At 46.4% G+C, this 60948-nt stretch overlaps 1 protein-coding gene across 1 annotated transcript; it reads left to right on the top strand.

The window, feature by feature from the left end:
* Window positions 1-7326: 7326 nt before the first annotated feature.
* OTOR (otoraplin) lies at window positions 7327-39449 on the top strand. Its single transcript, XM_068232448.1, has 4 exons — window positions 7327-7521; window positions 11983-12125; window positions 15670-15780; window positions 38323-39449. The coding sequence occupies exons 1-4, from the start codon at window positions 7398-7400 to the stop codon at window positions 38344-38346; spliced, it is 402 nt and encodes a 133-aa protein (XP_068088549.1). The 5' UTR covers window positions 7327-7397; the 3' UTR covers window positions 38347-39449.
* The last annotated feature ends 21499 nt before the right edge of the window (window positions 39450-60948 follow it).

Here is a 60948-nt window from a genome sequence, read left to right as displayed (position 1 = left end):
CATTGGTCCACTGTCTGGACCATTTTCATTGGTTGAACGAGGCTGTGATGCTGATAACCCGTAACATGGGAGTACACCGATGTGCGTTAGCTGGTTTAGGCCTGCTCTTTGCAGGTCTATGCTAACTCTCATGCCTGATGATCTTCCCGGCAGCATGAAATGATTAATAGGATAGGGAATAAAGAACTCTCTGGGTGATAATATTATCCAAACGAGTTATTTTCCACCTGGGAGGGGGTTTGGTGTTTGTATTAAAATAAATTGGATTAGGCGATGGGAGCATTGCCTAATTCAAGAACTAGTTCAGCGAGTTCAGCAATAGGATATGGCTCTCAATGTTAAAAATAGGCCTAACTAAAACAGTTCTATACCCCACTCTAGATACAGTGGGATGCGAAAGTTTGTTAATCGTCAAGATTTTCCTGTATAAATCGTTGGTTGTTACGATAAAAAATGTCAGTTAAATGTATCATATAGGAGACACACACAGTGCTATTTGAGAGGTGAAATGAAGTTTATTGGATCAGAAAGTGTGCAATAATTGTTTAAACAAATATAGGCATGCAGTAGGTATGAGGGAATCTGTCAAAATCAGATTGCCAACGTTTTTCGCACATGTCTGGCAGTTTTGCGACTCATTCATTTGACTAAAGCAAATTTTATACTGAAGTTCTTGGCAAAGCCCCCGTACGTACTATTGTCACCACATATATATGTCGGGACCAGTAGTGGGAAGATGTCAAAAACCTTTTGTTAAAAGACCTTGAAGTTTTTGAGAAAATCAGTTTGAAGGTTTAGACAGAAAAACATGTTTAAACAGGAACAGTTAATATGTAAACAATGTTTGGCTTATTGCGAAGACCTTTTATGTGGTACCGTTACCAAAGCTGCTACATATGTAAAGCCTCATCAACACGGTACAATTTTCAATCAGATAGACAGATCTATTAGATAGATCTAATAAGAAATTGCATCGTGTGTAGATGTCCAAATTGTTTCAGATCAAATATGCTATAGATTTTGCTTTGATAAGTACCCCAAATTTATTGCAAAATCTAACGCAATCCGATTGGACCGGTTGGAAATGATCCAATAGATCCATCTAATACATCCGATCTGATGGAAAATTGTACTATGTAGATGAGGCTTAAAGGCCACTAGTGGTCAATTTTAACGTTTTAGTCTTAAAAGGTGCTTAATATCAGGTGTGCAGCACTATGGGCTTACTAGCTTCTCTTTACCCATGACCACAAAGAGTTAAAAGAAAAAAAAAATAAGAAAGAAAACTGTATGATGTGACATTAACAACCTGTTGTTGAATACAAAAAAGACCAAAAAAGGTATTCTGAACTTAAAGTGAACCTAAAGTCATAAAAAAAATGAGATGAACTCACCTGGGGCTTCCCTCAGTCCCCTGCAGCCGATCGGTGCCCTCGCAGCTCCGCCGGCGACGACTTCCGGTTTCGCCATCACCGGCCGACAGGCATGGGTGATTGTTCGCGTTCCCAGCCTGTATATCGCCCCCTATGCTGCTATTGCGGCCAGCAAAGTTCCTGACTTCCTGAGCTCAGAACACCTGCGCTAGAAGCAGGGCTACGGGAAAATGGCGCCCGGAGCCCTGCACTGCAGACTCAAAGTCTCCAGAGCAGGGCTTCGGATGCCATTTTACTGTAGCCCTGCTCTGCCGCTGCTGGAGCTACAGGCTGCTGCTGCCGGTGAACTGACTTGGCATCTATTAGACGCCAAAAGTCAGTTCACGCTGGGGGGTGCTTTATTGCTTGGACAATTTTAGGCGCCACCCCTGAGTACAGCTAAGAAATATTAGTAGCAAAGATATGAGTCTCATATTGGAAGAGTTAAGAAACTTCAGTTGTTAACAATGCAAAAGAGCTTCTCTGAGCTCTCCGACCCAACTTGGATCAGAGACAGTCCTATTTTCTGAAGCACTTATACATCAAAGAAAAAGCGCAAGACAACTTCAGATAATGTTTTACAGCAGGGAAGTTCAAAGGGTCATTAGCTCTGCTCTGTTTCATAAAATAAAATACAGAGTGTAGTTTTTAAACTGCAAATATTAGTGAATGATGCAATGTTTTAAAAAAAGCTACATAATTGAAAATAAAATGATGAGACTTGTTTATGCTGCTAATGTTCGATTAATTATCCATACTACACATACAATTCATGATATCATACTTTTTTTCACTTCAATGTTACTTTAATATGCAACCTTGCCTGCAAATGTCATATCTGCTCCAGTGGTATACATTCACTTTACTTTTATTGGGCTAATTGTTTACAGTATGCAGTGGCGTAGCTAAGAAGCCGTGGGCCCCAGTGCAAGTTTAGCATTGGGACCCTCCAAGCATGCTATAGATAACAATTGATACAACACACCAAAACCGATCAAGGACAACCACAGTGTCAGAGGTGCAAGAAGGGGATTGGAAACTGTGTGTTAAAGGGGAACTTCAGCCTAAACAAACATACTGTCATTAAGTTACATTAGTTACCGTATTTCGCGCTGTATAAGACGCTCCGGAATATAAGACGCACCCAGGTTTAGAGGGCAAAAACCAGGGAAAAAAATATATACTAATCCTGGTGTGTCCATATTCCAGGAGCGTCTTATAATGGTGTCCCCAGAAGTCCCCTTCTGTCCTCTTTGACCTCCTGTGTGTCACTTTCTGCCCCCAAGTGTCCCCTGTGTATCCCCAGGTGTCTTCTTCTGTCGCTGGGTGCCCCCCACCTTCCTTCTGCCCTCTGTGTGGCTTCTGTCCAGCTTCTGTCCCCAGGTGTCCCCTGTGGTGTTTTCTTCTGTGACTGCCCCCCCTCCTGACCCCTGTGTAACCTCTGTCCAGCCCTCTTGTCTGTATCTCCCTGCATATTACATGTCCCACCGCTCTGACAAGCCCCGTATTCTATGTCCCCCCTCCTGACACCTGTGTGGCCGCTCTGACAAGCCCCGTATTCTGTCTCAGTACCTGTGTAAAGTCTTTCATGTCCACCCCGCATGGCCGCTTTGTCCCGCCCCCCTAGTCGGTGTCCGTCTCCCGGTGCCTGTTAAAATTAGTGCCAGCCAGCGTATCTTACTGCGTCCACGCCGCCCGGGGATCGCCGATGTCCTCACTTCTCACTCTAGTGGCCGGCACTTGTGTAGATGACGTCATCTCCACAAGCGCTGGCCACTAGAGCGAGAAGTGAGGACATCGGCGATCCCCGGGCGGCGTGGACGCAGTAAGATACGCTGGCTGGCACTATTTTTAACAGGCACCGGGAGACGGACACCGACTAGGGGGCGGGACAAAGCGGCCATGCGGGGTGGACATGAAAGACTTTACACAGGTACTGAGACAGAATACGGGGCTTGTCAGAGTGGCCACACAGGTGTCAGGAGGGAGGACGCGGCACACCAGAGTGACAGACATGCGGCTGGTATCATGCATGGAATCCCCGATGATGCGGCGGGTCGGCGGTTTGTAACGGCGGGCGATCGTAACTCGGGGATTCCCTGCCTTTGCCGTATAAGACGCAGTGACTTTTTCTCCCCATTTTTTGGGGAGAAAAAGTGCATCTTATACGGCGGAAAATACGGTATGTTAATTAGAATAGATAGGTAATATAATATCTTACCCACCCTGTTTTAAAAGAACAGGAAAATGTTTGTGATTCATGGGGGTTGCCATCTTTGTCATGGGGGCAGCCATCTTTTTGGTGGAAAGGAGGTGACAGGGAGCAGGAGACACAGTTCCAACTGTCCTGTGTCCTGATCACCCCTCCCAGCTGCGCACCCTATGCTTCAAATGTCAAATTCAAAATGTAGAAAAAAAAATTGCACCAAAACAGCAGAATGAGAACAACAACATCAGAAATCCCATCATGCTTTGCACAGCATTAGGGGGAAAATGCCCGGGCAGTTTTTTTCTGTGCAGCTAAAAATGAGGCTTGTATAAGAGAAAAAAAGTTCTGATGCTGTGAAACAGTTAAAGAAACACCAGGCCTTTCCAGTGCTGCTGAGTCAATTTTTAGTCTGGAGGTTCACTTTAATGATCAGAATTAGAATCAGAATCAGAATCATTTATTTCACCAAGCATGACAGAATCGTGCCTGGAATTGGGTTTGGCAACAGAGCTCAACATCTACAAGGACATGAAGAATATTGCACTAAACAAGAGACATACATGATAAAGCATGGTGGTGACAGGCTAGTGGGGGCTGGGCCCCTGAGGGCAGCCAGTGTTATAAGTTCCAGGTACACAATGACTGACTGTGACAGGACCACGTCTGTGAACCTAAGACGGATGGGGTGTAGGTAAGACGTGGGAGGAGTTCAGGAGATTGACTGCAGAAGGGAAAAAAGAGTTCCTGTGCCTCGCGGTCCTTGTGGGGATGACCCGGAATCTACGGCCTGAACGCAGGCGACTGAAGTAGCAGTGGCCAGGATGAGAGGGGTCCATGGCTATCTTCAGCGCCCTAGTGCGTAGTCTCGAATTGTAGAGTAGGTCAAGTGGTGGAAGGGGTTTCCCGATGATTCGCTCTGCCGATCTAATGACCCTCTGGAGTTTTTGTCTGTTGCAGACGGAGGAACCAGAGTACCAGACCAGGATGGAAGAGCAGAGGATAGATTCTGTGGTGGCGGAGTAGAATCTTGTGAGGACCTGAGGGGGCATGCCAAACTTTTTCAGCTGTCGGAGGAAGAAGAGCCTTTTCTGGGCCTTTGCCAAGGTGGAGTTGGTGTTAGCCTTCCATCTCAAGTTGTTTGAGATGGTGGTGCCCAGGAGGCGGACTCAGGGAACTATCGCCACTTCAGTGCCGTCAATGTGGATTGGTGGTGGTGAGGGGGCGTGCTTCCTGAAGTCGATAATCATCTCCACAGTTTTTGCTGCGTTAAGGACCAGCCTGTTCTCCCTGCACCAGTGGCAGATTCTGTCTACCTGCTGACGATAGGCACTCTTGTCGTTATTGGTGATAAGGCCAACGATAGTGGTGTCATCTGCAAATTTGATCACCTTGACAGAGTCCGCTGAGGATCTGCAGTTGTTGGTGTAGAGGGAGAACAGCATTGGAGACAGGACGCAACCTTGTGGAGCCCCCATGTTCGTGGACCGTGGTTGGGAGGAAATGTCACCCAGCTTGACCGATTGTGACCTGTGGGATAGGAAGTCCGTGATCCAAAGGCGTAGGCTGGGATGGACACCAAGTGCAGCTAGACCCTCCTGAAGTGTGCGTGGACAGATGGTGTTAAATGCTGAACTAAAGTCCAGGAGGAGGATTCTGGCATACGAGTTAGGTCTATCCAAGTGGTTGCTGATGAGCTCCAGGCAGATATTAATGACATCATCAGTGGACCTATTTTCCCTGTACGCAAATTGGAATGGGTCTAGAAGGGGCGTGGTGGAGGACTTCAGAAAGGACAGGACAACCCTTTCAAGGGTCTTCATGATAACGGATGTTAGTGCCACAGGCCTGAAGTTATTGAGGTCAGTGACGCCTTGCTTTTTGGGAACCGGAATGATGGTGGATCTCTTAAGGCAGGCAGGAACCTTGCCCATCTGAAGTGACTTGTTGTAAATGGTGGTGAGAATAGGGGCAAGTTGCCTAGAACATGACTTCAGGCAGGCCGGGGACACTCTGTCCGGACCAGAGGCTTTTCTGGGGTTCATAGTTGACAGGTGACGCGTGACAACGGATTCGCTCACAGCCATGGGGGGTGCTCTTAGACTCGAGGCGAGGTCCGCTTGTGCCAAAGGGGAAGTGGGCGGTGACTGATCCCCCGCAGGTGAATCCTGGCACTCGAACCTGCAGTAGAATTTACTGAGTTCTTCAGCAAGTTCAATGCTAGGTGGAGCGTGCTGGGGGGGAGGCTTGTAATTGGTGGCTGCTTTAAGGCCTTTCCATACGGCTCGTGAGTCTTTTGAACAGAGGTTTTGTTCCATCTTCTCAGCGAACTTTCTTTTGGCAACCCTCAATTCACGATTAAGGTCATTTCTCTCCCTCCTATATTCCTCAAGGTTGCCTGACTTATGCGCAGCTTCCTTGCGCTTCCGAAGTTGCCGTAGCTTGTTGGAGAACCATGGCTTGTTGTTCGGGAAGATTTTATAGGATTTGGTTGGTACACAGGAGTCCTCACAAAAGCAGATGTATGAGGTTACGTTCTCCACCCACTCATCCAGGTTTGGTTCTTCCAGAGCCTTCCAGTCCGTACAGTCGAAGCAGGCTTGAAGTTGGAGCTTGGCCTTAGTAGACCAGACCTTGGAGGACCTGAGGACTGGTTTTGCTGACTCCAGTCGCCTCTTGTAGGTGGGGATGAGGTGGACGAGGCAGTGGACAGAGGAGCCCAGCGCGGCCCCCGGGACAGCTTTTAATGCATCTTTCAGTACGGTATAGCAGTGGTCGAGTGTGGCCGAGTCTCTCGTGGGGCAGGCAACATGCTGCTGATAGCGCGGAAGCTCGTGGCGGAGGTTGGCTCTATTGAAGTCGCCCATAACTATGAACAAAGAGTTCGGGAGAGACGTCTCCCACTGGGAGATGGAGTAGCTCAGGTCAAGCAGGGCAGAGTTGACATTGGCGTAAGGTGGGATGTACACTCCAACCAAGACGAAGGAGGAGAACTCCCTTGGTGAGTATACTGGCCTGCAGTTAACAAGAAGAAGCTCAACGTCCGGGGAGCATTTCCTGGCTAGTACTGAAATGTTGGGACACCATGCAGAGCCGATGTAGAAACAGATGCCGCCGCCTCTCTTTTTCCCGGACAGAGCAGTGTCACGGTCAGCTCGGATGAGGCTGAAGCCTGGGAGTTGTAGGGCCTCATCAGGGATATCCTTGTGGAGCCAGGTCTCTGTGAAGCAAAAAACTGGGGTGTTTGCGCTGTACTCCCTCCTGTCGCAGAGGAGGAGCAGTTCGTCCAGCTTGTTGGGCAGGGAGCATACGTTTCCTAGGAAGATTGAGGGGATGGCTGACCTACTACTATTCAAATCAACTACAGAAGTGAATATTATCAGCACAGGACCAATAAAGAGTTAATACTGTGTTTTAGGGGTGGGACCCTCGGGTCCCCTCTAGCCCAAGGGCCCCGATGCAGTCGCTACCTCTGCACCCCCCATTGCTACGCCACTGGCAGTATTTTATTTAGAGTGTGTGTATGGAGTTTTTCCTGTTTGTACGGAATAGCGAAGCTACTAAGTGTCTTCAGTAAACAGTTGCACAGGAGCCCTCTTGTATCCACGTGCCCATGTGTGTGAATGGAATGCTGTGTAGCTCATTTCCTATTGGCTGCCTGTGTTTAGCCAGATGTTCAGCTGCTGCATATATGCACTGCAAGCGATTATCGGTGAGGAGGAACACGGGACACTCTTCTGAGGCACTGAGCAGGCTCTGGGGAGGAAACGCTGGGAGAAATGGCTCACATTGTTGATGTTGTGGTTATAGTTTTATGCCTTGGATTTATGCACCAAGAGGCAAATGGAGTTTACATGGAGAAGTTGGCAAGCAAGAAGTTGTGCGCAGATGATGAATGCATTTGTAAGTCTGCCAGAAATGTAAATTCTACAGCATTTTTCCCCTTATTTATGGTTTGCTAATGATTTACTCTCACATTAAGATTCATAGAGTTCCAGGATTGCTTTTAATGTTAGCCTTTTATGTTTATATAGCAGCATATCTGCTAATAGTAATGATATGCAGGATGCCAGGGCAACCAATCAGGACTGAAGTTTTGGAAGCGTTCTTCAGAGCTGCGCACAATAAAGCTCTTTGTACTGTTATTTATTAATCTCTGAAGGATGATGATAAAACTTATAGAGAAACGTATTTTTCCTTAAGAATACTAATATAGCCGCTTGAGCAATGTTGGAAACATATGGATATGTAGTTAAAACTGTCCCATCGTTTGCTAGCTATTGGCTGTTGGAAATGAATCAGAATTGTATGTTTCTTTTGTGGATGGACAGGCCTGAAATAACTGTTCCTCTTTATATTCTTTCATTCCTAGCAAACATTGCAATATCATTCTCGTAATGCTTATTATTATAATGATTATTATTGTGTACTTATACAGTATATAGCACTGACATCTTCTGCAGCACTTTTACATATAGTATATCAGACCCGGGACAAGATCCTCCAGCACCCAAGGCTGAGACACCAAAGTGCGCCGCCCCCATCCCTCCCACCCCAGCCGTCACACACTGATTGCTATTAGAGGAAGAGGTGCCCCAGGGCCCCCAACCCCCCAACACCTTAATCTCTAGTTATCTGGCTTGCAGTCACTGCCACGTATCCCCTTTTCTTATTTCTTTCTGCTTCAAACACAATAGGGAATGGTAGCTGAGTGTGTTGTGCGTCCCCTCCTACACTGCGCCCTAAGGCCGGGGCCTCTCTCGCCTCTGCCTCGGCCAAACCTCTGCCATAGCTATTCCCATAAAACACACAATTTTCTAACTCCCAGCTAAAGCAATTTCCTACCTTTATTTGGTTAGCAGGTGCCAGTCACCAATCAGATGTACACCCTTTGCCTGCCGTACCAAATCTAGCAGGAATTGCATACATTAAGTAGCATTCAGGTGGGAGGCTTCAGTTGGACATAATCGTGGATTGCGTCTGTTACAGGGATGCCCCGTGTAGGCACATCTCCCGCACGGTCCCCTCCTTAACCACTCACCTGTCAACCGCATCCTGGAAGCTGCAAAAAAATGTTAAAATCACAAACAATGGTTCGCACAGCAGCCGGGGGCCCCAGTCTCTCTCACTGGCTGGGGCCTTGAAACCACCATACGATACCCAGAGGGAAGTGTGGGTGGGCCCTGGACCTCTCACCCCCAGTGAATTCACCCCCACTGCCTCTGAACTGAATGCTACAAAACACACAATTTGCTCACTCCCAGCTAAAGCACTTTCCTGCCTTTATTTGATTAGCAGGCGCCAGTCAGCCAATCGGGTGTACTGTCTTACACCCTTTGCCTGCCGTACCAAATCTAGCAGGAATTGCATAAATTCGGTAGCATTCAGGTGGGAGGCTTCGGTTGGACGTAATCATAGATTACATCTTTTACAGGGACACCCATGTATGGCCAAATTCAGGAGCATAGCAATTGCTTAGCTGTCACAGCAGCTGCTATGGCTCCAGTGCCAAGGGAGTGCAGTGTACCCCTAACTTGCTCAATGCTATTTTCACTCTTTGTGTTTCTCTATCCTGATTCCTGTAGTTAAATGGAATGACAGAGCTCAGGGATGGGGATGTAGGATGACTGCAGTGTAGGAATTGGGAAAAACAGTGGGTACAATCAGATGCAGAGCCTTCGAAAAAAATGGGCTGAGATGGTGTTATCTTTCACGCAAACCCTCCAGCTGAATAGTATGAAGTTCCTCCCCTGGAGTTGGGGAGATCGCTGGTCACAACATCCCTGTCCAGCACAAGTTGTTCAACTTTCAGGGCAGAAGGGTGGTGGAGGTTGATCTACAATTCACTTTGGGCCTGAAAACACTGTTGTGTAGGGCTGCAATGCAGGTGGATGGGCATTTTACAGAAACACATGGCACCTGCATTCCTGCATTACTCTCCATTGCAGTGGTGCCCCATTCAGCTAAGTGGAAATGCATGCAGTAGTGTATTGTCAGAACACACTGCTGCACAGCACATAAGGCAGCCCATCAGAGTACTGTCTATGCCCTGCCTGTCCCTGCATGTCACACAATGATACGCATTGCAGAAACCTGCTTACAGATAACTTGCTGGCAATATCTGGCAGATATCGATGCCACAACATGTCCACCTGTTCATCCGTTTAGATAGATTTCTGGACGAAATTGGTCAAAAGGATCAATCAGGCAGGCTGATTGATCCTTTTGACCAATTATGGTTGATCGGGTGCGCAGCAGTAACGAGTTGAATTTCCAGACGGATCCCCAGCCAATCTTCCCCCAACACTCACCCCCAGGCCTGTGCTGAGTGTCGCAGGCTCACAGTCACGCTGGCATGAATCTCTCTCTGCCTCCCCGGTGCACGGAATCTTTTTGAATTGTCACTGTGTGTGCCTGTACCATGTGACACCATCATATGTACCGACATCACTACAAGCATCGATGTCACATGGTACAGGTGCTCATGGGGGCTATTCAATAAGATGCCAGGCAGCGGAAGAGGTGAGGAGGTGCGCCAGCAAGGCAGGTGTGCCTGCAATACTCCCTACAGGCGCTAGGGAGATTTCCAATAGATATTATGCTGAAAAATATGTACAGTATAAAAAAAAAAGGTTTGGCATGGTCATCGACAACCCCTCTAATAGGTTATGCCCTAGGCATCTGCCTAGATTGAATGTGCTTAAAAATGGGCCTGCATACCCTTGCGTTTATTTAAAGGATACCCGAAGTGACATGTGACATGATGAGATAAACATGTGTATGTACAGTGCCTACAAATAACTATGCTGCGTTCCTTTTTTTCTTTCTCTGCCTGAAAGAGTTAAATATCAGGTATGTAAGTGGCTGACTCAGTCCTGACTCAGACAGGAAGTGACTAAAGTGTGACTCTCACTGATAAGAAATTCCCCTTTTTATCTCTTTCTTGCTCTCAGAAGCATTTTCTGCTAGAAAAGTGTTTTATAGTTGGAATTTATTATCAGTGAGGGTCACACTGTAGTCACTTCCTGTCTGAGTCAGGACTGAGTCAGCCACTTACATACCTGATATTTAACTATTTCAGACAGAGAAAGAAAAAAGGAACTCAGCATAGATATTTGTGTGCTAGGCACTGTACATACACATGTCTATCTCATCATCTCACATGTCACTTCGGGTATCCTTTAAACTCACAGAAGCAGAAGGTGGGCAGTGCTGGTATTCAAAGAAAACTCCACTTTTGTTAGAACATTGAAAGAAGCATTGGTGCTGCACAAGTGTTTCCAGAATTTAATGTGATAACATATTTCCATTTCAATTTGTCACCAGCTGTAAATTTTCAAAACATCCAGTAAGCTCAACTTGCATGCTTGGGGGCATAACTAGTGGGGAGCAGCCCCTGCGATCGCACTGGGGCCCAGAGCTGCGGAGGGGCCCAACTACTAACCTTCCCTTCCTACTATACAGGGGACTATACTCCAGATCAGGTGGTTTTGTGGCTACACTTGTTATGGGTGTGAAGATCCTGATGGCCACACTTGTTTTATGACCCCAAGGCCATGATGGGCACCAAGGGGAGGCCAGGGAATAGGTGTGAACATTGTGTGTGTGTCTGGGGGGGGGGGGGTGCATGAATTGTATTTATGCTGCTGTATGAAACCATGGCAACTGCACTTCACTTGGAGTTCAGGCTATCCAGGTACTCTCACTTTTGTTGGACAAAAAGTTGGTTGCACAGAGCAGGAGCCTTTATGAATCATTTTTGACACCTGCACTAATCAATAGGCTGCCAACAAACTCTATCACTACCATCTGACAGTTTCCATTTCATGCACACATGGACAAGATTAGCCAGCTGTAATAATGTATTTACAATGAATCCTTTCACTGTAGAGCAGACGGAATAGTTTGTGTATTTTCCCAGCAAAAGTGAATTTTCCCTTTAACAAACAAGAGCGAACATTCCAAGCTAGGATTGAGGGTTATGCAATTTCCTCTAAACATACAAGAGAGAGCGTGTGTGTGTGTTTGTGTGTGTGTGTGTGTGTGTGTGTGTGTGTGTGTTGTTTCATTTAAAATAACAAGCATGTACCAGAGTGATTATACTGCCATGTCCTGACCCACCGCCATCTATCTATAGCTAGCCGGTGTAATAACATTATTGTTGACATTTATAGGCTCTCCCATAATCATGTAAACATATTTTGTATTGCCATAGAAAGGTAATCAAACTCCTGTTTGTGCTGCTCAAACAAAGATTAATCCTCAAACACCGCTGGCTGAAAGCAACCCATTCCCCTCCAGCCTGAGATGATGCTGACAATATTGGCTGATCCTGAGTATTCTGTGTTATTGTTCGCCTTTCAGATGCCATATCTCTCGGTGAAGCTTTAGATGATTACCATGCACCAGACTGCAGGTTCATTAACGTCAAGAGGGGAGAGCTGGTCTACATCTACACCAAGCTATTACCACAAAGCGATGAGTCCGGGGAATTCTGGTCCGGCAGTGTAAGTTTTATAGTTATCGCTGCATGTCGCCAAACGCTGTATGTGTAATCACCACATGCCTGTACCCATGTTGCGAGATCGTGAAAACGATCGTTCGTCGCTCCAAAAAATCGCCGGTTGTAAAAAAAATTATATTCCAAAATTCTGTAGTGGGTGCGGGCCTTCACTGTTCTCACTCCTAGGACTCCACTGTGAGTTAAATTCACCCCAGACCATTTGTCAGTGTCACAACCGAGAACAATGGATAAATGGACATGCCAATAGATCCAATGTTAGCTGTAAGATCCATTCCACAACAACAACAACAAAACATTTGTAAACCACTTTTCCCCATAGGACCCAAAGTGCATAAGCTTGTCTCAGATCAGTGCATACTGTAGTGGTGTTTACAGGGGGGAAGTTATGTGATCATAAATGCCAGACTAAACAGGTTTCTTTTCAGTTTTGATTTAAGCATGTCCACAGTTGGAGCTGTCTTTATTACATTTGGCAAGGCATTCCACAGGGTAGGGGCAGCATGACAGAAAGCTCTGGCTCCAAAGGTTTTTAGTTGTACTCTGGGGGGGGGGGGGGGGGGTTAAGTTATTAGATCCAGGGGTGTAACAATAGACCCTGCAATCGATGAAGCCGCAGGGGGGCCCAGAAGCCATGGGGGCCCTATGGGGTGAGAAGTTTATTTTTCCTGTCCTGAGAGACTGACAACTAAGGGCATGTAGAGAAAAAGCTTCCTGCTCTTTGTACAATTGTTCAAATGACTGCATCTGCTTAGTCACTGATAAGGAATCATGCAAAGTTTTGTAGACAAAGATTTGTAGACAGTCCCTATTCAGTTTTCAACAGGGTCTTGTGTACAACGCCCAGCCCCCAACCTCTCCCCCCAAGTGCTCTGCACTTTAGTGATGCTGGAGAAATCTGTAGAACCAGTTCTGATCCATCAGGGATGGACAGTGTGAGTGTAATAAGCTGAGGCTGGAAGCACACTCATCTGTCAGTTTTCTGCATGGGTTTTCTGCAAACCATGTGTGTCTGCATGTGGTGGCTGGATGGTGTACTGGTTAAGGGCTCTACCTCTGACACAGCAGATCTGGGTTGGAATCTTGGCTCTGCCTGTTCAGTAAGTCAGCACCTATTCAATAGGAGACCTCAGGCAAGTCTCCCTAACACTGCTACTGCTTTGAGTCGTGTCTTGTGTTAAAACATGCATGTTTTATCACAGAAGTTAATGTAATTGATAGAGAAAGTGCCTGCAGTGCTGCACTACTGTCTGTTTTTATCTGCATGAAGAAAACAAATTCAAATGTGCACTAGCTTATTGTATAACATTGGTTCTCAGTTTACCTGTGCAGAAAGCGAGGGGAGGGGGAGAGGGGGCCCCATCCAAAGTTTTACAGGGAGGCCCAGTAATTTCTAGGTACGCCCCTGATTGGATCCTTTTGCTCTGAGGTTGTGGGAGGTGTGATGCAGTTGCAGCAAATCTTTCAGGTATCCTGGCCTAGGTTGTGTAGCATGTCCATGTTCACACATGTCCATTTCCAATGCATCCGTTGTCTCCACTGCGGTAGAGGGATGCAACGTCCCGTCTTGCACGGCTTTTTGATACATTGCATTCATTACGTATGCCGATGGACACAATAAAGCACTACAGAGATGGGCTTCATCTATTCTCACTAGTGCTAAATCATTGCAAACTAGCTGTGGCTTATACATTTGAAGGGGCAGCATCTATCTACCAGCTGGAAACAGCAGCATGAGATGACAGCACAGAATCCTCATCTGTCACTGCAAGCCAGCAGAAACTGTCATGTGCCCTGTCCCTGGTCATGGGGACTGAAAGCCTGGCATATAGAGCCACCTCCTGAAACCAATACACCAAAGTGGGAACCATACAGCGGGAGAGAAGCGCGGGGCTCTGTATGGAGATGTAGACTAGGAGCAGAGCGAGGGCTAGAGTGCCCAATGCCAGACAATAGGGTAATAATAATAATAATAATCACTGCTTGAAGACGTCTAGGAGGTCCACATCAATATCCGCTACGGCTGTAAGAATGTCAAGCTGCTAAGTGCAGTCATTTGACTGCTGGTGCCGAACGGTGGTTTCCTGTAGAACTACTGGGCAGACAGAGTGTGGTCTACTCTGTGATTTAGCAATAGTTGTGACCAGTGTGTACCTTTGTCTATATGCCAAGTATCCCATTATATATGATTCCTGTAGCTGTGAATGGCCACCTCTACATATATAAATAAACTGATGGACAGTGACACCCAGAGGTGACCAGGAGGGATAGGGTGCTGCCTTTGTTAGTATCAAAGCAGCCCTATTAACAAGCATATATTTATATCACCCAAAGGCTTTTATTGTGATCCTGTTGGCCATTATGGATCTATGGCCGCTTTTCAAAAGCAGCTAAAGGGGGTGAATTCAACGCCAGTCACCTGCTCCTGTCCACCAGGTCAGGCACTTGCTAGCGGTCAGCACAGGTGGAGGACAGGCAGCCCTTCATGAAGTTGCGTCAGAGTATGGTGGCTGTGGTCCTCAGACACAAAACTAGATGGGGTTTTTTTGCCAGTGTCAGACATGACACACACGTTGTTAACAAATACTGCCATTCAGCTACATGTAAATACAGCCCAATGGCACTTGTGGCTGGCAGCTAGGAGTAGTGATGGTCATGTCTGGGAGAACTCATGGAGAAGCATGTGATCAGTTTGGTCAGGTGATAGATATGCAAGTTTCTGATTTGCTAGTCATGATCATGTGCTAAAGCAGGATGTGACCAAAGCAAATCAGATCTTTGCAAATCTACCAGCTGATCAAACAAATCACATGCTTCTCCGCAAGTTCTCCAAGACATGACCATCACTAGCTGGGAGGCTGAACTGCCCGACAGGTCGACAAGCGTGCAGGTCAGCCTAACAAGGAAAAGAAGCCTGGAAAATATAACTGTTCATGATGTGCCTGAGATAATCCAAAGTGAGGTTTCAGTGGCGTAGCGATAATGGGATGCAGAGGTAGCAACCGCATCAGGGCCCTTGGACCAGAGGGGCCCTCCATCAACCACTTTATTCAGCACTGGCAATAATCACCGCCGTATGTTCTTTGATTAGTTGTTGTAACCATTTATAGACGGTTCTCCTGCCCAGCTCACGCCTCTCTGACACTGCGGGTGTCATTGGTGTGCTTTGGTGCTCCATATCAATTGTTATGTATACAGTGCTTGAGGGAGCCCAATGTAAAACTTGCACTGTGGCCCAGAGCTCCTAAGACACACCACTGTGAGGTTTGTCTTATCACATTGTACTCTTCATGAAGCAAGCATGTATAGGTGGAAGGATGGAATGCAGTTCTCTGTTAGCAATCTTTAGACACAAGTGTGATGTTCCAGTTGTTGCAGCCACATGTGATCCAGCTGCTTGGTTAGCACAAGCTGTGAGATTTGGCTCTGGGATTGTTGAATGGAACGACAGCTGCATTGCATTGCTCCATTCCAGTATGAGCCTGTGTGAACTGGAATTGCGCTGTACTAATTCTCCTCCTCACTGACAGGTTTACAGTGACCAGTACAGGGATCAGCAGGGACTTGTTGGATATTTCCCCCACACCCTTGTCACAGAGCTGGCTGTCTACCACGAAGAACTTAAAGAGTTCCCCACCACGGTAAGTCTGACAACTCCATAAACACAAAGATCAATTGGAGACACTTCACTCGCTTCAGTGTCTCTTTAACCACTTCAGGACCATAGGCTTACACCCTCCTAGTGACCAGGCTATTTTTTACAATTTAGGGCTCTGCAGCTTTAAGAGCTCGCTGCAAAGCCATACATCCGTGCACACATATGAACCCCCCCCTTTTCTGAACACCAACAGAGCTTGCAGATTGCTGCTGCAGGCAGTATTTTTTTTTAAATTAATTTATTTGTGCATTTATTTTAAATAAAATTGTGTATTTTTCTTTCCTGCTCCTCCCTCCCCCCCATCAGCCAATGACAGCGATCGGCCTATGAGATCGCTCTTAAGCCTCCGGTGACACAGCTGTCCCCAGTACAGCGCTGCCATAGATCGCAGTGCTGTACAATGTAAATAGATGGAGGTTTCGCTGTCTAACAGTCTCCTATCGGCAAACGTCGCTGGTAGACTGATGACAGGGCTACCAGCATCCCGACGCCTATCGGCATTAGGCGGTCGGGAAGCAGTTAAACAATACCAGTTGCCTGGCAGCCCTGCTGATATTTTGCTGCAGTAGTCTCTGAACCACACCAGAAACAAGCATGCAGCTAATCTTGTCAGATTTGACAATAATGCCAGAAACACCTGATCTGCTGCTTGCTTGCATACTTGTTCAAGGTCTATGGCTAAATGTATTAGAGGCAGAGGATCAGCAGGGCAGCCTGGCAACTGGTATTGCTTAATAGAGATGGTGCAAACCTCCGATTTTCGGTTCGCGTACCGCGTTCGCTAACCTCCGCAAATATTCGTGAACATGCGAACTTTCGCAAACCACAATAGACTTCAATGGGGAGGCGAGCTTTGAAAACTAGAAACATTTATGCTGGCCACAAAAGTGATGGAAAAGATGTTTCAAGGGGTCTAACACCTGGAGGGGGGCATGGCGGAGTGGGATACATGCCAAAAGTCCCGGGAAAAATCTGGATTTGACGCAAAGCAGCGTTTTAAGGGCAGAAATCACATTGCATGCTAAATTGGAGGCCTAAAGTGCTTTAAAACATCTTGCATGTGTATACATCAATCAGGGAGTGTAATTAGAGTACTGCTTCACACTGACAGACCAAACTCACTGTGTAACGCACCGCAAACAGCTGTTTGTGTAGTGACGGCCGTGCTGGACTGGTGCGCACCATGGCGACAGTGCAGGCCTTGGCAGTTTTCAAGCCCATATGGTCGCCAGGCTGAGATAGCTCAATGACAGAACAACAGTGACTGTCCAGCTGATCGAATTTGGTCTGTCCACAATGAAGCAATGACCTTATTATCTTTGGTGTGCCACCCCCCGAGACACTCATATAACCGTCGGCCATTGCTTCATTGTGATACGCAAGTCCCTTCACCGCGGCAAGGTAACGATCACGAAGGGGAATTGACACATGTACATGCCTTTTGTTTTGTTGTTGCAGCTGCAGTGCAGCCAGAAAAATTAGGCAGGCATGTACACGCCCCTGAAAAATTATTATAGCGGCCGCTGCTAGCAGCGGCCTTAAAAATTCAGGAATCCGCCTGGAGTCCTGGTGGACCCTGTTGGTGGTGGCGGAGAAGGAAGTTAAGCGGCCTGCAGGCAGAGATTCTGTGTGGGGAGCAACTTAGTCATGGGGCAGGCAGTCACACGGCGTGCAGGCAGAGATGCTGTGTGTGGGGACTGACTTAGTCTTCGGGCGGGCATTAGCCCTCCGGGATCCATGCCTCATTCATTATGATAAAGGTGAGGTACTGAACACTTTTTTGACTTAGGCGACTTCTCTTCTCAGTGACAATGCGTCCAGCTGCGCTGAAGGTCCTTTCTGACAGGACGCTTGAGGCAAGGCAAGACATAAGTTGGATGGCAAATTGTGACAGGTCTAGAGATGTCGCGAACCGCCGATTTTCAGTTCGCGAACTTCCGCAGAAGGTTCGGTTCGCGGAAAAGTTTGCGAACCGCAATAGACTTCAATGGGGAGGCGAACTTTGAAAAATAGAAAAAATTATGCTGGCCACAAAAGTGATGGAAAAGATGTTTCAAGGGGTCTAACACCTGGAGGGGGGCATGGCGGAGTGGGATACATGCCAAAAGTCCCGGGGAAAAATCTGGATGTGACGCAAAGCAGCGTTTTAAGGGCAGAAATCACATTGAATGCTAAATTGCAGGCCTAACGTGCTTTAAAACATCTTGCATGTGTATACATCAATCAGGGAGTGTAATTAGAGTACTGCTTCACACTGACACACCAAACTCACTGTGTAACGCACCGCAAACAGCTGTTTGTGTAGTGACGGCCATGCTGGGCTACTGCGCAACATGGCGAGATTGCTCTTCCTCACTCAGTGATGTCAGGTAATGTGTGACTTCCTTCTCAACTTTCCATGGCATTGTTAAAAAGCTTACCTTTTGTTTTTAAATTACATTTTCTACTTGCTGTGTACTTGTTCAGTACCGCTACAATGAGAATCCTGGGGAGGCGGGCAAGTCTGCCATTGTGACCCCGGGTAATGGCCGGGGAATGAGGGGTTTGAATCCAGTGTGGAGCCTGAGCAACGGCTACCACTACACATCCAAGGAGAGCAGCAGGCAGGCATGCACGCCCGCCCGCCCGCCCCGAGGTAGTGACCAAAAATAACAATACAGGAGGAGGACTTTCGAGGCCCTGCTGTGTATTTGAAATGAATGTACTTTAAATCCTTTAACCAGAACCAGTTATGGCGGGCAAAGATGACACCACATTCCTTTCACGAGAATCATATGGAGGCGGGCAAGTCTGCCATTTTTGACCCCGGGTAATGGCCGGGGAATGAGGGATGGAATCCGGTGTGGAGCCTGAGCAACGGCTACCACTGCACATCCAAGGAGGGCAGCAGGCAGGCATGCAATACAGGACTTTGAGGCCCTAATTGTAATGAATCAACTTTAAATCCTTTTAACGGGAATCCGTTATGAAGGGCAAGTCTGCCATTGTCACCGCGGGGAATGAAGGTTAGATTCCGGCCCGAAGTGGGAGCCTGCTGAGACCCATGCTGTAGCTGCCCTGACCGTGCTTTGCAGACCAGGCATCTGTGGTCAGATGGACCCTTGACCCAGCGGAACACAAACCAAGTCGAAAGCATTTGCCAAGAATGTTTTACGGAGGGCAAGTTTTTTTGCCCTTTTTTTAAATTGTTTGAAAATGATAGATGGTTGTATTTTTAAATTGTTTGAAACTTTAGATGGTTGTATTTTTAAATTGTTTGAAACTTTAGATAGTTGTATTTTTAAATTGTTTGAAAGCTTAGATGGTTGTATTTCTAAATTGTTTAAAAGTGTATTCATTCAAGTGCAAGTTATGCACTGACTGCCAGGTATAATGTGCAGTCACAGATGCAGTGAAAGGTATGCAGTGACTGCAAACAGCCGTTTGTGTAGTGATGGCCGTGCTGGACTGGTGCACACCATGACGAGAGTGCAGGTGATGGTGGCTTTTCAGCCCATATGCTCGCCCGGCTGATGTAGCTGAATGACAGAACAGTGACTGTCCAGCTGATCAAATTTGGTCTGACCACAATGAAGCAACGACCTTATTATCTTTTGTGTGCCACCGCCACCCGAGACACTCAAATAGCCGGCGATCATTGCTTCATTGTGATGCGCAAGCCCCTTCACCGCGGCAAGGTAATGATCACGAAGGGGGATGGGCACATGTACACGCACAAGAAAAATTAGTGTAGAGGCCGCTGCTAGCAGCGGCCTTAAAAATTCAGGAATCCGCCTAGAGTCCTGGACCCTGTTGGTGGTGGCGGAGAAGGCAGTCAAGCGCCTGCAGGCACAGATGCTGTGTGTGGGGACTGACTTAGTCTTCGGTCGTGCAGTAGCCCTCCGTGATCCATTCCTCATTCTTCTTGATAAAGGTTAGGTACTGAACACTGTCGTGACTTAGGCGACTTCTCTTCTCAGTAACTATGCCTCCAGCTGCACTGAAGGTCCTTTCTGACAGGACGCTTGCGGCAGGGCAAGAGAGAAGTTGTATGGCAAATTGGGACAGCTCTGGCCACAGGTCAAGCCTGCGCAACCAGTAGTCCAAGGGTTCATCGTCGCTTTTCGCAGAGTCTACATCCACACTCAAGGCCAGGTAGTCGGCTACCTGCCGGTCCAGGCGTTGTTGGAGGGTGGATCCGGAAGGATTATGGCGAGGAGTTGGACTAAAGAACGTCCGCATGTCCGACATCAACCTGAGATCGCTGGAGTGTCCTGTCCTTGCCTGCGTGGACTTGGGAGGAGGAGGGTTACTGCCAGTGGTACCTTGATTGCGTTGTGCAGCCACATCACCCTTAAATGCATTGTAAAGCATCACCGACAGCTTGTTCTGCAAGTGCTGCATCCTTTCCGCCTTTTGTTGAGTTAGTAAGAGGTCCGCCACTTTGTGCCTGTACCGAGGGTCTAGTAGCGTGGCCACCCAGTACAGGTCATTCGTCTTGAGTTTTTTGATACGGGGTCCCTCAACAGGCTGGACAACATGAAAGAGGACATCTGCACAAAGCTGGATGCAGACGTACTCTCCATCTCCTCTTGCTCTTCCTCAGTGACGGGACGCAACTCCTCTTCCTCCCCCCAGCCACGAACAATACCACGGGAACGTGGAGCAGCAGAAGCCCCCTGTGATGGCTGCCGCGGTTGTTCTTCTTCCGCCGCCTCTTCCTCCTCCACAGAAACACCTTCCTCATCATCATCACCATCATCAGAGTCTGACTCCTCCCCTTCCCCACACGACTCCTCTTCTTCCTCCTCCTCTCCCCTCTGTGCTGCCACCGGTGTTGTGGAAACATCGGGTTCGTGTGTAAATGGCTCCCACGACTCCTGCTGCCCTAACTCTTCTTGTTCACGCTCCTCCACAGCTGTATCCACCACTCTACGCACGGCACGCTCCAGGAAGTAGGCGTAGGGGATCAAGTCGCTGATGGTGCCCTCATCGCGACTCACCAGTTTGGTCACCTCCTCAAAGGGCTCCATGACCCTGCATGCATTTCGCATCAGTGTCCAGTTGTTGGGCCAGAACATCCCCATCCTCCCAGATTGTGTCCTTGTACTGTAATTATACAGGTACTGGGTGATGGCTTTTTCCTGGTCTAGCAGGCGAGAGAACATCAGCAGGGTGGAATTCCAGCGAGTCGGGCTATCGCAAATCAGGCGTCTCACCGGCAAGTTGATTCTACTCTGAATCTCCGCAAAGCGTGCCATGGCCTTGTAAGAGCGCCTGAAATGCCCACACAACTTCCTGGCCTGCTTCAGGACGTCCTCTAAGCCTGGTTACTTGGACACAAATCTTTGCACGACCAGATTAAGCACATGTGCCATGCAGGGTATGTGTGTCAGCTTTCACAAATTCAACGCAGCAATGAGATTGCTGCTGTTGTCACACACCACGTTGCCGATCTCAAGCTTGTGCGGGGTCAGCCATTGCTCCACCTGTTTGTTAAGAGCAGCCAGGAGAGCTGCTCCAGTGTGACTCCCCGCTTTCAGGCAAGACATGTCTAACACTGCGTGACACCGTCGTACCTGGCATGCAGCATAGGCCCTGGGGTGCTGGGGCTGTGTAGCTGGAGAGGAGATAGCGGCACCAGCCAAGGAGGAGGAGGAGGAGGATGATGACAGCGAAGCGGTAATAGCAAGTGGAGAGGAGGTGGCTGGAGGCCTGCCTGCAAGCCGTGGAGGTGTGACAAGTCGGTCCTCTGCGCCGCCACGCACTCCCTGCTTGCTGCCATCAGTCACCAGGTTGACCCAATGGGCTGTGTATGTAATGTAGTGGCCCTGCCCGTGCTTGGCAGACCAGGCATCCGTGGTCAGGTGGACCCTTGACCCAACGCTGTGTGCCAGAGATGACACCACTTGCCTCTCAACTGCACGGTAGAGTTTGGGTATGGCCTTTTGTGAAAAATAATTGCAGCCTGGTATCTTCCACTGCGGTGTACCAATGGCCACAAACTTACGGAAAGCCTCCGACTCCACCAGCTTGTATGGTAATAGCTGGCGAGCTAATAGTTCCGCCACGCCACGCCAGCTGTCAGACGCCGGGCAAGAGGGTGACTGGCAGACATTTGCTTCTTCCACTCAAATACTTCCTTCACGGACAGCTGGGTACTGCTGTGGGCAGAGGAGAAGGAACCGCTGAAGGGAAGAGGTGGTGTGGAGGAGGGTGGCTGTGAAGGTGCAAGGGAGAAAGTGGATGAAGACGATGCACCTGAAGGAGGAAGAGGAGAAGGAGGGTGGCTTGTCTTTTGAGTAGTGCTGCTTTTCCTCAGGTGTTCTTGCCATAGCTGTTTGTGCCTTCTCTCCAGGTGCCTTTGTAAGGCACTTGTCCCTACGTGAGAGTTGGCCTTTCCACGGCTCAATTTTTGCTGGCAGAGACAACAGATGGCTTTGCTCCAATCTGAGACACACACGTGAAAAAATTTCCAAACCGCTGAGCCCCCCTGGGCTGATGGCGCTACGGTGGCATCAGCAGCTGACGTTGAAGGGCATGTTGGCTGGCTGGCCATAGCTGGCGATACATGGCGCCGGACACTGCCCCCAGCTGTTTCTGAGGACGAGCTCCCTCTGCTTCTATCATGGAGTCGTCTCCTCCTAGTCCTCTCTGACTCCTCCTCTGAACTGTCCCCCTGGTCATCTCCTCTACCAGGAACATATGTGGTATCCGTATAATCGTCATCATAATCCTCCTGGCCAGCTGCACTTTCCTCAGACACCTCCTCAACTGCACCAACTTCAGGTGTTTCATCAGCCCCCTCCTCACACGTTACGTCCATACTATCGCCACCTAACTCAGACGTAGGAGGTTGTGTACCTGCGCCTTCTTCTTGTTGTTGCAGTAGTGGCTGTGAATCGGTGATTTCACCACCACCACCAAATAACTCCTGCGAAGTGTCAAATGCAGCGGATGTGGTGCTTGTTGTAGCGCTGGTGGCTGCAGGAGATGAGGTGTTCTGTGTTAAATACTCAATCACCTCCTCACGATTTTGGGAAGTGATGGCACGTGCCTTCTTCTGAGCACTGTATTTTGGGCCAGGTCCGCACAAAATCACAGCAACACCACCTCGCACAGACCTGCCGGTGCCTGATGGCCTTCCTCTGGGTCTGCCTCTACCTCTTCCTCTACCTGGTTTGTCCATTTTGTCCATCTCGGGGGGATGCTAGGTATATGCAGTGAGCTGGGTTCACTGAACAGTAAAGGTACTTGGATGCAGTGAGGTGGGTTCACTCAACACAACAGGTAGTATGATGCAGTGAGCTGGGTTCACTCAACACAACAGGTAGTAGGATGCAGTGAGCTGGGTTCACTGAACAGTAAAGGTACTAGGATGCAGTGAGCTGGGTTCACTGAACAATAAAGGTACTAGGATGCAGTGAGGTGGGTTCACTCAACACAACAGGTAGTAGGATGCAGTGAGCTGGGTTCACTGAACAGTAAAGGTACTTGGATGCAGTGAGGTGGGTTCACTCAACACAACATGTAGTAGGATGCAGTGAGCTGGGTTCACTGAACAGTAAAGGTACTAGGATGCAGTGAGGTGGGTTCACTCAACACAACAGGTAGTAGGATGCAGTGAGCTGGGTTCACTCAACACAACAGGTAGTAGGATGCAGTGAGCTGGGTTCACTCAACACAAAGCTAGGTATATGCAGTGATGACGAGGTGGGTTAAGTCAACACAACAGGTAGTAGGTATATGCAGTGAGCTGGGTTCACTCAACACAACAGGTAGTAGGTATATGCAGTGAGCTGGGTTTACTGAACACAACAGGTAGTTATGTGCAGTGATGAGGTGGGTTAAGTAAAAACAACAGGTAGTAGGTATATGCAGTGAGCTGGGTTCACTCAACACAACAGGTAGTAGGTATATGCAGTGAGCTGGGTTCACTCAACACAACAGGTAGTAGGTATATGCAGTGAGCTGGGTTCACTCAACACAACAGGTAGTAGGTATATGCAGTGAGCTGGGTTCACTCAACACAACATGTAGTAGGTATATGCAGTGAGCTGGGTTTACTCAACACTACAGGTAGTTATGTGCAGTGATGAGGTGGGTTAAGTAAACACAACAGGTAGTAGGTATATGCAGTGAGCTGGGTTCACTCAACACAACAGATAGTAGGTATATGCAGTGAGCTGGGTTCACTCAACACAACAGGTAGTTATGTGCAGTGAGGAGGTGGGTTAAGTCAACACAACAGGTAGTAGGTATATGCAGTGAGCTGGGTTCACTCAACACTACAGGTAGTTATGTGCAGTGATGAGGTGGGTTAAGTAAACACAACAGGTAGTAGTAGGATGCAGTGAGCTGGGTTCACTCAACACAAAGCTAGGTATATGCAGTGATGAGGTGGGTTAAGTAAACACAACAGGTACTGGGTATATGCAGTACTGGGTAGTACAATGTGCAGCTCCCTGTCACACACATAGGTAGTCAGTCACTGAATGTGCTGGGCTGCTGGCAGTGGCACACACACACTATCAATTAGCAAGGCTGTGCATGCAACAAAAGTGTCAGTTTGACACACAGTAAAAAAAATAAAGTACAGGATGAGCTCTGAAAAGAGCTAGGTTGCTATAAAAGCAATAACAGTCAGCCAGGAGCAAACTAAGCAGCCAAGAACCTAACTAATCTGTCCCTAGAAGAACAAGTCTGCAGCAGCTCGCCCTAGTCTGTCTAATAGCAGGCACACGAGTGAGTGTAATGGCCGCCAGACCCTGCTTTATATAAGGGGGGGTGGGGCTCCAGGGCTTACTGTAGCCTGAATGGCTACAATGTGCCTGCTGACTGTGATGCAGAGGGTCAAAGTTGACCCTCATAGTGCATTATGGGGCGAATCGAACTTCCGCAAAGGTTCGCCTGGCGCAGGCGAACGCGAACCCCCAATGTTCGCCTGGAACCGTTCGCCGGCGAACCGTTCGCTACATCTCTAGACAGGTCTGGCCACAGGCCAAGCCTACGCACCCAGTAGTCCAAGGGTTCATCGCTGCTCACAGTGTCTACATCCAGACTTAAGGCCAAGTAGTCGGCTACCTGCCGGTCGAGGCGTTGGTGGAGGGCGGATCCAGAAACGCTAAGGCGAGGCGTTGGACTAAAGAATGTCGTTGAACTAAAGAGATTGCTGGAGCGTCCTGTCCTTGCCAGTGTGGACATGGGAGAAGGATTACTGGCAGTGGTACCTTTATTCCGTTGTGCTGTGACATCACCCTTAAAGCATAGTAAAGCATAATTGCCAGCTTGTTCTGCAAGTGCTGCATCCTTTCTGCCTTTTGGTGATTTGGAAACATCTCCGCCACTTTGTGCCTATACCGAGGGTCTAGTAGCGTGGCCACCCAGTACAGCTCATTCCCTTGATTTTTTTTATACGGGGGTCCCTCAACAGGCTGGACAGCATAAAAGACGCCATCTGCACAAAGTTGGATGCTCTTCCTCAGTGATGTCAGCTAAGTTCTCCTCCTCCCCCCAGCCACGAACAATATCACAGGAAAGTTGAGCAGCACAAGCCCCCTGCGACACCTGCTGCTGTTGTTCTTCCGCCTCTTCCTCCTCCTCCAAAACAACACCTTCCTCATCATCTGACTCCTCTTCCCCACACGACTCTTCCTCCTCCTCCCCCCTCTGTGCTGCCGAAGGTGTTGAGGAATCATCTGCTTCTGCTGAGAATTGATACCACAACTCTTCTTCCTGTTCCTGTTCCTGTTCACGCTCCTCCGCAGCTTGATTCACCACTCTACGCACGGCACGCTCCAGGAAGAAGGCATATGGGATCAAGTCGCTGATGGCGCCTTCACTGCGACTCACCAGGTTTTCACCTCCTCAAATGGCCGCATGAGCCTGCAGGCATTTTGCATCAGTTTCCAGTACTTTGGCCAGAACATCCCCATCTCCCCAGACTGTGTCCTTTGACTGTAGTTGTAGAGATACTGTTTGACGGCTTTTTCCTGTTGTAGCAGGCGGTCAAACATCAGGAGGGTCGACTTCCAGCGAGTCGGGCAATCGCAAATCAAGCGTCTCACCGGCAAGTGCTGGACTGCTTTAGGACGTCCTGGGTACTTTGACACAAATCTCTGAATTACGAGATTGAGCACATGTGCCATGCAGGGTACATGTGTCAACTTTCCCAAATTCAAAGCCGAAATAAAATTGTTGCCATTGTCACACACCGATCTCCAGTTGGTGAGGGGTCAGCCACTGATCCACCTGTTTGTTCAGAGCAGCCAGGAGAGCTGCTCCAGTGTGACTCTCCGCTTTGAGGCAAGACATGTCTAAGATGGCGTGACACCTTCGTACCTGGCATGCAGCATAGGCCCTGCGGAGCTGGGGCTGTGTAGCTGGAGAGGAGTTTGCAGCACCAGTAGAGTTGAACTGACACTCAGCCAAGGAGGAGGACAGCAAAAAGGATGTAGCAGGAGGAGAGGAGGTGGCAGCAGGCCTGCCTGCAAGCCGTGGAGGTGTCACTAGGTCCGCTGCACAGCCACGTACTCCCTGCTTGCCAGCCAGTGGCGTAGGGCCCACGGTCGCAACGGTCGCACCCGCGACTGGGCCCTTGTGCTGGAGGGGCCCGTGTGTTACAACATTGCCAGAGGCTTTAATGACTGCAGAGAGTCCTCCTCCCGACTCCACAACATACCGCGTTCCATCACTAAGTTTTTCCGCAACTCAGCGGCAGGAATCACTTGTACTTCTATGCCCGACACTCAGGCTCAGTCAGCACCTCCCCCTCCAGTCAGCCCTGCAGCCAGTAACAGTCTTTAGCTGGCTGGGGCCCGGCTCCTCCTCCCCTCTTCCTCGTGTGCACTGCAGATTCCTGGAAATGCATGCAGCGTGAGCAGCCACAGGTTCCGTGTGTGTGGTGAGTGAGGCAATTCTTCCTCTCCCACTCCTCTGTCTGTTCCCAAATACTCATTCCTCTGACCTATGTTCTGCACCTCTGGCCCGGGAAAATCACGATCCTGCCTGCATGACATGTGCCATCTGACAGTGCAGCGTCTGTGGTGTGCCATATACTTGTCATGCCTCGCCTGTGCTTTCTTACAGCCCATGTCTGCTCAGACGAGGGGGAGATGCTAAGCAGACGCAGGCATTACACGCAGGAAAAGAGCACCCTGGGGACAACAAGTACACAGCACACCACAGGTGCTACACTGTCAGATGTCACTGCTGGGACCCGGGCACATATCAATCAGGCAGGACTGTGCTTTGCCCTATGTGTGATGCTTAAAGTAGTCATAAGGGGAAAACGTGTAAAATAGGTGGTACTTACCGGGGGCTTCCTCCAGCTCCAAGCTCCCAGGACCTCCCTCGCCGCAACTCTCCCCGCAGGTCCGTCCCGGTCCGATGACGTCAGAGCGACCTCCAGGTCGCTCTGTACTGAGCCTGTGCGAGCGGCGCTGTCAATGCTGGCGCAGTACAGAGCAGGTCGCTCTGACGTCATCGCCGGGGACCGGGACGGAACTGCGGGGAGAGTTGCGGCGAGGGAGGTCCTGGGAGCTTGGAGCTGGAGGAAGCCCCCGGTAAGTACCACCTATTTTACACGTTTTCCCCTTATGACTACTTTAAGGGTAGAAAAGAAAGTGGCTGTGTAGTCATAGCTTACCATATTATTATTAATATATTTATATAGCACTGACATCTTCTGCAGCACATTACAGAGTACATAGTCATGTCTCTGACTGTCCTCAGAGGAGCTCACACTCTAATTCTACCATAGTCATAGTCTAATGTCCTACCATATTATTTGTATGTATTTATACTGTATAACCCTGACATCTTCTGGAGCACTTTACAGAGTACATAGTCATGTCACTGACTGTCCTCAGAGGAGCTCACACTCTAATCCTACCATAGTCATAGTCTAATGTCCTACCATATTATTATGTATTTATAGAGCACTGACATATTTTGCACCACTGTGCAGAGTATATAGTCATGTCACTGACTGAATTATTGGGAATTATTACCTTGTATGTCTTTGACAATTATGTTCGCTTGTCGGGGGTGAGTTCGGCAAAATAAGTTGAAAGCAAATTGGCCTCAATGGGGGTTGGGTGGGGGGCCCAGGTTCAAATTCCGCATCAGGGCCCAGAAGACTGTAGCTACGCCTGTGTTGCCAGCGGTCACCAAGTTGACCCAGTGGGCTGTGTAAGTAATGTACCTGCCCTGACCGTACTTGGCAGACCAGGCATCCGGGGTCAGATGGACCCTGTTATAAACTGTTCTTATCACCTTGCTTCGACACCATCGTCTCACAGACTGTGAGATCACTTGACTCTCCACACAGCAAACAGTAGATAGACTTTCTCAGGCTTCTTCAATGTTTACGTTATTTATTCAGGACTACAGAAATACAGATAGATACATTCATCATATCCTAGCCATGCCAATCTTCATGTTGCGTTACAAGCTCATGATTAGACTCCCTACTGAAGTCACTCAGGCACTTCTTGCTAACCTACGTTCCACTAAACTACCTGTGCCAATCAGAGGGAGGTGTGAAAGGATCAGTACCTTTGTCACCCAACATTAACATGCTTGGGCCTTGCATTCTCATTAACCCCTTATTATACATGAGAATGTCCTCTCTTCGTTCTCCTAGGACGGAATGGCAACCTAGGATCACCATCAGCACGGTACTCTTCATTATAAAAGCACCACCTTGGGAAAGAAAAACATTAGCAATTTGCACTATGCTTTGCTCAGACAGTTTTGTTAGTCTCTTTCCGATCTCCGAAATCTCGTGTTTTAGTCTCTTTCCAATTTCAGGAATCTCGTGTTTTAGTCTCTTTCCGATTTCAGGAATCTCGTGTTTTAGTCTCTTTCCGATTTCAGGAATCTCGTGTTCCTCCAAGCTTAGATCGGCATCTGGAACCTTTCGCTTACCCGACTGACATCTCCATCTTTGCTGCCAGCACTGCAGCTGTCTCAATTCCATATTGCCAAACACCTGAAATCGAAATACAAACAAATCAATTCTTATTAATGATTTGGGATTCGCCCTGCGGCTTGTACTCTTTACACTTTAAATTGATCAATATATACCGTAATTGATCTCGTTGCTTTATGGTTCTCATGAACTCTGTTTACTCTTATTGGTAGATTGGAGTTAAACTTCACCCCCCTACCTCAGTACTATCCTCAGTACTTACCTGTTCACAATATGCTCCCTCGGACTTCACCTATGGAAGCTCGCTTCACCTTTGGAAGCTCTCACCCCATTGCAGCTCACTCCACATCCCCCCTTATCTGTCCATGCGCGGCCGTCGCATGCACAGATTACGGATGCCACACCTGATGCTGCTTTGCAGGTGAGCCTGCAATGCTCTTACTCATTATCGCATTTACTTATCTAGAACTTCATCGCGATACCAGCTCTGCTAGAAGTTCTGTGTGTTGTACCCTCTGACCAATGTTTGCCGTGCCACCACCCCCAGACTTCACAAAAAAACGGCTGCCTCCCTGTAGGAAGGAGCACTTTGCACTTAAACTACACAGGGTGCAGGGCTAAGCATACCAGCGTCGCATGCCTGTATGCAGATCCCTGAATGCCCACATGGTAGGTAGTCACATGGCAAACAGCGTACTGATACACTGTCACTCTGTAAACGGCAATTCTATCATCTGTATAATTGCCCCATGAACTGCTGTCAGTCCTAGTTCATTGTGCTACAAATGATAGGAGCTGGAAAAAACATATTTGACCAATCAGTGGACGAAAAAAAACGCACAAAAAAAACGCTCCAGCCCAGCATAGACCTCCCAGTCCAGCTCTGGCTCTGTCCACGACAAAACCGGAAAAAACGTTACCGCTCTGCAACAGCGGCGACAGAAACCCGTATTGGTCAACTCCCTTTTTTCCACCTCCGGCACCCCCCCCCCTGATGCACTGTCCCCCCTTTTCTATTGGGAACTTATGCTGCACCACCCATTAAGGTGCCCCACTTACAGGAATAATCCTATAAGCAACTCAGTACAGACCCTTTCCTGATCTGCACTGTTACGTGTGTCCCTGCACCTAGCTGGGAAACACTTCCTATTCTGGCATTCCTCTCCATGGACCCAGGGAAAAGCTCTGGGGAAATACTTTGAGAACCGAGACACCCAGGAGAATGTCTCTGTATGTCTACCCCCCTTCCTTTCAGCTGCTCTGCGCGGAGCCGCGAGCACAGCCTGACGTGACGTGGATCCCCCAGCCCCTCCTCCCCCCCCCTGCCATGACGTGTGGGGGCCATGACTCTCGGGGGCGGGCTCTCTCCACTGCCGCCATTTTGAGTCCTGGACTGCCAGCTAAGATGGCTGCTCCCATAGCAGCCTCTCGTTTCCTATATCTTAGGAGAAAGAACAAAATACACACAGAACAAACATTGTTATGCATAGTTACACACAGCATCGATACCTTTTACCGAGAGTCAGCCTTCCGCTACCTATCCTCTCTGGGATGCTTGCCAAACTTGAGACCAACCGCGTCACAGCTGCAATGCTAAATATTTTACATCCTAGCATCACCCAGGAACGTGGAACCCTCTCTCTCCTCACAAAACATCTGCAGTTTATCTCTGCCATAACTCAAACTTACTCAAGTTTAACTCTAAAACATATTAACAGCTAATACTGCTGAAACGCACAACAGACAAACTGGCTAAACAACATAACAGATACAGATATTTACAAGCATGCTAGCAGCTCTGACTGGAAATACGAGAAACTTGCAGAACATCTCACAAACAGAAAGACACTCGATTTCCTCTTCTATCCCCTCTCCCTCCCATCCAGTACTAACAGAAGCACCGCTGGCTTATCTCCTGCTGCGGGGGACCCCCCCCTTGCTCTATCTGGACATTCTTCCCAGCCTCTGTAGAGACGGGGAGAGAAGAGAAGAGAAAAAAAAACCCAATCGACTTCTTTCCAGCAAAAACATGCCTGAAACAAATGCAGAAATAACCACCACGTAAATATGCAACACAGGAAACTTGAATCCGAAGAAACCAAACAAAACACATAAACTCTGACAACCGCACCCTGCATTTACAAGATGCGAAGCCCGCAGCCTCCACACTGCAATTAACACAGAATAAAACAACATAAATCAAACTTGCCTGAGCAGCAGATTCTTGGCCATACATCAGCATTCCCGCAACTTCACCTGCGAAACTTCCATGGACTCCGGAACTTTCTGAGCGTTTAATCACCGTCATCTCCGTCCCCACACTGGACTGGCTCAGTGGATCGACATCTCCCACAGCGAGTTGCGAGCTGGCCCCGGAGTGTCCCGTTCGACCCATATTTCGGCTGGTGACTACAGTGCACAATGTAGTCACAGTGTAACGTCCAAGAGTTTCGCCGCTGATTTCTCGAATCGCTGCCGTGTGCTTGGCTCCCACACACTCACACCAGCTTATCAGTATCAGCTTGATAAGCTTTACAGTCTATTCCGCTTGTTTTGCTGTGGAATATCTTGAAACCAATTTCTTCGGCCCCGGCCCCGTCTGCCTGTATTGCTAGGCAGGGAAGGATTTCAGGCACCACTGTTATAAACTGTTCTTATCACCTTGCTTCGACACCATCGTCTCACAGACTGTGAGATCACTTGACTCTCCACACAGCAAACAGTAGATAGACTTTCTCAGGCTTCTTCAATGTTTACGTTATTTATTCAGGACTACAGAAATACAGATAGATACATTCATCATATCCTAGCCATGCCAATCTTCATGTTGCGTTACAAGCTCATGATTAGACTCCCTACTGAAGTCACTCAGGCACTTCTTGCTAACCTACGTTCCACTAAACTACCTATGTACAGCAGACATTATATCAGATTACATAAAGGAAGAACATGCTTAAAGAAATACTTGGGTTCCAGTCAGTATTGCGAGCTAGTGCGGAAGGAAGAAGCAGAAGTGAGTTCTCCATCGCTCGCTCCAGATTTAATACCGACTAGGAAAGAGTTAAATATGACATCATCTTCGCCACCCCCTATATCAGTCTATTGGTGGACCCACTCGTGGTGTCATCATACACACCTACTTGATTAATAATCAATGAGGCGTTTGGCCTATATGCAGGACCGTGGATGTTTAGTAAACATGGCCAATGTTTTCTGTTCCTGTTGAGGTCAGAGTGGCCGATGGCCTTCTTTTAGGAACATGTTCTCAGTATCTGCGTGTATCCTCTGCTACACGCAGACCCTGAGATGCCTCTGCCTGCATCACAAAACCTCTATTTATTTTAAAGACATACACTGCGGACAAGCCTTTTACATAAAACTCAGGCCAAGTAACTGAGGCCTACTTAAATTATAACAGACCCTTGACCCAACGCTGTGTGCCAGAGATTACACCACTTGCCTCTCAACTTCATGGTACAGTTTGGGTATTGCCTTTTTGGAGAAATAATTGCGGCCTGGTATCTTCCACTGCGGTGTCCCAATGGCCACAAATTTTCAGAAGGCCTCAGAGTCCACCAGCTGGTATGGTAACAGCTGGCGGGATAACAGTTCCGCCAAGCCAGCTGTCAGACGTCAGGCAAGGGGGAGACTGGCAGACATTGGCTTCTTCCGCTCAAAGATTGCCCTCACGGACACCTGGCTGCTGCTGTGGGCAGAGGAGCAGGAACCGCTCAAGGTGAGAGGTGGAGTGGAGGAGGGAAGCTGTGATTGTGAAGGTGCAAGGGAGAAAGCAGATGAAGATGATGCACCTGAAGGAGGAAGAGGAGATGGAGGGTGGCTTTGCTTTTGTGCGCTGCTTTTCCTCAGGTACTCTTCCCATTGCAGTTTGTGCCTTTTCTGCATGTCCCTGCGTAAGACAGTTGTCCCTACGTGGGTGTTGGCCTTTCCACGGCTCAATTTTTGGTCGCAGAGAGTACAGATGGCATTGCTCTGATCTTTGGCATACACACTAATACATTTTCACACCGCTGAGCCACCCTGGGGTGTGGGCACTATGGTGCCGTCAGCAGCTGACATTGAAGGGCATGTTGGCTGGCTGTCCATAGGTGGCGATACATGGCGCCGGACACTGCCACCTGCTCTCAGAAGGCATTTTCTGCTAGGAAAGTGTTTTATAGTATAGTAATTTCTTATCAGTGAGGGTCACACTGTAATCTGACCCAGTCTTGACTTAGACAAGAACTGACACTTACATACTTGATGTTTACCGTAACTCTTTCAGGCAGAAAAAGAAAAAAAGGAACACAGCATAGTTATTTGTGTGCTAGGCACTGTACATACCCATGTCTATCTCATCATGCCACATGATGTTGATCCAGGGATTTTATCTGAGTGCCATCTGGAGTCGGGAAGGAATTTTTTTCCCTTTTGGGGCTAATTGGACCATGCCTTGTAAGGGTTTTTCGCCTTCTTCTGGATCAACAGGGATAAGTGAGAGATAAGTGGTGTTGTACTTTGTTTTCTGGTTGAACTCGATGGACGTATGTCTTTTTTCAACCCAAAAAACTATGTAACTATGTTACCTCGGGTTTAAGTCTGAGCCATGTTCAACATCATGCTTACATGCCTGCTGTTAATTTAGCTCTTTTTTAAAGAGAAATGATGGCCTATTGAACTTTTAATCACTATTTTGCAATGATTTAGGCTTCCTGTTTACACTTAGTGCATCGCTGCGTGTTGCGTCGCACAAAAACGCCCATCTCGGTTCACAGGATGTGATTGCAGTGTGGCAGGTGCTGGCGCAGTAATACACTGCATGGGAAGTATGCCTCACTGATTTGGTTGCACTGCAGCAGTACCACACGGCTGCGGTGTGATCGTGTAAAAGCGGGGCTAAAGTGTACCTGTAGGGAAAAAGTGCCCCAAATATTCCAGAGGCTTCCCCTGTCCCTCTCCACCTCACCATTCCAGCACTGGGAGCCCCCCCCCCGACCTCCATAACAAGGGATTGTAGACATTCTGCCGCCAGTCACTTGGGTGTAGGGTGAGCCGAAAGCCGCTCACCCTGCTGCCACTAATATACTGAGCAGCGTTAACTACTATTCCCCCTCTGAGTCGAAGCAACTCGGAGGAAGAATTAATTCGGGGTCGGGCGATCGGTAGCACCAAAATTACAAGCAGCTCCGTGCTTCCGCACAGATACAAGCCATCATGCACTTGTGCAGTGTGGCGGCGCTCGTTCACAGATCAGAGTGTGGCTGTGAACTTTCACACAGTCCTAGCGAGAAGCAGTGTCTGGTGGAGGACAGGGGAAGCCTCAGTGGTGTCTGGTGCAGAACATGGGAAGCCTCAGCAGTGTCTGGAGGAGGACAGGGGAAGACTCAGCAGTATTTGGAGAATGACTTGGGAAGCCTCAGCGGGGTCTGGAGGAGGACATGGGAAGCCTCAGCAGTATCTGGAGGAGGACAGGGGAAGCCTCAGCAGTATCTGGAGGAGGACAGGGGAAGCCTCAGCGGTGTCTGGAGGAGGACATGGGAAGCCTCAGCAGTATCTGGTGGCGAACACGCTGAATCCAGCACTGGAGACTTGGGCGCAGCAGCGCAGGAGCCTTGGACGCAGCCGGCGCCACCATAGGCCGTAATAGGAATTACGGCTATAGCAGGCACGGAGTAACTTCAGCACCGTCAGAAGACGGAGCTGAAGTTGCTTTTAAAACAATAATTCGCCTTCCAGCAGTAGCTGGAAGCCAAATTATTTCATTCCCCCACTATCCATGGCGGCCTGGAGGGGGAATAGTAATTAACACGGCCCGGACTTGTGCAGCAGCAGGATCAGCCAAATACCGTCTGTGTCCTGCGCCCAAGTCTCCAGCGCCGATTCCTCTCGTATGCTCTGGAGGAGGACTTGGGAAGCCTCTGAAGGATCCAGCAGCTTCCCTCTACCAAGGTAAGTATCTGAGTTTTTGATTTTTGTAAGTCACAGGTTTCCTTTACCATTTGCACAGCCATGGAAAAGTCTTTGGACCTTCAGTTAGATTTCAGAAGAGCTATCCCTGCAGTCTGACTGCGCTGACTGTATACAGTATATAGCACCCTTGCAATGAAAATATAAGTAACCACAGGCAATTTCTTAGTAGGATTGGTACTATGTGTTTACATGTTTATCTTTCTATGCCACATGTCACTTCAGAGCATACATGAAATAAAGGCGCCTGGAAAAAAGGGCACAGGGGATTGCCGCTAATCAAATATCACTACAATTAGCGATATTCTACTGCAGGATTCCGACATTAAAATATCGGTAATTGTTACAGATATTTTACTGTCGCTAACCTAACCCTACTCTCACACAGAACCTTCCCTCTACTGATGCATAACCCTAACCCCCCCGGTGGTGCATAACCCTACCCCCCCCCCCCCCGGTGGTGCATAACCCTAAGACCCCCTCCATGCCTAACCCTAGGAGCCTTTCTGGTGGTGCCTATCCCTAAGAGCTCCTTTTGCTGCCTAACTCTAATCCCCCACGGCACCTAAACCTACCCCCTGCTTCCTAAACCTTAACCTCCCTTTGCCGCAAAATCTCGATATGCGGCAAGCAAGGTAAATTTCAGCGCCTGGAGTCACCTGACTAGTGGCAGTGAAAGTTAATTTGGGCACCCGATGGTATCTCCACAGGCGTCGGGGGCTTGTGGAAATGCTAATTGCAGCTTTGCTTAACGGGCACACCGCGTGATCCAATTGGGCACCCAAATTAACTTTCACTGCCGCTAATCAGGCGCCTCCTAATGCCAATAGCAAGCGCTGCCATGCGCCCAAATTTCCGTCTTTAGCCATAAATTGCAGCTTTTACAATAGGTGCCTATGGTGGCGCTGTTTCTTTCTGTAAGAGCTCTTGCGCTCTTTTTTTTCCGGTTTTGCACTTCAGGTACCCTTTAAGTACTAATGTCTGGTAGTCACAGGGGCTGGGTAGGGACAGAGTAGGGACAAACTCGGCTCCCATTAGCTTTTTGTCCCCATTAGAGCTGTGATGGCAGGATCCATAGCCCTCTAATGATAGGTGCTCTTTGACATGGTAATCTCTGTTATTGTATAGGTCACAGATATTGCAGATTACACACGGCTGTACGCTTTAGTGGCAGAACATTTACACTTTACTGCTCCATTTAAAACTCAGTTTGGATGAAAGTATTTCCATCTGTAAATGAATAAGTGTAGCGGCAGCAGATTGTGTATCAGCAAAATGAACAGTCATTGATGGGAGTATTTTCCCTGCTTACGTGAAAGTGAAGCAGCATTTGGAAACATTACTTATGCCTCTAACTTCTAAACAGATGGATCATTGAATCCTCGTCTAATAGCGCCTCATGTTTTCCTCCACACTTCTCTGAGGAGTTTTTATCTGTAGTGAAGATCTCCTCACACAAAAACACAATGTCTAGGCTAGATTTATGTCTATATCATATTCTGAGCTACAGTACATGCTCCAACCTGTGCAGTGCCAACAGATAAATCTCCTTATGTCCCACACTCTGCACTCTGACAGGTTTCAGGGTTTACTTTCTTAGCATAGTTTTAAAGTAACACTGAAGCGAAAAAAACATATGATATAAAATTGCATGTGTAGTACGGATAAGGAATAGAACATTAGTAGCAATAAATGAGTCTCATATTTAAATTTTCAGCTATATAGCTTTTTTTATAGTATTGCATAATATTGTCACATTGTCGCAGTTTGATCTGTTTTATAGTTTAAAATAGTTTAAAATTCAGAGTGTGGTTTGCAGAGCTAATGACCCTTTGAACTTCTCTGAAGTGAAAACCTTACCTGAAGCTGTCTGTTACTGTTTCTTTGATGTATAGTGCTCCAAAAAGCAGTGACCCAATTTGTTTCGTGGAGCTCAGAGTAGCTCTTTTGCATAGATAACAACTGAAGTTTGTTAACTCTTAACCACTTTATCGACAAGTCAGTAGATATACATCCTCTGTGACTTCATCTAAGCTACAAGTCAGTAGATCTACTGACTTCTACAGAAGCAGTGCTGTGCAGGATTGGGCTTGCTCCTGTGCACATTTCTGGCACTATCTGATGTAGCACTAATTGATGAATGGGAATATATGTTTCCTGAGCTAATGAGATTGATTTTTACTATTAAAAATACTTTTATTTTCTCATTTCATAGTGAAAAATACACTCTGTAGCATTATTTCAGAATCAAATATCTTCACCATAAATTGTGACCAGAACATAATCTAAGTTTTGCAATAAGCAGCAGTAAGAATAGCCAAACAAAATTTGTGTTTTTAATCTACAGCAGCACTTTTTATTTTTAAACTGAAATTGGTAAAACTGAGAAATAAATGTTTTTTCTATTTTTTTCTTTGTTTTCCCATTAAAATTCATAGAAAACAAAATTGTTCAAGAGAAAAAAATGGCATACAATGAAAGCCTAGTTTGTCTTGAAGAAAACAATATTTATTTCATTTCTGTGTCATAAGTCGGGATAAAGTTATTTCTGCTTAAATAAGGACATAGCTAAACTGTCAAAACTGCTTTAGTCAATAAGTGGGAATTGGGAAAAAAGGTCTGGATGCAAAGTGGTTAATCTTATTTTGCCATAGGGCCACTTGGTTTGTAGCTACACACACGCAATGCAGCCAAAGCCGTTCGTTGTGGCAGGGAAGCAGAGATTCGTACTGTTCGTTCCTGCAGAGCGGGTGCTGGCAGAAGCAATGTCTGCAGCATTCCTGCTCTGCTTCCCTGCCGCGACAAACAACTCTGGCTGCCAGAAGCCAATAAGAGGGGGGCAGGAGGAGGAGCCAGAGCCGGAGACAGGTATGGAGCTGCCAGGATTCAATTAATTTCGCACAGTGGCCACAGCGAGACGGCCACTTCAAGTTTTGACCAGCTAGAGCCCGAAGTGGCCAGACTTCGGGTTCTGGCCGTAACATTATACATATAAATTCTCCAGCTTTAGCTGTTTATCCCCTCCCAGTTTACACTGCAGTAAAGTTAGGGGTATGTCTAACAGGAAGACCAGCATTTTTTATATGTCACTAGCTGAAGACCCGTTGTTGCCCAGGTATGTATTTGGTTGTCGTTGGGTCTGACTACTTTTACTCACCTTGACACACAGTGACTCCATGACCAAGTTGATGTGAAAATGAAAGCAGTTTACATTTTCCATTGAAATCAAGCAAACAAATCGATTGTCTGTTTGTGGCTCCACCCCTTTGTCTGAATTTGAACTGCAGTCACCCAATGACCAACTGAAGCAGGTTTGAGGCATCTGCCATTAACAGTGTAAGAATGGCATCAATTTAAATATTCCCCTTGAAAATCAATAGGTGAATTTTGATTGCCTGTTGTGCTGTTTGTTGTTCCGCCCAGGTGTGCAGGAGGGGGGACATGAGACCCACAGAACAGATATCATCCCAGGTAGTAAGGGATCCTTATATTAAGTTTCACTGAAATCGGTCAAGGCGTTTTTGAGTGATCGTGACACACACACACACACACACACACACGATTTTATATATATATATAAATAACTTTTGGGTAAACTTGTACTTCTAGATAAAGAAAATCTTAAAATGTGTTTGTTTTCTCTTCCAGGATATTGATTTCTATTGCGACTGAAAGGAAGACGTTGGGATGAATACGAAATGCCATCAGTGACGAATGCGCTACAGTTATGCCTCGGTCTCATATTGCATGCCTTTAGCAGAGCTCTATCTATCTTTCCTTCGTGTTTAATTTGAGTTTACAGTTTACATACATGCTAACAGAACAGCGTACTGAGAGGACTGACATCAGTCAGTCTATTGTTGACCTCGTTCTCTGACAAAAACAACAGGTTGAGGAATAATTATACACATATTTATGTTTTTCAAAAAAATCTATGTATCCATTTTCATTGCTGCATGTACCCTGTTTCCCCAAAATTAAGACATACCCCGAAAGTAAGGCCGAGCAGGAATTTTGAGCATGTTCTAAATACAAACCCTACCCCGAAAGTAAGCCCTAGCGGCAGTAAGGGGAAAAAGGATGGCAATGGGCAGGACCATAATAGCTCCGTCATTGAGCCAGTTAGTCTAATAACGGAGCCATGATCCTGCCTGGGATACATCAGCTCCAGTAGAAATACAAGTTGCTGTACTTCTTCCCCATAGGTTGAAGCTCTGGGACACTGTGGCATGGAGCTGGGAGAAAGAAGAGGGTGCAGGGGGACATTGGAGGACACAGGGGACAGAGCTGCATGGAGGTATTAAGGGCCTGATAGGTGATCAGGGGTATAGCTATCATATTTTCTGAGTCACCACCATACTTCACCATACCAAAAAGTCCACACGCAATGCAGGGGAAGCTAAAACTGCTACATAGCATAAGGTTACATGTTGCCTTTCTCTGAGACTGGCTGCTTTCTGATGGAAGAACGTTAGTTGTTTATATGGAATGTGTTTATGGGTCATAGCTACTGATAAGTAACTCCAAAAACAATAGGGTCTATGAATCTTGCTCATTAGAAATAATACAAATATTTCAGTACCATCTGGTTTCTTTTTGGTAAATCGTAATTTAACTACGGGTTATTATGTCTGTTTTATTTTTGCATATTATGTAATCTTTTTATTATATTTCATACAGTGCTACTAGTAGTTTTAGTGATGATTGTGGTTTTTCTTATTCCTGTATGCATGTTAAGAATAAACGCTGCACATAAAAATCTATTTTCATATTAATCATGTATTGTATTTATTTACTATTATATTATACTACCTGTTATCAAACATCAATGGACACACAATGGGGTGATAAAAGATTTGTACATCACATATTATAGGATTTTACCGTCACAAATTATAGGTGTAGCACTCCCCTGCAGCAGGAGTTATATGTTAGGTTCACCTATCCTTTCCATCCGTGACTAGGGAGGGTCAAAGAGATGGAAATAATTTTAAGCTGATGCAGCATTATGCAAATTTATGCAGCTTGAACATGAAACAATCACATCCTGCTGAAATTCAATTGGTCTATTTTCATTCATTTGTATACCAAATTAGCATAACCCTGAATCAACCCGAAATTACTTGCATATCATTTACCATTCCTATTCGCAACCTTCCCTGTGTCTGGACTCAGCAATACACCAACACACTCGTACATAAAAATAAATGTTACTATTATGAAGATATCCCAGTATTATGAAGAAGTTACCCAGTAAAATAACTGTCAAGACAATCTTATACAATAAAACCCCTGTGTCCCTGCGTCCCCTGTCCCTGTGCTTTTTTGCCAGCGCATGCTGGAGGACGGGGGCGGGCGTATGCATACGTGGTGGGTGGGTGGGTGTGCGTGCAGGTATGCGTTGCAGCCATTGCAAAAGGGGCAGGGGCGGGGGGTTGTGAGGGGCCGAGGCCTAGTGCCTGTTATTGTAATGGGCCTAAGGTCTAGTGAAAGAATAAACAGTTTAGTAATGGGTCAGACAGAACCTGTGTAGTGCTTTGTCACCTGTGAGAGGCACTATCTCTTTAATACATTGTTTAAGTAAAGGGCAATAGTACAATGCAATGTCTAACCATAAAAGCATGAATAAAACAAAAACTGGAGATTAAAATTTAGGGGCCGAGCTAAAATACCTGAGTCCCTAACTATCCACTGGCCAGTGGTAAAGGTGCTACACTCTCTGCTGGCCTTGGGGCCCTATTTATTATCATTATTGGTGGAGTGCTCAACCTCAAAGGGAACCCCAGGTTTGGGGGATATGGGGCTGACATGTTTATTTCATTTTAAATAATGCACATTGCGCCTGGCTGTTCTGCTGATCCTATGCCTTAAGCCATAGACCTTGAAAAAGCATGCAGATCAGATGTCTACCTCGTATGAGAAATCTGACAGGATTAGCTGCATGCTTGTTTCAGGTGTGTGATTTGACCCCTCTGACCAGAAAGATCCGGAGCACTGCCAGGCAACTGGTATTGTTTAAAAGGACCTTGAGCAGTAGCTATAAATGAAATCAGTACTTACCTGGGGCTTCCTCCAGCCCACCGTGGGCGGCGAGGTCCCCCGGCGTCCTGGCTCCTTTCCCGGTCCCGCTGGCCACTTCATTACCGGCCACACCCTGGCCGAGTGTCGGCCCGACACTTCCTGAATGGTGACGCTACATGTCATCATGCCGGCCGCTACGCGCCATCATTGCAGTCGGCGTGGCAGTCCTGCGCATGTGCGGTTCAGAGTTAGAACACCGCACATGCGCAGGACTGTCACGTCGGCCGGCGTGATGATGCATAGCGGCCGGCGTGATGATGCATAGTGTCACCATTCAGGAAGTGTCGGGCCGACACTCGGCCAGGGTGTGGCCGGTAATAAAGTGGCCAGCGGGACTGGGAGAGGAGCCAAGAGGACACAGGGGGACCTTGCAGCCTACGGTGTGCTGGAGGAAGCCCCAGGTAAGAACCATTTCATTTATAGCTACTGCTCAGGGTCCCTATAAAGGGAAATAAATATGGCAGCTTCCATAGGTCTCACACCTCCGATTCCTTTTAAGAGAAAGTATTTGTAATCCACAAGGTTATGGTCCCCAGTTTACTTCCACTCCCCCTTGAGGAAGCCGAAAGCTGGCAAAACTGTCGAGGAGCCTATCGCTGCCTGCATGGGACACCACGCCACCACGACCACCGTTCTCATTATCGTAAAAGGAATTGTGTATCACCTCTGTATAGTTGAGTTGGATGTTACTCATCCTGATCCAATTGTACCTGGAGTATTGTCAGACGCTGTTTGTGAATATACTTGGTCCTGGACTGTCCTGCCAGCGTATGAGTGGTGGTGTGCTTGGTTTTGGATGTTGGTCTGCTGTGACGGGGTGGACATCCCGTGTGCTTTTTAAATTTTAACTTTTACATTTATTTGATTAATACATTTTGATATCATTTTGCATTAGATTATAGTGGTTGTATTTTTCAATTATATATTTCTCTGATACGCATGTCCTACCGCACCTTATCTACTGGCATTAATCTTATGAACCCAGTTTAACTTCCCTGGGGCTTCTTCAAGCCCCCTGTAGTCCTCCTGGTTCCTGGTCATCCATCCGCACTGCTCCATTTGCATTTCCCCTTCTGAAATCTGTCCAACTTAGACAGTTGTGTGTGACTGCACATGCACCTCAATCCCATTGCTGGGAGTGTTCTGCGCATGTGCAGTTTGCAATTCTTTCTAATTGCACAAGCCCATAACGCTTCCAGCCATGGGAGTATGATCGAGGCGGCCCGGGCCTCACCTGCAGCGGTTGGAGGGGAAGAGCAGATAGCTTCGAGGGGCCAGAAAGACTACGGGGGGCTGAAAAAAGCCCATGGTAAGTTAAACTGGGGACCTTAGTGTTGCTTTTGGCTCCCTTTAAGGATAAAGTGGTAGAGTGTGCCCTTTTAAGAGGGTGCACACTTATTAGAATTGCTGGCGTTTTACCATGTACAGGAAAACGCATTCCATCTTGCTACAGATTAAAGTCAATGGGCTTGATTCACAAAAGCGTGCTAACAGTTAGCACGCTGGTGAAAAGCCCCTTATCACGCCTAAACTCAGTTTAGGCGTGATAAGTTTAGGCGTTATAACTATAGCACCAACTGGGTAGGCACCGCAGTGCACAGCTGATCAAAAGTTTTGCGCTAGTATACCCTGGTGTGACCCTTTACTACCCAGTACCCTATTATGGCTCCCCCCGAAAATGAGACCACCCTCATTAAGCCCCCCTTTGGCCCACGGTCTTAGAGTATGGGACTCAGTCCGTTATTCGGCTAACCTCCAATCATCTTTCCTCCCCTTACTACCGTTGATCAATAACCCTCTGTTCCCTCCGGGCTTAGACGACCCAATGGCATTCTCCTGGTGGAGCGCAAACGGCCTCACTAAAATCACACACCTCCTCACTCCTAGAGGTTTTCTTTCTTGGCCAGGCCTCCAGGAAAGATTCCGTGCTCCCCCCAGAGAATTCTTTTGATATTTGCAATTAGGTCACTGGATCAAACCTCTCATTCGAGATAAAGATCCCCCTTATACTGTCACACCTTACGAAAACATTTGTATGCACTGTTCCAACACTAAAGGCCTGATCCCTAGACTATATGGCGTCTTGACACGTCCGTCCTCCCCAACGACACACCCCTATGCCTCAAGATGGGAAACAGACCTTGCTAGTCCTAAGGACAGAGAAGACTGGCTGGACATTTGGAGCAGAGTCTCCAGCTGTTCCAGCAACCTATATATAGTTGAGTCTGCCTATAAGGTAATGACACGATGGTACCTCGTCCCAACCCGTATAGCCAAGGTATTCCCCTCCGTCAATTCCTTTTGTTTTCGAGGCTGCAGGTTGCCCGGCGACATGCTCCACATTTGGTGGACTTGCCCATGGCTCAACCGTTTCTGGTGTCAAATATACAAACTACTCTCCTCTCTCTTTCATCAGTCAATCAACAGAGATCCTTGGCAAGCTTTATTACACGCAAAGATTAGCTCCTTAACCTCCACGCAGAACAAATTGGCTTCGGTGGTACTCTCAGCAGCTTCTATGACGATAGCTCGGAACTGGAGGAAACCCACAGTCACCATTGCTGAAGTGAAATCTAGAATAAACTCAATAATGGGACACGCAAAAGAAATTTGAAAAGATTTGGGATCCCTGGATCCGCTTAGAGCACCCAAGTCTGGAGATAACTTCCATTACAAGACTGTAAGGCGGACCCCTACTTTTGACCCCTCCTCTTTTCCTCCTTCCCCCTTCCCTAGCTTTTCTCTCTGCTATCTTTTTCTTCTTTTCCTTTCTGATTCCTCCTTCTCTAACTTCCGTTAAGGATGTCTATGACCACAATCCTTCCTGTCCCGCCTGTCTATCGCTGGATGGCAGGCGCCAAGAAGGTATTCACACAATCTAGCCCTGATTGGGCTCCATCCTCCCCTACCCCCCAAATGTTCATCAGCAAGCCCCAGATAGCTGGACTTAGTCCTCTGTGGGCTCATAACAACTTTCCATCTGACAGTGGTATATGTACTTCAAACTACTTTAATGTTTGCTATATTAAACTGCTGGTTATCTTGCCTGTCCCTTCCCATCAGGTTCAGCTACAAGCCAATGATATATGTATAAGCAATCCCCACTATTTTCCCCATGTTATATGTATCTTCATGTACAATCTGAATTGTTAAAATTTAAAAATTTCAATAAAAACAAAAAAGTTTTGCAATAGCAAAGTCTGGTGCGTGCGAAACGTCGCATAGATTTTAATGGGGCTGCTTTGTGCGCAGGACTTTGCGCGCAATCTAAACTTATCTAAACTTATCACGCCTAAACTTATCACACCTAAACTTATCACGCCTAAACTGAGTTTAGGCGTGATTAGGGGCTTTTCACCAGCGTGGTGCAATGGTTATCATGCCTAAAGTCTTTTAGGCGTGAAAACTGGGTTATCACCGCTTTGTGAATCGAGCCCAATAGGTCACTATGAAAATAGGGTTAGGTTTATTGATACAGTAGATATTGCCGTATGTTGCGGCGGGAAGTGTCAGTTAGGGTTAGGCATCAGTAGATGGAAGGCTCGTGTGAGAAGGGGGTTAGGTCAGGTGTTAGTAAAATATCAGTATGTACCAATATTTTACTATCTTCATAGGTCTCTGCCAATATGGTAGTAGAATATCATAGAATATCACTTATTTTACCCATATTCTTCTAGCGGCGGGATTCCAAGAAAGTCCAATTTATTGTTAGAATGATAGATACAATATAATTGTTCACTCTAGTCACACAGTATATGACAATAATCTGCATCATGAATGACAAAAAAATCCCCAGACATAAGGTCAGCCTCGAGTGTAAACGTCAATTATAGTGTGCATAAGAAAAAAAGGTGTGTAGTGTGATGGGAGGATAGTTCCAATAAGCAACCATCCGCAGTTGTGCAAAAGGAGTATGAAATAAAGTGCAAAGTAAAGCCTCAGATCGAGGAGCAGAGTGCTGTGTAAGCTGAGAGAAGAGGCTGCAAACTTACCAGGGGTGAGGAGGAACAGGCAAGGAGAGAGTGTGCCCCGAGAACGCCGTCGTTGTGAGAGGAGATTCCTACAGAGGGGTTATCCCAAACGAACAGTCAAACAGGCGTATCAAAGAGCCAAATACTCCAGACGAGAAGAACTACTATATGGAAAGAAAAAGATGGCAAGCCCAATGGTAAGGCTCTGTACCCCCTTCAATACGAGGTGGGAGGATCTGAGGGGTATATTGGCCAAACACTGGCCGATTTTACACACTGACCCAGTTTTGGGTAAATTTATCTCAACCAGACCAGCTCTGACAGCCAAAAAGGCACCCACACTTAAGGATCGACTTTGTAGGAGTCACTTTCAACGACAATCGAACATGCGTCTGGGGACCAAGGGAAGTTTCCCCTGTGGACGATGTAGCATCTGTCCTCTTATGAGACCCACTAGAGAGATAGTTAGTCCAAAAACACGGAAGAGCCATCGCATTGAGGAATATATTAACTGCCAGACAGAAGCTGTTGTTTATTTGTTAAGATGCCCATGTAATTTGTATTACGTGGGACAGACCAAAAACAAACTAAAAACACGGATTCAAAAGCACCTCTCAACCATTCGTTCTGTCCTTATGATAATACCTACCTGTGTGACACCTTTAAAATGTACTTGGTTTTTGCACGCTGGTGGTATTGCCTGGTGAAGCGTTTAGATTGGCTCCATATGGAGATGTTGTTACATTAAAACACTTTCTAAGATGCTATGTTTACATATATTTCCAGGTGTTCTGGGTTTTTGGACAGAAACCGGATTTTATACTGGAACAATCTATGAAGCATTCCGCACCTGTTGACTTTTTGAAGCTTCCTAATCAGTCTCTGATCCTATTCGTATTTATTCTATGACATTTTTTGTACAAGTATAAAATGATTTCATTAATATCTAGTTTGGCCACTTGATGGCTGCATTTGGTTAAATAAGTTGCTTTATTGTAATGTTTTGAAAGAATTAACCATTGTATTAGTATCTATATAAGGTGATCCGTCAGGGCCAAATGTTTATGCGAAATACATTCTTTTACTCATGGGGTGACTTATCCCGTTCTACTCTCTACCCTTCATATATATATTTTTCACAATCTTTTCCGCAGTACCTCTTCATTCCTCCGGCACTACATTTCCCAGAATTCCTGAGACTAGACAGAGGAAGCGGGGCGGCGTCTATTGACGCGGTTTCCGGTTCTTCGTGGTGCGCGGCCGCGCACACAATATTCAAGTATAGGGCTTCTTCTGTCTCCGCCCACGTAGGTCTTTGGACAAATAAATTGCCAGATTTTTACACAGGTCCTATGCCCAGACGAAGCCGCGCATTGAAGGCGGCGAACCGCGACGGCGTTCTCGGGGCATACTCTCTCTGCTTGAGGGAGAAACACCTCAACCTTTGGAGATTCTAAATCTGTCTGGCCAGGATTTACCAGAAGGAACCGAACCACTACTCCAAAAAGGGTTGAATTTCTCCTTGGCCACGGACTTTGACTATGCCAAATTTAAAATAGAGATGTACAAGAACATCAGACGTCTGAACATTAGATGGCACTTTTCCAAAAAAGAAGGATCTGCAGAAAGGGCAGACAAAATATGGGGAAATACAAGAGTAGGCCCTTTGGGCTTTAGCCCCAGTATACACTGGAACGACCAGGACTTTATCAATCTGGAGCTACTAAAAGAATTAGATACCACAGAAAATAACATCCAGAATATCCCAGAATGCACAATAGCACTAAAGTGTGGTGAAAACCTCCACTTTTAGACCATGCAAATCCACTTCCCCATTTCCTGTCCAACCAGGAACATGCCTAGATGTTTTCCAAAAAATGGTCGAGAGAGACCTAAAAGCTGAAATTTACCCACAGGCCACCAAAAATCTATCCGATAAGGAAGAGCGAGCGTTGAAGTGGCTTCGTAAAAGACCTGACCTGCTAATAAAAAGAGCGGATAAGGGAGGGACAATTGTAGTTATGTCCGCAGAACAATACAGAAACGAAGCTTTTAGGCAACTGCAAGATAAGGACATCTACCAGCCCTTAACGGGAGATCCCACCATTCGCTACCAAAACTCATTAAGATTTCTCTTGAAAAAAGGGGTGGAAGAAGGAGTATTAACCCCCACATTGGCCAGTGGACTGTTGCCCACATGCCCAACCAAACCAGTATGGTATCATATCCCAAAGATCCACAAGTCCCGGACCAGCCCTCCGGGTCGGCCCATTGTCTCAGGCATTGGGTCGACGACGGAGCGGTTGTCCAGGTACTTGGACCACATCCTTAGACCCCTCCTGGAGGGAGTCCCTTCACATCTTGCTGATACAGTGGATGTTTTAAGGGGTCTTGAAGACCTGGATTGGCATGAAGGTGACCTCCTGGCGACGATTGACGTCGAAAGTTTGTACAGCCGCATACACCACAATTTGGGGGTGCAAGCTGTCAAACTTTTTTTGGATAGGACAGATAAGAGTGAAACTTATAAGTCCTACATCTGCGAGTGTCTTATGTTTGTGCTCACACACAATGCTTTTGTTTTTGACAAGAAATGGTACTGGCAAGTATCTGGAACTGCCATGGGCACTGCGGTGTCTTGTACTTACGCAAACCTCTTTTTGGCGTGGTGGGAAGAAATGTACATTCACTCCACCAGTAACCCTTTTAAACAACAATTGAGGATGTGGTCCAGGTATGTGGACGACATCCTTGTCTTCTGGTCTGGGACTAGTGAATCTTTCTCCACATTTGTGGAGTACATTAACCAAAATAATTGCAACATGGCTTTTACAGCCACATTTAGTGATGACAAGGTCGCTTTCCTGGACCTGGAATTAGAAATAGCAAATTGATATCTAAGGGATATAGGAAGCCTACAGCATCCAATTCCTTACTCCACAAGTTAAGCTTCCACCCCAAACACGTAGCCAAGGCGCTGCCCTATAACCAATTCCTCAGACTTCGCAGGAACAACGCTAGCGACACGGAATTTCGACGCCAGTCTGAGGAGCTGGGGTGCAGGCTAGTCGCCAGAGGCTACGAGAAGCAGTCAATCCAGGGAGCCTTCTCCTAAAATAGACAAACTCTCCTTCAAAGAAAGGCAACTAAAAGTACTAACGACGGAAGAACCCCCTTCACGTTTGAATTCAATACAATGTCAGATGCTATCAAAAGATCAATAATTAGGCATTGGGACATCTTAATGAAAGACGCAAGCTTGAAACCTTTAATAGAAGAGGGGCCCCTATTTTCATTTAAGAGATCCCCAACTATTGAGTCTTCCGTCAGCAGAAGTGAGTTTCGCTCCCCTGAAGGAAGTAACTGGTTGCGGGACTGCCAACCGCAGGGCAACCACAGATGCGGTCGATGCAAGTCATGTAAACAAATGGCCGTGGGTTCCAGCGTCCAGATTGGCCCGGTCCGACGGAGCGTATCCGCGTTCATTACGTGCAAGACCAAATTTGTGGTATATGCCCTGTGGTGCCCGTGCGGTAGGTTTTATATTGGTGAAACCACCAGAACACTGGGAGAAAGGTTTAGGGAGCACTACAATTCTATAGGCTCCGGAAGAGGCTCCCCCAGAGTTATTGAGCATATGAGGAATAATCATGGGGGCGTTCTCGGGGCATACTCTCGGGGCATACTCTCTCCTTGCCTGTTCCTCCTCACCCCTGGTAAGTTTGCAGCCTCTTCTCTCAGCTTACACAGCACTCTGCTCCTCGATCTGAGGCTTTACTTTGCACTTTATTTCATACTCCATTTGCACAACTGCGGATGGTTGATTATTGGAACTATCCTCCCATCACACTACACACCTTTTTTTCTTATGCACACTATAATTGACGTTTACACTCGAGGCTGACCTTATGTCTGGGGATTTTTTTGTCATTCATGATGCAGATTATTGTCATATACTGTGTGACTAGAGATTAGGAGTATATATATACAGGCAGTTTGGCTTATCTATTGACTATTAACTACAATATTGTGATTATTATGTATCCCTTTGTACCTTGGTTTTAGTGTTTTTATATAATTTTTTATATAATTTTTATCCTTCTATCTTTTTGTACTGAATAAAGATTGATATACTTAATACTGTTTGAGTGGTGCGGTCTTTAGGGAACCTCTTTTACCTTTGCTATGTGTATTCATGTTTAGTTCCTTTCTGCACACTCTGAGTTATTTACCCATATACAGGGTTGAGTGGATGGTGCTTGCCCAAATTTGTTGTTTAGTACAATATAATTGTTCATCACATCAGTTTATTTACACTTCAGGCTTGCTTTACAAAGCTTAATTTATAAAGGGTTAAGGTAAGGATTTTTAAAGGGTACCTGAGATGAAGATAAGGATACAATTATACTTACCTGGGGCTTTCTCCAGTCCATTAATTGTGTGGGCTCCCTCGCAATTCTCTCCGACCGCTCCGTTAAAGAGAAACCGTGACCAAGAATTGAACTTCATCCCAATCAGTAGCTGATACCCCCTTTCCCATGAGAAATCTATTCCTTTTCACAAACGGATCATCAGGGGGCGCAGTATGGCTGATATTGTGGTGAAACCGCTCCTACAAGAAACTCTGAGGACCAGGGTCCTGGCAGTTTCCTGTCTGTGAATCTTGTTGCATTGTGGGAAATTGCTTTTTTGGCTGTTGTAAACAGCTGTAAACAGCTAATAGCAGCTACATCACCTGCCAGCAGTAAAAATGTCACCGTGTGATAAATGTCAGAATGTAAATCAGGGATTTAAAAGATTTTACAATGGGTAAACACTGACTAAATCATTTATACATAATTATTGTAAAAATAAAGCCCTTTTTTTATTACATTATGTTCACCGGAGTTCCTCTTTAAGTATAACAGCTTCCAGGTAAGTATAAATATATCGTTTATCGTCATCTCAGGTTCTCTTGAAGGGTTAAGGTAAGGATTTTGCCAACAGTGGAAAGGTCAGGATTCTCTTGTCAACATTTGTCTGAGTTTTGTAATCTACACGTTATTTATTTATTACCAGTATGCAGACACTATATAAATAAAGAGTAATACTAGTAATAATAATAATATCATCATCTCTGAACTGCAGTAAATCCTGTTGTAGAGTTAATATCTGCTCATCCTCTTTACAGATTCAGAGCCAGTAAGGCAGTCTGCGGCAAGGGAAATGAATGGTAGATGCACCGATATTTGACAATAACATTTATTCATTTTGGGGTTGTCATAAAGTCTATTCCAATTTCTATTCCGCCTTCAGCAAACGATAGGAAAGAATCAAGCAAAAGGAACATTAAGACGATTCCATGTGAGAGAGAATATTGCCGCTAGTCTGGAGTTTTCTCTTAGAAACGTTGGCTGTGGGCCTGAAATCTTCAACTGGAACTACATTAATGTCTGCAGCTTTTATTTAGAACAGGAGAATTCACCGGGGACACCAATCAGCTCTTTAATTGAATATTTAACAGGTAGGTTATGCAAAGTAATTAAAACTTTCCATGTAAAGTGCTAATCACAGCCTGGCTGGGGGGACCGAAGTCATTTATTTTCAGATTTTCAGATACTTGTTTGCATAGAGTATATGAATATGCCAGAGATTCCGGAGATCTCATAAATTCATTTATGAATAAAAAACGTTATCTAACTCGCACCCACTGAATTGCTTGGCCTTATTCTGGGATCTCAATGGCTACACAGCAAATGAGCAAATACTATGTCAGGTCATCTGCTTTAATACATAAGTCCCAACCAAATCTTATTGTTTCTCTTTTCTGTATGCTGCAACTGTTAAACCACTTCCTGTAAAACTGGCATTTCAGTGCAAAACGGACATTTTAAAACAATCTGTTTTGTAGGAATGTGGATCGTGTTATTCCTGCTGGTGCCATGGGAGAGGAAGTCATGATAAGGGCAATGCCCATTTGGTGGTTCAAGGGGTGTTTTTATTGTCAGGTGCCATGAGAAGCAATCCCCTTTGAAGGAAACACTGGACAACAATTTACATTGGTATGAAAAGGCCAAGGCAGCCTTTTCCTTTATTAAATTAACAGTTAACAATAGTGCAAAATACTTTTTGGAGAAGGACCCGGAGGGCCAAACATGTAAACAGGCAAGCAGCTAACAGAAACGGCCCCCAGCCGCAAACGAACTGGCTCAGGGACAGCTGCCAGCCAAGTGGTAAATGCTCATTGAAGACGGTGCCCATCACAAGAGATATTCACAATCTCCCTTCACATTTTCAGACAAGACAAGACAAATAACATTTACAGCGCTTTTCTTCTGGCGGACTCAAAGCGCCAGAGCTGCAGCCACTAGGACGCGCTCTATAGGCAGTAGCAGTGTTAGGGAGACTTGCCTAAGGTCTCCTACTGAATAGGTGCTGGCTTATTGAACAGGCAGAGCCGAGATTCGAACCCAGGTCTCCTGCGTCAGAGGCAGAGCCCTTAACCATAACACCATCCAGCCACCAGCGGATACCCTTCCCCTCCGGCTGCAATGACAAGAAAAGAAACAAAAGAACAACCAAACATCATATCAGGGAGGAGGTGAGAGAGCTTTCTGCATGAAGAATCCTGTGGGAAGGGGTGCTCCGCCCCCTATATAAAATCCCCCTGCCCGATCCAACCCCCCCCCCCCCCCCCCCCCCAAAAAAAAAACAAAAAATGGCTGTCAATTAACATCAGGCTCCAGGTTCCAGACAGCGGTCGTACAGCTCACATTGTGTCCAAAGTCCAACCGCACACCTGGGGCATGACAGTTTTCAGCCAAGACACCTCCAAAAAATTATGCAGGAATTGTGTTTTGGGTTAAATATAGGTAGTATCAGTGGCTTGTGGCACCCTGGCGGTGGGAGCTGCACAGGCAGCAGGAGCAGGGCAATGCAGCAGCAGCTGTAACGTGTGCCAGGAGAATGCCGGACGTGGCACGTGGCAATTGGCACGTGGCACTTGATACGTGTCATGTGGCACTTGGCATGTGTCACGTGGAACTTGGCACATGTCATGTGGAACTTGGCACGTGGCACTTGGCATGTGTCACGTGGCACTTAGCAGGTGTCACGTGTCGCTTGGCACGTGACAAGTGCCACGTGACATGTGCCAAGTGCCACGTGACACCTGAACCGTGCCACGTGACACATTCCAAGTGCCACGTGACACGTTCCAAGTGCCACGTGACAAGTGCCAAGTGCCAAGTGGCACTTAGCATTTGGCACGTGCTACTTGGCACGTGCCACTTGGCACAAGCCATGTGACAAGTGCCACGTGACACATGCCAAGTGCCATGTGACACATGCCAAGTGCCACGTGCCAAGTGCCATGTGACACATGCCAAGTACCACGTGACACATTCCAAGTGCCACGTGACACGTTCCAAGTGACACGTGTCATTCATTCAGCAAGCTAGGTGTAGTGATAGTGAATGGGTTAATCACTGAACAGCTTTCCAGCAGCACTGGAGCATGTCTCTCAGTGTCCATTCAGCAAGCTAGGACGATATGTCTCATCATGGCAGCCCATACTATACAGGGGGGCTGGCCAGGGTTCCTTTCTGTGATTGGGTGCCAGGGCTTAGGCTGGGAGGCCTCTGATTAGCTCAATGAGGTCAGGTGGTGCCGGCCAGGGTCCCCCTCTGTGATTGGTTGCTAGGGCTTCTGCTGGGAGCCCTCTGATTGGCTCCAGGACGTCATCTCCTTAGTTACAGTATTTGGATCCGGATATCCGCCTAATATCCACGGATATCCGCGTTAGGCGGTCAAATATCCGCAGATAGCTATCCGGATTTGGGCCCAGGTATCCGGAATCCAAATTCGGTCGGATAGCTGAAAAAAGGCCGGATATCTGGAATCTGGATGAGCAGCGCTGCCCACCTCCAAGCATCCCATTGGATAAATTTCCTGCCCTAGCCTGTTCCCAGCTAGATCCTGCCCCGAGGTCACCAAGGCCCGCCCTATCATGGGAGCCCTCCCCAGGCCCAGCGTTCCCCAGTACGGGCTCTACTAACTAAAAGAGACTCAGAGATGAGCCAACATAAAGATTTTTTTTTCTTACTCAGGGCTTCATCTGCCCCAAAAGTACGGATGTGTCCCTCACGGTCCTCCTGCGGTCCTCCGTTTAGCAGCAAACAGCCCCAGTAACTGGCTCACTGATGTCAGCCGGGGTCTTCTGCACATGAGCAGGAGGTCCGCACATGTGCAGAAAACCCAGACTGAAGCCAACTAAGACAGTTACTGGGGCTGATTGCGGACGAATGAGGACAACGGGAGGACAGCAAGGGACGCATCCGTGCTTATGGGGCTGGAGGAAGCCCCAGGTAAGTAAAAAATCTTTATGTATCTCTTTAACCTTTTGCCGACCGCTCCACGCCAAGTGGCGTGAACGCGGCGGCAGCCCCATGACCACTCCACACTGAATGGAGTGAATGGCTAAGGGCGGGGATTGCAGAGGATCAAACGTGCTGATGCGCGCGCATCCCCGCTGGAATGACGGAGCTCCGTTCCACCATCAGTCTCCCAGCGACGATCGTCGCTCGGAGACTAGGTACAGCGCTGTGATCTAAGGCAGGAGTGATCGGCTGTCATAGGCTAATAACAGCTGATCCCAGTGATTGGCTGACAGGCAACAAAAAGTACATATTCATTACAAAAATAATCGTATAAATATTTATTTAAAAAATAACATTGAGGGAGTGATAATTTCCCACCAATAGAGAGCTCTGTTGGTGGGGAGAAAAGGGGGGGGGGGATTTCACTTGTGTGCTGAGTTGTGCGGCCCTGCAGCGAGGCCTTAAAGCTGCAGTGGCCTATTTAGTGAAAAATGGCCTGGTCTTTAGGGGGGTTTAACACTGCAATCCTTAAGTGGTTAAAGTAAACCTGACAAAGAAAAAAAAATATACATACCTGGGGCTTCCTCCAGCCCCCTTCAGGCTAATTGGTTATTCTCCGTCCTCCTATGCTGCCTGGATCCTCCGTTAGGTGGCCCATTAACTCAGCGAATTGTGGCCTACTGCACATGCATGGCCTGACCGCGCACGCCCCGTCACACTCCCGTCCCGAGAGCATTCTGCACATGTGCAGTACTACTGCAGGCGCAGAATGCTCCCAAAAGCGGGAGCGCGGCAGGGGAGCATGCACTGCCAGATTGCGTCTGTGCTGACTGACCCCGATTGGGGAGCTTACCAGACCGCCTACCAGAGGATTCAGGTGGTGGAGGAGGATGGCAAGGGACCAAATAGCCTGAAGGGGGCTGGAGGAAGACCCAGGTATGTATAATTTTAGTTATTTTTTTGCCATCTCAGGTACACTTTAAAGAGTACCTAAAGTAAAGAAGACAAAGCCTGACAAGTTATTTCTTAATGATACAGGAATGGGGGGGGGGGGGGGGGGGGTTCTTAAGGTTAAATACTTACCTGATCTGACATACTTCACCCAGGCAGGTGATCTCTCCACCCCTTCAGAATCACGGCTATGGTGTTGTTGTTTTTTTCAAATTTCGGCTCAGGCTCTGGCCGCCCCATCTGCGTTGTCATGGCCTACCCCTCGGCTCAGCAGTCACTGTCTAATTGGTGGCTGCTGAGATGGGAGTAGGCCAAAACAATGCTCGCGGAAATTTATGAAGAGCTTTGTCAGATTTCAGATCATGGTTGCGAGCGCATTCCTGAGGTGGGGTAAGAAGATCACCTGTGACGCAATTACGTAGGATCAGGTAAGTATATAACGTGTGCATTATGCAACATGCAAAGTGTGAATACAACCAGGCTAGGTTCATAGTTAGAGCTTCATTGTGTTCCCTGTAGCAAGAATGCAACAGATCGGGACAGTGGCGCCGCATGATATGCTCATGTTGCATCACATACAGTAAAGCATACAAGTAAAGAAAAGTATGCTTCACTGACACAGTTAGCGTGTTTTGTGGTAACACATGGCATGCAGTGTGTTATGATGACGTACACCGTTATACCACAATGCACCTGATACACTGTGAACGTCACATAGGTGGTACTTTGTAGTGCAGCAAGTCGTGTTACAAAGCAGCCTTTATGAGGCAGGCAGCGCAAGGCACCACTGTGAATGTAGACTTAGACTAAGGGGACAGGTGCAGACATGGTTTCACATGGCATCGACATGCCCTTTTCACTCACCATAAGCCAGCCTCTACTTCAATTCAAGGGCCATTGAAAGGTCAGACAGGTGGGGAGGGCGTGGCTACCATCAAAGCCTGTACTCCTTTTCCTCCTGAAACCAGTATGTACAGGCAGCAAAAAGAAATGGCCAGTAAGGCTACAGGCTGTGGCTGCAGTCGTAAATTTTGTTGTAGTCCTTATTCAAAGTACAGTACAGACTGCATTTGGAACTTTGAGCTTTCTGATTAATCATTATTTTTTTAAAGGAGTATGCGGCTAGGGTGGCAAGGCTGCATGCAATGCAGCCATACTGTTTGTGTGCACGGTATCAAGTATGACAAAAGTTCACTTTAAATCACCCATTGGTATCTTGAATGCTTTGATTTGTCAATTAGTGATGAGTAAAAACTTCCTCCGACATGCTCATTAGCTTTACTGAAGAGGAGGAAGTTGGAGCTATCAAACCATGGAGTAATTAACACAACTGCTGGTTAACTGGATCAGCTGCTAGAAAATTAAGTTCTTTAATAAAACAATAAAACAACACGTTTCGTGAGTCAAAGCCCGCTTCCTCAGGTCAATACAGTGTCTGAAAGAAAACCATACAGAAGCTCATAGTAGAAACAACCAGCCTAAAAAGCACAAAACTTCCCCCCTAAAAAAATACTTACCAACGCTTTCAGCAACGTTTAACAGCCTTCCTGCAGCACCTAGTGGCGTTCTGGCTTCCTCTGTGCACGGAAGCCGACTTGTTATCTGACCCACATCGGGTGCTGCCAGAAGGCTGCTAGACATCGATGGAGGCTCAGTAAGTATTTAAAAAGCTTCAGAACCTGCCCAAAATAAAATCCCCATTATCCCCTCAGGCATGCCGGTTAGTTACGACTTCCGGTTGCCTGAGTTACGGATAACGGGGACTTTGCTGGGTATGTCTTTCCTTTTGAATGTCAAACATCCCCAATTAGAGTCAATTAGATGCTAATTATTTTAAGTTGATGCAGACCATCTCCAGCCTAAACATCCCAAACTGAGAGTGCGCATCATAAAGCTTCAAACATAAATCATAAACTTCAAACATTTCCTAGCTAAGGTAATTAGTCTGAACACTACACAGCAGGTGAAGCCTGTGGGAAGACATTTATTGGTACAAGAATCTTGATCTTTGAATGTGCAGAGTACACAGATCATTACATTATAGTAAATGTGGTTCAGATCTTTCTCTACTGCATATTTATTTCACAGCCCCACCTACTGTTTCCACCCCACCCCCTTATGCTGGCAGTTTTTTCAGCAGATAGATGGTTCGATAGATAATATCAACATGTCCGATCTTATTTTGGATCGTTTTTCTGATCAATTTGTCATAGAAGTGAACGGAAATTGATAAGAAAAGATAAGAAAATCGATCGGAAAATCGATAATAAGATCGGACAGTAAATCGACTGAAAAATCTCATTGTGTATTCCATTAGATTGTAAACCTCTGGCAGGGTTCTCCCTTTCCTAGTGTAATCTACAGGATTATGTGCTCATTTCCCATGACAGCCTGTACTTGTATTACTGGGCCTACCTAACCTGCCCATATCGCATGATCATGTATTTTGTATTGTTTGCCTTGTATAACTTTGTTCTATGTTGTATAACCTTGTTATGTCTTTCATCCTTGTATCATTGTATATATTTATTGTCCAGCGCTGCGTAATATGTTGGCGCTTTATAAATACAATAAATAATAATAATAACATGTTTCATAATGTGATGCCAATTATTAATTCCTGAAAGATTTCTGAAAAAAAAGTAACCCTTATTTCGCATTGTCACACTGAAGAAAATTATTATTATTATTTCTTCTAGAGTTCACTGTGGTCTTTGCTATCATGTTACCTTACAGACCGAAATAAATGCTTCATAGAACAAAGCTTACTACTGTAGTATAAAGATTGGTAGAGCTCTTCTGACATCTAGTGGAATTATTTGAAAATACGTCCACCCTGAAGTATAATTGTTACACTATTTACTTAACACTTACTGTAATTTGATTGTCACACGTCCATCATGCACAGCCTCACACAACTCTTACAGCAGAGCTTTACCCATCTATCCTTAAAGTGGGATAAAACTCTGACAGAACATTCAATACAAATGTTTTTTCCTACTTTTTATTACCCATACAGTTATCATATTTGCTTTTGTGAACAAGTAATATTGTCTTCGTATGCATTTCGTAGTCTACGCGTTAAAATACGCAATCACGCATAGTGTGAAGCGTACTGTATACGGATGCTTATGCCCGTATGCAGAAAATTGTACACATTAAATCTTATGTAAATGCCTTTACCGGGAACTCTTCTATGCGTACATTTCCCTTTCCAATGCGTAAATTTGTAAGCATACAATCGCACGCGGAAAATTAGACACGAGTAACGCATTCGTAGTTCACTACGCAATACACATGTTAACTACGCATAGTGGGCATAAGCTACACATCTATGGAGATAAAATGTGATGCGTCCCGCCTGTCACACTGCCAAAAAAGGCCTTTAGGGAACATCGCATTAGTACACAGTGTTCATGGCCCCTCATGAGAAGAAGTCCAAATATCCATCCCAAATTCTGTCCATCCAGGAAAGAAGTCTCTGAACTTGGGATGACATATCTCTCTTTTCCACCAAATGGTCTGCAATTTTCGTGCTATATCCTATGGTGTTGTCCTCTCTTGTATTCTCTACCATGTATGCGCTGCTGTCGTCACTTTTCATAAAAGCGATTTTTCCAAATGTTCACCTAGCAAATTAAAGGGGAACATCGCGTTAGTACATGGTGTTCACTGCCCCTTTAGGAGAAGTACAAATTTCCATCCCAAATTATGTCCATCCAGGAAAGAAGTCTTTGAACTTGGGATGACATGTCTCTCTTTTCCACCAAAAGGTCTGCATTTTTCATGCTATATCCGATCGTGTTGTCCTCTCTTGTATTCTCTTCCATGTATGCCCTGCTGTCTTCAGTTTTCATGAAATCGATTTTTTCTAAATCTTCACCTAGCGATTCTCTCAAATGTTCCACATCTATGGAGATACAATGCTGGAAAACATCTTGTAAGGGGAAAAAAACATACAATACACTACAATTTAAAAACATCAATCAATAAAAACTTCTAAACACATAAAAAATATGCTTCAAGTAATTGAGAAGATATTAAAGAGAACCCGAGGTGGGATTTAATTATATTACTGGGGCACAGAGGCTGGTTGTGCACACTAAGACCAGCCTCCGTTGCCCCATGGTGTGCCTCCATGTCCCCCCTGCGCGCTGCTATACCCCCGCAGTGCTGGCGACACGCAGCGTGTCACCAGCACAATGTTTACTTATGCGCTGTGAGTCAGCGCCGCTCCCCGCCTCCTCCGCATCGGCGCTACCCGCCCGTGTCCCTTCCCTCCGGCTGATACACTACAATGTAAACAAAAACATTTTAAAATGGCAAAATGGCAGCTATAGAGACACAATTCAACATTCAATAACAAAGTGTTGCAACCTGCAGAGTAAAACTCAGGGGCATATTTAAAGTGATTTAAATATACCCTAAGTTTTACCTATGGCCTCCTCCTCCCCTACAGCCATACCAAACACCAACCAAACTGGTACTAAGCAGGTTACAAATGGCTGTCAACTGTTTAGGCTGGTTTCACATTGTAAATTGGTGTACGCGATGCGATGCATCCCGCCTGTCACACTGCCAAAGAAGGTCTTTAGGGAACACCGCATTAGTACACAGTGCTCACGGCCCCTCATGAGAAGAAGTCCAAATATCCCTCCCAAATTCTGTCCATCCAGGAAAGAAGTCTTTAAACTTGGGATGACATGTCTCTCTTTTCCACCAAAAGGTCTGCATTTTTCATGCTATATCTGATCGTGTTGTCCTCTCTTGTATTCTCTTCCATGTATGCCCTGCTGTCTTCAGTTTTCATAAAAGCGATTTTTCCTAAATCTTAACCTAGCGATTGCTGGAAAACATCTTGTAAGGGGGAAAAATATACAGTACACTACAATTTAAAAACATCAATCAATAAAAACTTCTAAACACATAAAAAATATGCTTCAAGTAATTGAGAAGACATTAAAGCAGCACAGTGGCATGACATTTTTAAACACATAATTTGTAGTCTAGAATAATTCTTATACATGTAATTAAAAAAATGTTCAAATCTTGCCCAATTATCTGTCCCAAATTGAGTCGATCAAGGAAAGAAGTCTCTAAACTTGGGAAGCCACGTCTCTGTTTTCCACCAAAAGGTCCGTATTTTTCATACTGTATCCGATGATGTTATCCTCTCTTTTGTAGTCTCTTCCATGCAGGGATGGTCGTAGTCAGCCAACTTCGCTACGCTGGAACTACGCGTAGTTTTACGCAACTACGCTTCGCCAAACTAAGACTTTGAAATCAAATATTCGCTTCATATGCATTTCGTAGACTACGCGTTAAAATATGCAATTACACGTAGTGCAAAGCGTAGTGTACGCGGCTGCTTATGCCCATATGCAGAAAATTTTACGCATTAATTCTTATGTAAATACTTATACCGGGAACTCTTCTATGCGTACATTCCCCTTTCCGATGCGTAAATTTGTAAGCATACTATCGCATGCGGAAAATTAGACGCAAGTAACGCATTCGTAGTTCTGTACGCAATACACATGTTAACTACGCATAGTGGGAGTAAGCTACACATCTATGGAGATAAAATGCTGGAAAACATCTTGTAAGGAAAAAAAACATACAGTACACTACAATGTAAACAAAAACATTTTAAAATGCTAAAATGGCAGCTATAGAGACACAATTCAACATTCAATAACAAAGTGTTGCAACCTGCAGAGTAAAACTCAGGGGCATATTTAAAGTGATTTAAATATACCCCTAAGCTTTTCCTATGGCCTCCTCCTCCCCTACAGCCATACCAAACACCAACCAAACTGGTACTAAGCAGGTTACAAATGGCTGTCAACTGTTTAGGCTGGTTTCACATTGTAAATTGGTGTACACGATGCGATGCGTCCTAGTGTCACACTGCCAAAAAAGGCCTTTAGGGAACACCGCATTAGTACACAGTGTTCACAGCCCCTCATGAGAAGAAGTCCAAATATCCATCCCAAATTCTGTCCATCCAGGAAAGAAGTCTTTAAACTTGGGATGACATGTCTCTCTTTTCCACCAAAAGGTCTGCACTTTTCGTGCTATATCCGATCGTCTTGCCCTCTCTTGTATTCTCTTCCATGTATACCCTGCTGTCTTCAGTTTTCATAAAATCGATTTTTTTCCAAATCTTCACCTAGCGATTCTCTCAAATGTTCCACATCTATGGAGATAAAATGCTGGAAAACATCTTGTAAGAGGAAAAAAACATACAGTACACTAAAAATTAAAAACATCAATCAATAAAAACTTCTAAACACATAAAAAATAATGCTTCAAGTAATTGAGAAGATATTAAAGCAGCACAGTGGCATGACATTTTTAAACACATAATTTGTAGTCTAGAATAATTCCAATACATGTAATTAAAAAAATGTTAAAATCTTGCCCAATTATCCGTCTCAACTTGAGTCAATCAAAGAAAGAAGTCTCTAAACTTGGGAAGCCACGTCTCTGTTTTCTACCAAAAGGTCCGCATTTTTCGTACTGTATCCGATGATGTTATCCTCTCTTTTGAAGTCTCTTCCATGCAGGGATGGTCGTAGTCAGCCAACTTCGCTACGCTGGAACTACGCGTAGTTTTACGCAATTATGCGTCGCCAAGCTACGGCTTCGAAATCAAATATTCACTTCGTATGCATTTCGTAGACTACGCGTTAAAATACGTAATTACGCGTAGTGTGAAGAGTAGTGTATGCGGATGCTTATGCCCATATGCAGAAAATTTTACGCATTAATTCTTATGTAAAAGCTTATACCGGGAACTCTTCTATGCGTACATTCCCCTTTCCAATGCGTAAATTTATAAGCATACAATCGCACGTGGAAAATTAGACGTGAGTAACGCATTCGTAGTTCACTACGCAATACACATGTCA

The sequence above is a fragment of the Hyperolius riggenbachi genome, chromosome 4 (genome assembly GCF_040937935.1).
Source record: "Hyperolius riggenbachi isolate aHypRig1 chromosome 4, aHypRig1.pri, whole genome shotgun sequence".
NCBI classification, from domain to species: domain Eukaryota; kingdom Metazoa; phylum Chordata; class Amphibia; order Anura; family Hyperoliidae; genus Hyperolius; species Hyperolius riggenbachi.
This window is presented reverse-complemented; position numbering and strand designations above follow the sequence as displayed.

Coding starts and splice junctions, on each gene's coding strand:
- OTOR (XM_068232448.1), top strand. CDS start 7,398: ATGGCTCACATTGTTGATGTTGTGGTTATAGTTTTATGCCTTGGATTT. Junction 7,522..11,982: donor CGCAGATGATGAATGCATTT/GTAAGTCTGCCA, acceptor TTCGCCTTTCAG/ATGCCATATCTCTCGGTGAA. Junction 12,126..15,669: donor GGGAATTCTGGTCCGGCAGT/GTAAGTTTTATA, acceptor CCTCACTGACAG/GTTTACAGTGACCAGTACAG.